This window comes from Curcuma longa, chromosome 12, assembly GCF_044706935.1.
Source record: "Curcuma longa cultivar G26 ecotype Majalengka, Jawa Barat chromosome 12, ITB_CL_G26_1.1, whole genome shotgun sequence".
Taxonomy (NCBI): domain Eukaryota; kingdom Viridiplantae; phylum Streptophyta; class Magnoliopsida; order Zingiberales; family Zingiberaceae; genus Curcuma; species Curcuma longa.
Genome location: NC_133872.1, coordinates 2,826,749 through 2,898,312, shown reverse-complemented (window position 1 = coordinate 2,898,312; position 71,564 = coordinate 2,826,749). Strand labels below are relative to the sequence as shown.

At 36.7% G+C, this 71,564-nt stretch overlaps 7 protein-coding genes and 1 pseudogene across 7 annotated transcripts; 6 read left to right on the top strand and 2 right to left on the bottom strand.

Annotated features, from left to right (window-relative positions):
* Positions 1-2,612, bottom strand: part of LOC141843455 (uncharacterized) — a 3,747-nt pseudogene extending 1,135 nt beyond the window's left edge.
* Positions 2,613-10,896: 8,284 nt separating this feature from the next.
* On the top strand, positions 10,897-16,989 carry LOC141842712 (uncharacterized). Its single transcript, XM_074730739.1, has 2 exons — positions 10,897-14,707; positions 16,531-16,989. The coding sequence occupies exon 1, from the start codon at positions 10,897-10,899 to the stop codon at positions 14,680-14,682; it is 3,786 nt and encodes a 1,261-aa protein (XP_074586840.1). The 3' UTR covers positions 14,683-14,707; positions 16,531-16,989.
* A 2,350-nt stretch (positions 16,990-19,339) lies between these two features.
* On the bottom strand, positions 19,340-19,774 carry LOC141843569 (salt stress-induced hydrophobic peptide ESI3-like). The gene is made up of 2 exons (XM_074731626.1): positions 19,583-19,774; positions 19,340-19,506 (listed from the first exon to the last, which is right to left on the bottom strand). Exons 1-2 carry the CDS (start codon positions 19,661-19,663, stop codon positions 19,423-19,425), a joined length of 165 nt encoding a protein of 54 aa, XP_074587727.1. The 5' UTR covers positions 19,664-19,774; the 3' UTR covers positions 19,340-19,422.
* A 545-nt stretch (positions 19,775-20,319) lies between these two features.
* On the top strand, positions 20,320-22,911 carry LOC141843516 (uncharacterized). Its single transcript, XM_074731568.1, has 2 exons — positions 20,320-21,142; positions 22,822-22,911. The coding sequence occupies exon 1, from the start codon at positions 20,366-20,368 to the stop codon at positions 21,134-21,136; it is 771 nt and encodes a 256-aa protein (XP_074587669.1). The 5' UTR covers positions 20,320-20,365; the 3' UTR covers positions 21,137-21,142; positions 22,822-22,911.
* Positions 22,912-25,856: 2,945 nt separating this feature from the next.
* Positions 25,857-33,413, top strand: LOC141843250 (dnaJ protein P58IPK homolog B). The gene is made up of 9 exons (XM_074731305.1): positions 25,857-26,156; positions 27,782-27,947; positions 28,899-29,100; positions 29,189-29,349; positions 29,421-29,514; positions 29,612-29,824; positions 30,995-31,075; positions 32,115-32,333; positions 32,842-33,413. The coding sequence occupies exons 1-9, from the start codon at positions 26,057-26,059 to the stop codon at positions 33,022-33,024; spliced, it is 1,419 nt and encodes a 472-aa protein (XP_074587406.1). The 5' UTR covers positions 25,857-26,056; the 3' UTR covers positions 33,025-33,413.
* A 1,169-nt stretch (positions 33,414-34,582) lies between these two features.
* On the top strand, positions 34,583-40,015 carry LOC141843248 (phosphoinositide phospholipase C 6-like). The gene is made up of 9 exons (XM_074731303.1): positions 34,583-34,931; positions 36,655-36,851; positions 37,121-37,256; positions 37,350-37,592; positions 37,710-37,936; positions 38,109-38,226; positions 39,100-39,252; positions 39,350-39,436; positions 39,546-40,015. The coding sequence occupies exons 1-9, from the start codon at positions 34,614-34,616 to the stop codon at positions 39,837-39,839; spliced, it is 1,773 nt and encodes a 590-aa protein (XP_074587404.1). The 5' UTR covers positions 34,583-34,613; the 3' UTR covers positions 39,840-40,015.
* Positions 40,016-40,325: 310 nt separating this feature from the next.
* On the top strand, positions 40,326-42,662 carry LOC141843249 (pectinesterase-like). The gene is made up of 2 exons (XM_074731304.1): positions 40,326-41,287; positions 41,815-42,662. Exons 1-2 carry the CDS (start codon positions 40,354-40,356, stop codon positions 42,501-42,503), a joined length of 1,623 nt encoding a protein of 540 aa, XP_074587405.1. The 5' UTR covers positions 40,326-40,353; the 3' UTR covers positions 42,504-42,662.
* Positions 42,663-45,936: 3,274 nt separating this feature from the next.
* Positions 45,937-48,196, top strand: LOC141843454 (plant intracellular Ras-group-related LRR protein 8-like). The gene is made up of 5 exons (XM_074731513.1): positions 45,937-46,117; positions 46,529-46,623; positions 46,956-47,120; positions 47,785-47,895; positions 48,053-48,196. Exons 1-5 carry the CDS (start codon positions 45,943-45,945, stop codon positions 48,194-48,196), a joined length of 690 nt encoding a protein of 229 aa, XP_074587614.1. The 5' UTR covers positions 45,937-45,942.
* Positions 48,197-71,564: the final 23,368 nt, after the last annotated feature.

The following is a 71,564-nucleotide window of genomic DNA, read 5'->3' as shown; positions in this document are numbered from 1 at the left end:
TTTAATTATGTTAAATAAAAATTATGTTTGGTCTCCAACTTTCGACTCCAATCAATTTGACTTGTCTAGCTAAAGAATCTATTGGTCACCTTTTAAATGACAAAAGCACCTGGCGTGAGTCTTAATTGCACACAACTAGAGGTGTAAAACATGCTCAATGCAACTGGTTCCAAAGTCAACTTGCATTGCTGGAATCACCACACTTTCTTCGTCATTCCTAGTGGAGCCAGATCATTGAGCCTGTTGCCTCACATGGTCACTTCTCGAAGTGCTTCATTGGGTCATGATCCCACCATTGAGAGGGAATTGATGCTTGACTCAGACCAAACAATATAACTGACCCCAATTTGCAACTGTTCAACTAAGAATATTTATGTTACTACTCTACAAAATGCCAACATCCTCATTGCCTCCCGGCTTCTCCCAGTAAAGAAGTCAGCCAAAAGACAATAAATAGCCAGTTGCCCTGACCTTAATCGTGAATAAGAACTAGTGCTTGGAGGGTAATTGAGAAATATAATAAAACAGTAGTTCCTGCTGTAATAAAAGAAGATTACAATGACCTACCAAGAAACTTCTGTAAGAAATTTCATATATATTTCATCATCTTCCCAAGTTAACTTTTCCAACAATGCAGCTTAGTTGTCCCTTTAGCTTTTAGCTATCTGAGAGATCATTCTTCTCCTAGAAATGTAAACTGTAGTCAAAAGGGCACTAAGCATGGCTTCATAAAACTGGTACTTTCAAGTAGTTGAACCAGCCTAAACAAATGCACGGTAGCTTCTAACAAAGCTGACAGTTCCAAGATCCATGCTAAAATGCTCTGTATGACATGACTGTTATTTTCATGCATTTGAGACTTTAAAATTCAACATAGTACTAGGTGAAAAGAATATGACAAAAAGTAATCTTTCATACTTCATAACCGTCACTTCCTTCAAATAAATGTAGCAATTATCTTTCGAAAATAACATCCCAATCCTTGTAGAACAAATTACCATTAAAGGAATGCCAAAAATGACCAGGAAGTGAAATAAACTACAAAAGCCTTTCTGGTGAAAATATGAACAAACCCAAGCCAGTTGATTATCCTCTGTTGATCTGAAGGATGGTTAACTCCAGATATAGCCAAGCAAACTGCCCGTACAGATAAGCGACTACAACAAGCTTTTGAAAGAGCTTGGGCCATAACATCCTCTAGGGTCTCCCTAGCAGCATTTTCTACATAGAATTCATATGGAAGTTAGAACCCTCCTAACAGCCATCAATTAACCAGAGATACAGTCATCATTCATCTCAATATTACCCATAATGCAACTAATAAAATCAGATGAAACCCTCTCTGATTGAATGAATTTAAATTAACACTTTGTTATTGCGTATGAAAACAACCATAATAGCAACCAGTTCAACTATGAACTCAATTAATTAAGAAAAGATCTACCACAATCATTTTGTTTAGTCATTGGCATTTTTTTATCTCGGTGGTACCTCAGAATACTTTCCTTGCAATAGTTTATATAGACTGAGCCAACAGCTTAAGCTAAAGAAAATTTTTGAAAGAGAAAAACTTAGGCCCTCACAGAACATTAGACCATCAAATGATTGAAATTATCAAATGATTCTCAAACATTCGGTCATTTTTCACGACATTTCCAATCAGATACTAAACTCAGGCAATAGTTTTAGGATATGATAATTTTTTAAGAAAAAAACCAAGAAAAGGCATGAAATTTTCCACTCTCAAACAAGGTGAATACCGAAGAGCGGATGCCAGTTACGGGTTAGGACTTAGGACTTAAGACTTAGCATTTCATATTTAATCACCAGATATAAAATGAACAAATCATGTTGTGATAGGAATAAAATATGTTTTATTATCATCGAAAGTTTTTCATCTCGTATGATATGTAAAAATAATTTTTTTAGAAAAAAGGTATTTTACATTGTTACTACTTCCTCTCCAGTCTTGACACGTTCCAATTCCTTTACCAAAATGGTCTCAGTCGTACATTCTCCTCTATGTGAAGAGAGTGCAAGGCCAGATTATTTGATCAGTCTGGCGGAAAAAACAAAGTTGCGACCTTGAAAATCATTAACATCCGAGAAGCCAAGGAGGACAGAAAGGAACAGGGAAAGGGGAATCGGTACCTCCAACGGAATTGTGATTAGAGCATCCACCGACGGCGCGGGAAAGTACAGGCAAGGGCTGAGGAATGGGCCAGGAGGCCGGAAGGCATACGCACAACGTGGAGGTGGTACCTCCATCGACGCCGAGCACGACGCCCCCGTCGGGACTGGGCGGGACCTGGGCCTCAAAACCCCAAATCTCCCCATTCCTATACCGCTTCATCGCCGCCGTGATTCTCCCCCCACAGCACCCTCTTACCTCGGCGTAGAGAAACGAACTGGACAAAAGCCTCAAAAAAGAAACAAACCAAAACTCTGGCGACCTCGTCTTCCTCCGATTCGCCGAGCCGAATCCACCCACCGCGGCACAGAATTCGACCTTGGGAAGGAATCGTAGAATCGATCGCACACAATCCTTCCTTTGCTTTCAAGATCATGGGAGAAGGAGAGGGAATTGGATTCGCGTCAGACAAGGACGGCAAACAACCGGAGACGAAGTACAACGAAGTAGAATATAACAGTAAGAGGCTGGCGTCTACAAACCTAGACCCACACCAAACTCTTGCACACAGTCTCGTACCCCGGTTGTGTGGGGTCCTGTTTGCCACGCGTCATTTTAACTGCGTGGTTGCCGTGTCGCGTTACTGGGAAACCTCCCATTTCCTCTCCGGAAACCTCGTGTTGGTATCGTGGAAATCGCGTACGTTCAACCTAAAGGGAAACTTTGATTTTTGCCTAAAACATTTTTCTTGTATTTTACAAAATGTTCATTAAAAATTTTAAATTATCAAAATATCTCATTCTTGTAATTTATCTAATTTTTTTAATAAAATAAATAGAATCTGCAATTCTAGCGGCCCCACACGATGAATTCCATGACCATCTATAAAAACGTAAATTGAAAAATTATAGTTGATCGAGACGAAGGATGTGCTAGCAACCATAATATTGCTCGATTTCGTTGAAATTCAAACTAATTTATTTAATCGAATAATGACTATGATGTTGTAATTGATAATGATTCATCAATCAATAATCAAATTAAATAAATAATCTATTATAACACTCTCCTTTAGAAAATTAATGAAGAATCCAATCTACCATCTTATTAGTAAAATTTAGTGAGAAAAATATAAACGAAGGAAAAAGGATACAACAATAGATACTTCCTTTAATTTTAATCATTGAAGATTTTTTAATTAATGCATCCCATTTTATGCATCAATTTCTTGAATATTAGTGTCGATAATCTTTTTAAATAAATCAGCTACATTATCGCTATAACAAATTTATTAGAATATCACATTGTCAATGTCGACATCACATTTCTTCTGGAGTTCATGTGTGTAGAAGAATTTTAGTGAAATATGCTTTGTTCTACCTCCTTTAATATAGTCTTCCTTTAGTTGCGCAAAGGATCGAAAGGAAGCGGGGAGAGTTGACTAAACCATCGTTGTCCTGAGCCAGCTAGCGTGGTTAAGAAAATATGACACTTGAGGTCGTCTGTATACTAATGTGGTAAAGTTGCATTCTCGAATTGATCCATATGATCCTCAGGCTTTGCAGTTCCTACCTAATCTTTGAGTTGGGGAGTTCAAAAATGACGAAGTAGTTCCTCTTCTAGGAGGCTCCGAGAGAAAAGAGTGTCTTTTAGGTCACTCGTTTCACCCACATAAGATCCTTTGCCCTTAAAAGGGTCCCTAGGAGGTGTTTCTCCTGCTGCCAACTCTATAGAGACATCGCACTCCCCAACCCTCCGGATTGGAGTCACGATGGTAGCCCGAGGTGCTTCCACTTGTCACTATTGCCTTCGGATGGGAATCTGAGGCACCTCTGCCAACATGAAAGGTATTCTTGAAGGTGGCGAATGGGCCCTAGGCAGATTCTGTGAAGCTACCTAAACAACAACCGCAACAATCTTGTTGAACTCCTCATGGGTCATGGTGATTATAGTTGATCTTTCGGGATCATCCATCAGAACGTCCCATTATGTCAGGATCCTAGCTCAATGTTGTTGGTTCCGAGATCCTAGCTCAATGTTGTTGGTTCCGGTAGCTTCCGGAGATGTCGCAAACTGATACGGATCGTTGAATGCACTAGATAAGATGAATGCACAAGGAAGAGTAGAATCGATGAATTGATCGATGAAATTTTCAGCATCTAGAGGGATCTATTTATACTAAGTGAAGAGGTTGAATGCCCTTTGGATGAGTGGATGTGATCCTTGGACAGGATAGTGCAAAGTGCGCCGATAAAGCGCCATTGCGCACGTGCGCGCGTGGCGGGCTCACAGGTGCGAGCACCTGCTCCCCCTGAGAAGAAAGCACATGATCTTTTTATGTTAACTCCATTAACACAACATCATTAATATGGAAAGAAAACCATCAAAAAATTTTGATGTGGGACTATTCCCCATCCATTTCCTTATATAACATTAATTAACAATTAATATTGTTCTGAGCTTGACTTTAAATAATTAATTTCTCATTCATCCTTAATCGATTTTGAGCAAATTAATAGTCTAAATCTATCTACGCGAATCGTAGATTTCGATTTTGAAGTTAATTACAACTTTCATCAATTGATGACATTCTAATTTTTCTATAAAACTGTATTGGTCCGTTAAAGCCACAATATCCAATAAATGTTCCCACAGACGATGCTAATTATATTCTTGCCATGGGACCACCTCCAAATGAATCGTCGGACACCGAGCTTCCGCATTAACGAGGTCACATGAAGCCCACGAGTAGCTGGCAGAAATCAACAGCCCTGCCAGGCTTCAAAGTGCAGACAGAGGGTTAGGGTGGAGGTTAGGAGGTACCCTAGCTCAGTCATTTCGATGCCCAAGTAGTCTGTCAGTCGGAGATAAAGAAAAAAAACAAGTGGAATGCTAGGCATGAGGTAAGTGTATGTGTCCATGCGTATCTAGGCCTGCGGGAAGCGGGTTCCTTTTATATAGATTCAACAGATGAGGTATCACATCGATAGTGAAGAAAATATCCCATTATTATAAGAAAGAGTCTCATCACCCAAGCCAATACGGTAGAAGGTCATGCTGCATTAATAACGAGTTAGGTTAGCTACTGTTCCGAGTACTTTACCACCCACGTGTCATTCAAGTGACTATCCGACAGGAAGAGTGAGGGACGTCAAGTTAGTGGAGCGGAGCTACTTGGGCAAGAGTATTAACTCAGCTAAGTTAAGCCAACGGGGGAGTCGACCTTTGTCGGGGAGACCGTGAAGTTAGTTGGGCATGGAGCCAGTCGGACATGGAGTCAGTCAGGCTCCCATTTCCTCCTCCGATGTGTCATTACCACTTGGATCTAACATTGACTTTCTTGACTAGGGTATATCAACCCATAACAGATATCTTTAAAGCTAAGTAAATTTCTACTAGATTTGCTAACATAGATTACATTTTCAATATATAAATTTGTATCATTTTGTAAAATAATTTTTACTTTTCCATGCCTTCAATAATTTTTGATGCACTCGATATTGCTATACCATTATTTTCAGCTAATGTTAACTCTAAAAATACCTTTTGATTTGAAGGATAGTGTGGATTTTATCACTATATGTTAGACATTCGTCTTGATATTTCATCATTAATCTTAAAAATAAATGTATAAATAAAAGAGATAATTCCAATATAATTTCATGCAAAATTTATAAATAAAATACTATATTAAATGAAGATGCAAAGTAGTAACTCTCATTGACAACTTAAAAGAAAATAGAATTTTGAAAAAAAAAAAAAAGAGATTGCAATTGACTGAAAAGCAATCATTTCATACTTTTAGGAGACTTCACCTACAATTTAAATCAAAGTTAAACTTGAAAAGGAAAAGACATTGAAACGAAAATACAATACACTACCACCAATCAAATGATCAGTAATGTCATCTAGCTGGGTAATGAAATTAGAAACATCCAAATGGGTTATGCCAAATAGACTATAGTCATCATCAAAATTTGTCTCTATATTTTCTTTTCCTTTGATCGAATTTTGGTATAGATCCACAAGATGTCTTGGTGTACTATAGGTACAAGACCAATGCCCCTCCATCCTACATTAAAAACACTTATCTTTATATTCTTTTGAGTTTTTCCTTTTACTTCTTCATCGTTAGATTTCCATTGCTGATTGCTTGTTGTAAGTCTTTTACTATTTTATTGCTAATTTTTCCTTTGACTTATCCTAATTTTATGATTTTGAGATGAGTTAGCATTCACTTCAAAGAATGATGTTCCATTTGCTTCAGGAAATAGTGTAAATCCGGTTGGACGCAATTGATGATTTTTCATGAATAACTCATTATTCTGTTTAATAACTAGTAAGTTGAGATAAGCTCAGAATATTTTTAAATCCACGTTCACGATATTGTTGCTATTGCAAGAGCACATTCGATGCATGAAAAGTGAAAAAAAAAATTATAATAAATCTTGATCAATAATTTTCTCTCCACAAAGTGTGAGTTTGAAGCTGATCCTGAATAGTGTCGAGTTATATTTTATATTATAGGACTCTTGGGAGAACTATAATTCATTGATGGTCAAACTTTTCTTTCGATTTTTTCTAAAGTTCTTATGATTCTTTTATAATGAGATGTAACTTTCTTCAGAATAAAGGTGAAATCCATCACTCTAACAATTATATACGGTCGGTCCTATGACTATCTATGAGGAGATAAATTGAAAAGTTACAGTTTGTGAGATACTTAACTTTCAATTTATTTTAATCATTATTTTTTTATTGTATCTCTAAACTCTTAATGGCGCGAGATGGATTTCAACATCCAAAACTCATGACAAATAATAATTTTCAAGAAGGTCAAGTTTTTCAAATTCAAACTTTATCATATTTATCATAGCAATCAGTCCAAGTGGGTCAAGGTTGACCGAACACTTGGTGAGCAAAAGTCCTTACAAGGTAAGGCAAATGGAGGAAAAGTCCTTGCGGGTGAGAAGATCGGGCATAAGGTAAAAGGGAAGTCCGAGAGGGTCGAAGGGGCGAGCTCTTGGCATGGGAAAGTCCTTACAAGGGTAAGGCAAATGGAGGAAAGTCCTTGCGGGTGAGAAGACCGGATGTAAGGTAAAAGGGAAGTCCAAGAGGGTCGAAGAGCGAGCTCTTGGCACTGAAAAGTCCTTACAAGGGTAAGGCAAATGGAGGAAAGTCCTTGCGGGTAAGAAGACCGGACGTGAGGCAAAAGGGAAGTCCAAGAGGCGAGCTCTTGGCATGAGAAAGTCCTTACAAGGTAAGGCAAATGAAGATCAAGAAGGTCGACGATCAAACTCTTGATCAAGCGAGGAAGTCCAAGAGGCGAGCTCTTGGCATGAGAAAGTCCTTATAGGGTAAGGCAAATGAAGATCAAGAATGTCGACGACCAAACTCTTGATCAAGCGAGGAAAGAACTCGGTAAGATCTCATTTCAAGCCACTATATTCTGAAGACAGTCGACTGATTTGGTAAGGTTAGTCGACTGGCACGCCTGGTACACTGCGTTAGCCGACTGAAACACACGCAAGTCGAGTCAGATTTCTTGATCAGTCGACTGAGGTCGGAGATCAGTCGACTGAGGTTGTCTCAAAAGCAGGCAGAAGAGAATCAACTTGATTGGGTTTTACTTCGGTCGACTGCCAGCGAACAGAATCTTAAACGACTCGACTGATCATCCACATCAATCGACTGAGATAAGATCAGTCGACTAATGAAAAAAGTTAGTCGACTGAAGTTTAAATTTCGATAGAAATTAGACGTGACTTCAGCAGTTCAGTAGTCGTTTTCTGGGTTTGACTAAATCAATCGATTGACATGGTAAAATTAGTCGACTGATGACATAAAAACTGAACCTGTTTAAATGGTGAAGAGTTACTCGTGGAGGAAGAACTCAACACTGTTTATGCTCTAAGTGCTTGTGCTTTAGTGATCAAGAAACCTACTGGTGTTCATCTACAAAGCTTGGAGCAACCTCTTGAAAAAGAAGAAACATTCTCATCGTGTAACATCTTTACTCTTCTTCTTCCTTATGTATACAACTTGTAATCCGTTGTAAGAAGGTTTCTCCGCCTTCGGTGTTTGTCCGAGAATGAGAAGTTATAGTGGAAGAGTGAGCCGAGTGAAGACCCTTAGATTAGTCGCCTCAAGGAGGCGGATACCAAGTAAAATTCTCTTGTGTTAGAATTGTTTGAGTTGTGAGGGTGTGTAAAAAGGAGTTTCTTCAGCATCAAAGGTTCAAGCTTGATCGAGTGGAGCTATTCAACCCCCCTTCTAGCTCACAAGGTCCTAACATGTTGAAGTCATTAACAAACTCTCATGTGGTTGGCCTCCGTTCGCACTACTATTTCATTCATTGCATCTTCCTACATTGTGCTAGGTAGGTGTTATGGGTTAGTACGTTTACATCAAAAAAGTCAAGATCTGATTCAATTGACAACGATATGATAGAGACAAGATCCGATCTCGTGGCCTACTGGCTTAGTTCGGTGCCCAACCCTTCAGCTCGGCTCGAGGTCCATCACCTAACTTGGCTTAAGGCCTCACACTCCAAGCTCGAGCTCTCCCTTCTAGCTTAGTGGCCGAACTCCGACTCGACTCCCATCAACCGCTCGAGCTCTCTACTCTAGTTCAGTGGTCGATTTTCGACTCGACCTCCTGGTCAACTATCTGAGTTTTTTCCTCTAACTCAATTGTCGATCCCCTAATCAACCCTCCAAACTCTCCCCTCTAGCTCAGTAGTCGATCTCCGACTCGACTCCCTAGTCAATCGCCCGAGCTCTCTCCTCTAGCTCAGTGGCCGATCTTCAACTCGACCCCCTAGTCAACCAACTCTGTGACCTACTCGATGCCCCACTTGTTTATCGAATTGTCATCAGACTGACATGTAGGACAGTGAAATATGTAATGATAAATCACTTGCTCTCCTAAAATAGTATGGTCCTGGACCATACAACCATGAGCTCCTTACCTTCGATTTGACACTCTCTAATCGGTGATGAGATGTTTCCTCTGATGATTCCATATAATGATCTTGCTTCTCGTGGGCACAGGGATGGGTACACACAATCAACACTCTCCTTCTCTAACATTTCTAGTTCTTCTTCTTCTCGCGATAATATACTTAATTACCACAATGACATGATATTCTTTTTACCTTCAATCTGACACCCTCTAATCGATGATGAGATGTTTCCTCTGATGATTCCATATAATGATCCTGCTTCTCGTGGGCGTAGAGATGGGTACACACAATCAATACTCTTCTTCTCTAACATTTCTAGTTTTTCTTCTTCTCCATCTTCGATTCGCGGTCTGACTTGAGTGTTGGAGCAGTTAAATTAAAGCACCCCTGACCTCCATTCTCACCTTTCTTCTCTTTGTAGCCTGACCAATGCTTCACCGTCTGCGGGTCTTGTATGGCTTTATTATCATCAGCCGGTGATTCATCTGTAGGTGATCTCAAACAAGAATAGTCGGTATAACCAATGGACAACTTTTCTAGTTTTGCTAATTGGTGGAGCAACAATGATCGGCGTTCTAAGGACCATGCCTTTCTACCTTGTAAGGTCCAAGCGTACCCGTTTGATCAGGAAGCGAGCAAAGTCTTCAAAGAGCGGCACGAGTTCATGGTATCACAACTCTGAGCTATCCGATCCTGATCTTGACAGGGTTTATGCCATTTGAACAATGAAAGAAGATTCTATGCTTTGTTATCCTTTTCAGTATCTTTGTATATGCTGAGTGAAACAAAGCCCACTGTCGTATCAAGTGACTTGATGGTCGCCTACCGTGCAGCAAAATCTCTTTAGTTCTTGTGTCCTATGTTGTAAACTGTAGAAGGAAGATACAATCAACCCACACAGTACTTGAATGGGTCTATCATGGTTCCCATGTTCATCTTAGTTGTTATAGAATAATAGGGAGGTTCTCAGTAGATTCTCAAGGTTATCATGTTATAATCATGTCTGAATTCAATTTGTGATATTTAACATAATCTTTCAGTTAATAAGATGAACAGTATTATCCTATCCACGATCCAGTTAATTCAGATATGCGACAACTGTAAAACAATGAATGGCATTGTGCTTATTTGTAGTGATATCGTTAAAATAAATTATAACATATTTTCAAATGCAGTCCGAAGACAATTATTGTTAAAAATAATTATGAATCCGAGTGCACTATATTTATAATGATTTTGTTATTTGTATATATGTTAATTTTGACTTGACAAGAACGATATTGCATATTTTAGTTTTTTTTTTTGGAAAAAACAATGACTTGGTAATCATTAAATCAACTGGAAACGCTACGATATCGTAACGACCGTAGTGTCGGGTTAACTGAAACGCTACAATGAGCCATTCGTATCGGGTCGCCGTCCCAAACACACACTTCGCTCTCTTTCCCTTCCTCGAGCCATCCATCACCTCCCTTCTCCTTATTCTAACCGCTTCGCCTCCTCTCTCCTCTCTTCCTACCCCTCTTCTCCTATTCCTTCTAGGGTTTCCTCTCCGCTACTCTCACTTCGCTTCCACGCCGCAACCCAAATACTTTGCTTTGCCTCGCTTTGTCTCCTCCGGCGAGTCGACCTTCTTCCCCCCTTTCTGGTGTTCGTTTGCCTTTTTTCTGCGCCTTCTCCTCCTACTTCTCGCCGGATTTGATTCATTTTGTTGCCTCTTTGCTTTTCGTTGTTCTTTTCATCGTTTCTGGTGCTGTTGGGTTGCTGGCGGGCTAAACATCACATCCTCTGCGGGGGGTCAATGGCGACTATGAACGATGACTCTAGGGTTTCGAGGAGGGACAGAGACTCCTCGCCCGTGAGCCAAGGGAGCGTCTCGGCTCAGGATGTCGAGGAGGAGCCGAGTGCGAGGAGTGCCAAGGTGGGGTCTTATACTTCGGATTTTTCGGATGTGGACTCCGGCATGGAATCTGACGAGTTTGATCCGGCGGAGCTTGGTGAGCCAGGAACTCAGTTGTGTCAGGTGGGAAACCAGAGTTTTAGCGTTCCACTCGAGCTCTATTACCTGCCCGACTTGGGGACAGTGTTGTCCTTGGAGACGTGGAACGAATGCCTCTCGGAGGACGAACGCTTTGTGTTGGCCGAGTACCTCCCGGATATGGATCAGGAGACGTTTGGATGCACTCTTAAAGCTTTGTTTTCTGGGGAAAATTTTCACTTTGGGAGCCCGCTTGATACTCTATTCACTCAGTTGAAAGGAGGGCTCTGTGATCCGAGGATTGTTCTTTACCGTCGAGGTTTGAATTTCTTACAGCAGCATGAATACTACCATAACCTGTGTAAATATCATAATTCTATGGTAAGGCGTCTTGTCCGCACAAGGGATGCATGGAAAAAGTGTAGTGGATATGGTATTGAAGAAAGACTTCGAATCCTCAATATGCTGAGGAGTCAGAGGCCTTCAAGCTATGTTGGAAATGGTGATGTTGGTTTTGAGATGGATTCAGAGAGTGGGGATTCTAATAACTGGTATTTGAATAAGCGGTTTAAGATAGGGCAGCAATTTGTGAATCCTGAATTTGATATCATACCTCATGAAATTGGTATGACTCACCAGTCAGTAAACCACACAAAAGATTCCTCAAAAGGAGTTTTAAAAATTTCCCCTTCTAAGGTTTTAGCACATGAATGCATTGGATCATCACATGGGTATCCTTCAGCCTTGTGGCATGGATCGAAACAGAAAAAATTTGCAGGGCATGATGTGGAAGCATCCAAAAGAGCTAGAGATCATATTAGCAATGACCATCATGATAAGGAAGAAGGATATTTACCTTCACAAGGAGACAGGGTTGCAAAAAATACAAGTGCAGTAGCCAGAACTAATCTGCTGATATCAGGAAAGAAACAAGGACTACAAAAAAGATATGATACAGGCATGCACAGTGATGAAGATCCTGACATCTATAACAATTTTAGCCAGAGTTGTGGAAGAAAATGGAATTCAGACCAAGCAGTAAATTTATATATTCGTGAGTCCTCTGAGCAGACCAAAGCTAAATACTTTGACAGGGCTTGGGTGTTTCCTTCAACTTGCACAGACCGTAAGCACAAGCTAACTGATCCCATGCAGCTAAATGAGATGCATGAGGAAGCCATTTCGTTGAGCCATTCAGCTAAATCAGATAGGATTGACAAAGATTACAGGGCTGGTAAATCTGGAGCTGCTCATGCATCAAAAAATAAGTTGCATACACATTCTCTAACACAAATGGGTAATTCACATATTCAAAAGGATTCTAGAACCAGGATACCACAGGAGTGGACCAATGAGATACAGTATGAGCATAAGTGTACAATATCTGGAAGTGAGAAGACAGAATCTGATTCATCTGAGCAGGTTGAAGATCACAGGTTAACAAATGCTGTTAGAAACCCCAAAAAACTCATGAAAGGTGATAAAAAAGTCTATACTGGCTTCTCTGATGTGAATAAAAGTGGACAAACACCTGACTCAAATTCCATGAAAGCAAAGAATGGAAGACCTAGAAAAAAGGCACTAGTAGAACACCCAAGTGCAGAAAAGATGCACAAAGGGATGGCTGATGTGCATAATTCTCCAGTGCAATCTTTGTATGCTGATGGTTATGCTACTGGGATGAGGGATGAACATGAGGAGAATTTACATGGCATGCGGAAGTCACAAAGGAGCAAGAAATTAATCAACAAAACAAGGAACATGATGGTTGATGGTCCAAGGATTGATGCTACTCAAGAAAGATCAGGCATGCCCCTTATAGGTTGCAACACTTTGTCAAAGAAATCAAAACAGAAAATTAATGGTCATCCCTTGAGTGAGCAAGATGAACCTGTCCACCAACAGGACAGTCCTAAACTGCAGGTTGATGACCATGTTGTTACCAGGAAGAGTAAAAGGAAAGCAGATGCTGAAACTGAGATGATGAATGGCATTAATCTGGATTTGGTAGTATCAGGGAAGGCTTCAGGAGATGGTGAAGCTAAGGCAAAGCCACAGAAGAAACCATTTACCCTTATCACACCAACTATTCACACAGGATTTTCATTTTCCATCATACATCTTCTTTCAGCCGTAAGGAAGGCAATGATTACTCCTCTTCTGGAAGATACTACACTGATAGGCTTCCATCATGACGACGACAATGGACCTAAAAGTTTCACAGATGATCAGCACAAAATGCATCAAATAACAAATGACATTCATATTTCTCAATCATTTGAGAATATGGACAAACATTCTACAGGATCTATAGTGCATCTTTCTTTCACAGTTCAAGAGATTACTGATCAAGTTAGATCAAACCCAGGAGATCCATACATTCTTGAAACACAGGAACCACTTCACGATTTAATTCGAGGAGTTCTGAAGATTTTTTCTTCTAAAACAGCACCACTGGGGGCAAAGGGTTGGAAGCCCTTAGTATCATATGAGAAATCAAACAAAAGATGGTCATGGGCAGGCCCTATTGCTTCTACCTCAGACAATGATAATGGAGAAGAAGAAACTTCTGCAGATGCATGGGGAATCCCTCACAAGATGCTGGTAAAGCTGGTTGATGCTTTTGCTAATTGGCTTAAAAGTAGTCAAATGACACTCCAGCAGATTGGAAGCCTCCCACCTCCTCCAGCTTCCTTGCTTTTGAACGTGGATGAGAAGGCAAGGTTCAAAGATCTAAGAGCCCAAAAGAGTCTGAACACTATTAGTCCCAGCTCTGATGATGTAAGAGCATATTTCCACAGAGAGGAATTTTTACGGTATTCTATTCCAGATAGAGCCTTTTCCTATACAGCTGCTGATGGGAAAAAATCTATTGTTGCTCCACTAAGAAGGGGTGGTGGAAAGCCAACCTCAAAAGCTCGGGATCATTTCATGCTTAAACCCGATCGACCACCACATGTTACCATTCTTTGTCTTGTTCGAGATGCAGCAGCCAGACTTCCTGGTAGCATAGGAACTAGAGCAGATGTTTGTACCCTATTAAGGGATTCTCAATACATTGTTGAAAACATCTCTGATGCACAAGTGAACCAAGTTGTGAGTGGGGCTCTAGATAGGTTGCACTATGAGCGTGATCCTTGTGTGCAATTTGATAGCGAAAGAAAATTGTGGGTTTATTTACACAAGGATAGGGTAGAAGAGGATTTTGAGGATGATGGCACTTCATCCACTAAAAAATGGAAAAGACAAAGAAAAGATTCCATTGATCAATCAGACATAGGGGCAGTTAATGATGTCGATGGCGCAACATTGGTTGCTGGTGGCTCTTCCGCTGGCTTGGATGATGATCATGATCTCAATGTTCTCACATCACCAATCAGAGCTGGGGCTACTGAAGATGTTGGTTTGAATATAGATAATGCTAATGCTTTTATTGATTCTACCACTATCACAAAGGACCGTGGTAATTGGGAAGGTCTGGCATTGAATCCATTGAGGGAAGATAGATTGATATGTCAGGAGAACTCTACAGATGATTTTGATGATGGAACATTTGGTCAAGAACAACCAATCCTTCAGTATGACCTTATGAAGAATGGATCAAAGTAAACCCTTATCGGCTTGTTTATGTTAGGTAACATTGTAAGAAAAATAGATTCTTCAGATATCAGATTATCCCCAATCTGTATTAATTGTTTTCTTTTTAGTTACTTCAGTCATACTAGTAATAGTTTCAAGGTACTAGTTCTCAACTGCATCTTGACTTTCAATCTAAATTTAAATTGTGCATTACTTATTTATATGTTCTAAAAGGCGATGCTGATTCCGCTGCTGTTTTTTTTTTCTCTTTGCCTTTTCCCCTCAACTTTCACTAGTGTCTCTCAGTTTGATTCCATTATTTGATCACTAGAATCTCCAAGCTCAAACCAAGTTGTCAATAAAGAATTCTACGCCTTTGCTTTGTGATCAATAACTCAAGGAATTTTTGGACAATTGTCAACTTCCTTGCAATTATTGAGGACATTTGACTACTTGCAAGTTTCTAGTTCTATCCTGAATTCTTCAATTTTGAACTAGCGCTATATTCAAGTAATTTCTTTACAATACAGCCTTGGCTGCACTGGTAGGATCTGTAAATCAACATTGACTGGTTAATCTTATCACTCAAAGACTTAACTGTTCAATATGGTTTCTTGTGTTGTGTCCATATAGTTGAAAGTGGTTTTTCTTAGTTGAAGGCCAACACAACTGGATGATTTTAGTTTTTCACGATATCTAAATTGACTGAAGTTTTATTTCCAAAGGTTCCCGATATACTTGGGCAATATATATCTAGAATAGCTGGTTTCATATTGGTCCTCACCTGTATTTGTGCATATTCATTAACTAGTGTAGGGGAATATGGAAGTCAGTTCAGCAAAGTGTTGGTATGTACTCTGGTCTTGATTGGAAGCTGTCGGACTGATGCAGATGGTTTTTAGCTAGACTGGACTCCGAGATTGGCGTTGGTTTGAATCTCAAAGATTGTGTTGAGATACTTGCATGAATTAGTATCAATAACCTTAAAATATATATTTTGTTAGTTGTGGACATTCATTTTTTCCGTTATAAGCCATTGTAATCTGCCTGCATCCTTAATAATTCTATGTCTGCATTTGATTTTATAAAACCTTCTGATTATAGTTCTGAAGTGACCATCTAGATTCTTGTTTAAAGTGTCAATTATTCAGAAATTCAAGTTTCATCCATTTGAAAGTTCCTTTGTGTCCTAACATTGGAAACAATTTTTCCCTTAGAGTTCAACATGAGAATTAAATACCTACATATAGAATAAGTAAATGTATGCTATCAGTAAATGATAGCATACATTTACTTATTCTGTATGTAGGTATTTAAATTAGTTTCCAATTTGATTCTTTTCCTGGTATCGTTGAATTCTTCAGAAAGGCTATTTTAATTGCAAGCATAGTTTTGTAGGATGAAATGTTCATTTAGTGGATCATTTGTTTTCTTCAACCTGTCAAGTCCCATAATATCTTACCAAGCTATTTTTTTTTTTCTTTCAGAAGGCCATGTATTTTGGTAAACTGATATTTGAGTTATTCTCAAGAATTGAGAGATTTATAATTAGCTCAAACATTAATCTCATAAAAGTTACACTCTGTGTTTTTCCTTGGAGGTTATTGCTGATGACTATCAATTTTGAAGTCAATATCATCCTTAGGATTTCTTATTGAATTATGTGATTTAGTGTCTCATTCGTTTGTGGACATGCTTTGGAAGATAATAGTCTATCGTATATTTAATCAGTTACATCAGCATCATCAGTTTGTGGTCATGGCTATATTCTTTTTTATTTGAGTCAATTTGGATGGTTCTAGTAATAATCATTTCATAGATGGCCTTAACTTTTCCAAAATCCTAGTTCTTGACATGATTGTTATTCATTCTTTGCAGGATCAGAAAGATGATCCATATTGGTGACTTCCTGTTTTAAGTTCCTACAGGTCACCAGATACATCAATATTAAGCCTACTTCAGTCTAATGTCCTAACTCAAGTTGTGAGATCTTGTACATGTACATCTCATCTCGTAGACACAATTAGCTACTGCACATGTTGAGTGAAAATGGCTGGTACAGTAGACTGGCAATCCTTTACAAGAGTATTTTGTGATAAAGGATAATATTTATTCAATAGATACCACAATTCTTCGATTCATTTGATTGGAGATGTTTCACCCTTGTAATTTTTTATGTTAGCAACAAAATGCCAGGCAACGTTGGTGCTTACGTTGCTTCTAAGAGATTGAACTTAAATGCCTGTGTCAAAGTAATTGTTTTTTGTAAAAACTTTCTGCTGTCTTTGGTTTCAAAATTGAAAGTTCTCTGTTTTTCCAATTGAAAACAACCTGATAAATCACTCATGTTATTTTATTTATTTGTTCTGGTCTTGTTTCATTTTTAGTAAAAGAATGCTTTAGAGTTTAGACCATCTCATAAATACTACTAGGAAGAAACAAGATTTACCCAAATCTGAAGAATTGCACAGATTGCCGTTTGCACCATCAAAATTACCTTTTGATAAAGAGAGGAAATTTTTATAACAAAATTGAAAATTGAAAGGAATTTTAATATTAATGAGAATTTAGAGAGAGATTTTGAGAAGTTGTTAAACTATATATATTTTTCCCCACAAGTGTGATACAGTGGTATCAAGTAAACAGATATTTTTTTTCTATTATATTGATTTGTTATTATTTTACTTGATCATATAATTCTGTATTAAATAAATAGATTTATGGTTATCATGTTTTCCTTACTGACACATTTATGATTGTAGATGCTTATTTTGCTTGTTTCATTCTGTAAATTGTAAAGTTTCAAAATCAATTTTTCCTTGGATATTTGCCTGCTATTAGTTTTTACTATATTCCTTTTGAAGCCAAATCACTTGTTAACATTCTGATTTTTGTTTCACAAGGACAAGCCTGAACCTCCGGTAGAAGGCTGGTATGCTGTCTACATAAAATGCGAGAGAAGTCTATATTTTCTTTTTTAAGAAACACAATTTAGCACTTAGTTTGTAGATACTTCATTCTTTTAACCGCCGCTCATACTGACCTTGCCTTTTCTCTTAGTTGTAATAGACCAGTTGGATAACTTTTATGTTTCACCTTACAGATTCTTTATTTCCCAAGTTGTCCAATGTCATGTTTGTTGCTAGTGTCACTGCTAGATATAGAATTTCTCAACTCGTTCACTTATGTGTTTGTTAATGGTGTCACTGAAAGTTACCATTTTTTGTTTTAACCTTTCACAGGAAGAGAAATAATCTGTGTTAAAAAAGTTGTTTATGCTCGCTCCAAATTGTGCAGGTTGCGACCATCTAAGGGATGTTTTTGGTCACATGGCCCTCAGTGATCAGGGCATTGTTGCACTTTCTGGTGGTCACACATTGGTAACTATGTTTTCTGATTTCTCTGTTTACCATTCAATTTGACCTTAGTCATCTTCTACAGGGAAGGTGCTGCAAGGAGAGATTATGGCTTCGAAGCCGCTTGGACCTCCAATCCTCTCATATTCCACAACTTATACTTCAAGTTAATTTTTAACAGCAACAAAAGCAAGTTTTCAATTGTGCTTCGTCAATTTGTCTGGTTATCTTTTACATTCATTTTGTTTTGAACTGGACAAAAGAATTTGTCTGTGACAGAGAACTCCTGAGTGGAGAGACAGAAGGCCTTTCCAGTTTGCTTCCAACAAGGCCCTTCTAACTGATCCTGTATGAATCTCGTTATCCAAAAAATTGCAATTGTCGTAAATTATTTTAGCATAACCTTTCGTTTTTGGCTCCATGTTCTTTAAAATGTTGAATTCTATGTTGCAGACGAGAATGCTTTCTTTGTTGATTATGCTGAAACTCACTTGAAGCTTTCAAAATTGGGTTATGCACAGAGCGGTTCTTAAAAAGAAACTGATAGGCAATTCGTGGAAAAAGTGTAAACCATCATTTTTATTCATTTGCTTTGCAGGTTTGTGCAGGCTCGAGCGACAAACATTTGGATTGTATGGATTTATCCGAATTTTGCCCAATCCTTATGCTGGTTAATTAGTTGCTAGAAATTTACTTCGATTTGTATGAACTGTAAGTTATCCATCTGTGCCCCATGGGAAGCGGATGTTATGTTCCTTAAAGAGTATGATGATTTGCTATTACCATTCGACTTGCCATTTTTTTATTATCTTCTGCTTGTTCTATGATCACTTTTATCTTTTTGAATGGTTCTTAATGAATACAGATATTTTAGCCTCCTTTAAGGTTGAACAATGAACATTAGTGAAATAAGTTTGCATTATATTCTTTGCTATGAAATTTGACCTGTCAATGTAGCTTGTCCCATCTTCGATTGCTAGAAATTATTTATATCATCATTATTCTGTCTCTGGCCATCTTAGTTACGATACCTGAAGGTGTTCACGGTTCTTGTTTCAGGGCGAGGCACGTCTATGGCAACTCCAACAGAGAAGACGCGATTAAATTGATCGATCGAATCAACACTTGGAAGCTGGTTTCATAAGACGCGATTGAATTGGTAAATGAACAACATATACAAACACTTTCATGTTTTCCAATTCCTCAATGCAATTTTTGGTTGAAAACCTGAAATAACGTTAATTAGGCAGCCTCCAAATTCATCTTCGACAATATACTAATCATCACACACCGAACATTAATCATCATCTCCAGTCTTCCTCGACAACTTATTGCATGAACCCACCCACCTTCTAATCAGTGAAAAAATTTCGACAGTCGACTGAGTGATCGATCGATCGATCGTACGAAGGAACTACCCCACCAAGACGTAGATGGCGTAAACGACTCCGGGTATGTAACCCAATATCGTCAACAGCAGATCGATCCAAAACTGCACCTGCAATTAATCTCGACATTTCTTAAGTTCTGACGAAGAAAAGAAATAAGCGATCAACAAGAGTTTAGTAACCGACACCACAGCCATAGCGCAGGAAGACTCCCACGGGTGGCAACAGGATGGCCATGATCACCTCCAAGAACGTCCCAGAGCCCATCACGAAATGATCCGACGGTATATACGCTGCTTCCTCTGGAGGCCGCTTTGGGGTTATGGAAGAGAGGATGAAATTGACTTATGGATGAGATCTGCTGGCGACGAGGGATCGAGTTCTTTGCTCATGGAGGTGGCGGTGGAAGATGTGGAGGTGGAGGTGGAGGAGAGGAGGAGGAGGAGTTATATTTACTCGCTGCCGTGTGTCATTATTTATAATACAGATGTCCCAATTTGACTCGATTAATTTTGAAGTATGTTTAATAATCGATCTCTAAAAATATTTATTCTATTTAAAATTTAAACAATGATATTTCAAATTTAATATGACACATTCTAGGTATGTTTACATCATGTAATAGAATCCACATGTAATTGAGTGTGTTATGTTGAATTTTATATTATATTTTTTATGTAGTATATTATTTTTCTTAAAATTTAATCTTTTTATTGTTCTTTGTTTTGTCACTTATTATCTTTCTTTCTCTGTTAGGTTTTGATAGTAATTTATTTTTATATTTTGATTACACTTTTATTATTTTTGAATAAAGTTAATGCATCTTCTATAATAAATATCAATATAAATACATCTATTTAATTGAAGTGTCATTATTATTTAGCTCTTTTCGGTGTTCACCGATTTTGGATCAGAAACAAAAACCTCCGGATTCTTGACTCAGCGCGCTGCTTCCTTCAGATCGCCGTGATGGCCAAGGAATTCTCCGTCCCGCCGGTGGTCTTCCCCTCCGCCGGAACAACCGGCGTTCCCCATCAGCGCCGCGCGCCGGGAGCAGCGGCATCGCCCTTCCACCCCCCGCGCCCCTCCAACGCGGGCCCAGCCAACCCTAGCATCCCCTTCATGTCGTTCGACATCGGATCCGCCCCTGCCGCCTCCTCCTTCTCTGCCCCAGTATTCGCCCCTTCCGGTGGTGCGCTCTCAGTATCCGGCTCCTTCGACGACGAACTGCCCCTCCTCGAGGAGCTCGGTATCAACACTCGCCAGATCTGGCGCAAGACCCTCTCGATCTTGAACCCCTTCCGGGTGAACGCTAGTCTTCACGAGGACGCTGACCTCTCTGGTCCTTTTCTGTTCGTCATGGCCTTCGGCCTCTTCCAGCTTCTGGCCGGCAAGTTCCATTTCGGAATCATCTTAGGGTGGGTCACGGGCGCCGCTCTCTTTCTCTACGTGGTCTTCAATATGCTCGCGGGACACAATGGAAATTTGGATCTGTATCGGTGCTTGAGCTTAATTGGGTACTCTATGCTGCCGATGGTGATTTTATCAGCATCGTCACTTTTTGTGCCCCATGGCGGTGTTGTGATCTTCTCGATTGCTGCGGTTTTCGTGCTATGGTCTACGAGAATCTGCACGACACTTCTGGTGGAGTTGGCGGCCTGCGGGAATGAGCACCGTAGTCTCATAGCCTATGCTTGCTGGCTCGTCTACATGCTTTTCGCGCTGCTCATTATTTTTTGATTCTTGGTGAGAATTTTACAGCTTTGCTGTTTTCTACTGCTCTACATTTTTTTTACTTTAAATTCTGAATCTACATGGTCATATTTTATTGTAAAAATATCTGTTTTAGCTAGGAATGTTCTCGGTGATTCATATTTTTATCATAGATATTTATTAATTTCTATGCTTGTAATTGGATTGATGATGTAATAAAAAATAGAAACACCTTTTGTAATTTCTTTATGTGATTATTGGATAGAACTTGCTTGTATTTCTCAAATTGTAATAAGAATTTAATTTCCTTTTATATACTTTTCTTTTAAGTTTGAGGTCATTATCTTGTCCTTCTAATTCAGATAGCTCTTGCCTTAGGTATATCAGGCTTCAAGTTCTTTTGATTAATCTTCTACATTTTGAGGTTCATTGAGGCATTAATGGATTTGATATCAATTTCTGTTGGAACACCAATTATGCATGTTGGGACTTTACATTTAAATGGATCATGTAATAGTAGATAATGAGAATATAGAATTAAAATTGTGAACTACCAATAGTTGTTTGGTTTAGTGGCGAGCAAATTAAATTTGGAGCATTTCTTGTTAATGTAGTTGTACAAATTTTTATAATGACATTGTTGGGATGGATTTAATCTTGATGCAAATAGTCTTACATCCAACGTGGTGTGTGGACATGTCATGGTGAAGACAAAAAATCATGGAAATTGTGAATCAACTTTCAACGTTGTTATTTAGGGCCTTCCATATCAATCTTTAAAAAAAATCAAAATGCACTATATGATAAATATATAGTCTTGTTCAAATCATCTAGAGTTAACTTCTCCCTTTAGTTTCTTGATTAACCCAGCAGTTAAGCACTTAAGTTAATCTTCTATTGGAAAATGATATCTATATATCTCTAGTATATGATGGACCAGAAATCTGTCTGCAGAAAATGAGCAAGTGACACATAATATATTTTATAACTTGCTCGGTTATGTCTGTTTGCGTTGTGGATGTCAAGTTTTGGGTGTTTTATGTCTTTGTTAAGTTTTAGTTCCACTTGGAAATGATTCTGTATATTCTTTTTTCTTGTTTAATAACACAAACCAAAAAAGTTGATACTAATATGGTGTGTGGCTTATGGAAATTTGAAGTTTGAACAATTTAATTCACAATGAACTTATTTCTTCTTGCCTGGTATACCACTTGGAAATGATTCGGTATATTCTTTTTTCTTGTTTAATAACACAAACTAAAAACGTTGATACTAATATGGTGTGTGGCTTATGGAAATTTGAAGTTTGAACAATTTAATTCACAATGAACTTATTTTGTCTTGCCTTGTATACATTATTACATAGTCCATTAGACAGAAAGTTATTAGTCTCTTGCTAAATCCATGATGCTGAGTCATTTGACTAGTAAATCTACATTCTTATTGGGATCACTCATAGTAAAAATGTTCACGATTGTTCATTGTAGATATAAAATTATCCAGAAGATGGTGTGAAGTTGTTTATTAGGCATTCTACATGTTCTGCGTGATTAAAAACTTTAGGTCCTTAAAAGCATCTGTTAGTTATGTCATAAATGATGCATGGGGGAAATAATCCAAGTATTTTAGGAGTAAGTGTTTAAAGGTTCTATGTACATTTCTATTCATTCTATTGGATGACTACAGTGATTATTTTTATCTTATATTGGCAGTTCTCAACTGGTTTTATGATTCTCGCATCTAAGCTGGAAGACCATTGTCATAAATCTAAGCCTTACTCGAAGGTTTCTTTTTGTATGTGTGTGATTTTGGTGAGGTCATGAGCCTGAAATCACCATCATCTTCATTGCATATGTAGTTGATGTACAAAGAAGATACAAAAAGGTATTTTGTGGTATTACAAAGATGGACTAAATAATAGGTTAAATTTCAGGCGTCCTAATCACTTTAATTTGAATATTAATTTAGCTTTATTCTAAAGCATGTTGTAGGTGTTATTCATATATTAAACAACTAATGGAAAAAATGTTGAGATAAGGATTTACACATGATCTTTTATTGGTCTTTGAAAGAGCTTGATATTCTACACAAGTATGTTGATGAGTTTTTAGCTAGTAAGTAGCAAGTTACTGCTACTAATTTCTTTTTTGATTCTTCATCGCTCGACCTATAAATCATCTTTATCGGCAGGAATTTCTTTGCGCTCTGGTTTTTATTCGCCTTCTAAATTATTAACAACTTTAACACGTTCATGAAGGGATTTCGTTTCAGGTTCTTGGAGGTTTTTTTTTTAGAAAAAAAAATTGTGGATGCGGTTTTCTGAGCTTATGGAACTATCATCCAACCCATCAAACTACAGTCTATCTTCTTTTATACATCATCTAAACTTCATGTTGATCTTTTTCTACTTCAAGTAACAGACTGTTGTGCCCTTGAATCTATGAAAAAAGAATGTTGTTAAATTTTTGTTTGTACTTCCTATTTATTGATTGATCATTTGGGATGCATATGATTGGTTTCCTTGCGATAGTGTTGGAATCAATAATGAACTTCCTTTGCATTCTTTTGGATTTTTATGAGAAGGTATTGACATGTAGACGAAACAAACCAGAACCTGAAACAAACTAAGATGTTTCATACTTAATATCTTATGTAAAGTGGAAACTTAATTTGGAGCATCACGCAATGATGATTTTTTTTTCAATTGCATCAATCAATCTTAAGAGGTTGTTCCATATATGCTGGTGTAACCATTCATGAATCCGTTTCCATTAGAGTCTGCATCCTGTCCCACCATATTTTCCTGTTGCAGTTTAAAAAGTAGACATAACTCAGTTTTTTATTATCAACGCCGTGAATATTTGAAAGAGAAATGTATATTCATTATTTGTAATTTATCGTCTTTATTTGCATTTGCTGGGTTATACAACCGAAAGGATTCTCATCAGAACAATGTGTTTATTAAATGGGTAATTAAGAAACGGATTGACGTGATACAATCAACTTAATAATGTTATGTTAGTTTTGATATAAATGTTTAAATTATACTGGTTAACATAACATCTAATGTCTTTACACATTTATACAATTATTAGAAACTTTTATATTCCCTTTTTTCAATTGATAACTTGATTGTTTATGGTTGATTAAGATCAAGTCTTTTGATCTTTTTTAGCTCACAATGTATGTTTAATAATAGGTCATGGGGTATCTTTTTATTTTTGAAATTAGAGTTTAAAATCTATGCGGTATATGCACATGATGTTTAAATAATTAATGATGTTAAAATATCATATTAAAAGGTACTTTATTTTTTAAATTTATTTAATATGTGAAATATGAGATCCAATCTACATCCAAAGATTAGTGAGATTTAGATATCTAATAAATAAAAAATAAACAAGTCATTTTTTTAATAATCTAACATACTAATTAAATTTAAATTTCATCTACAAGTCAATCTTTTGTGAAACAGACCGTGTCGACTCCTCTAGCCATTAATATTTAACGAGATAAAAATATGGTAAGTATGTAACATTAGAATAGCGTTAAAAGTTTGATGTGATACTATTATATATATATATTTTTACTACTTCAGGAACCTAACTTTGAGGTCAATTAGTTCGAAAGATGAGTTGCCTATCTAGTCAATCCGAAAACATAATAAAAGATTACTCAATATAAGAATTGAATCTTAACATAGTAAAAGATTACTCAATATAATAATTGAATCTTGGATACGTAGGTAAATTATCGTGCCTCCTACCGCTGCGATGTATTGAGAGGGAGCATGATATTATTACTTCTTTTAGTATTAACAGTGTTAGTACCTCTGTTAGAATTAACAGTGAGGCTGCGTTTGTTTCTGGAGACAGGGACACAAATACAGAGATAGAAATAGGATTTCTGTCTCCGCCCCCGTTTGATTTTGAGAGATAGAGACAGAAATAGGATTTTTGTCTCCGTCTCAGATAGAATTTCTGTCCACTTTCAAACTGGGGACACTGAAATGGAGACGGAGACAGAATTTCTACTCATCTCCGCTTCCGGCACCGTCACGCCGCCGTCCGGTCACCGCCGACGGAGACCATTGTAAATGCGTCCCTGTCTTACTGTGTCTGTATTTCTGTATTTCTGTCTCTGTATTTCTGTATTTCTTAAACCAAATGCAGCCTTAGGGATGGGAGAATTTTTTGAAGGATATAATTTGAAATTGATAAGTTGGAAAAGTCTCGAGGGCAATTGGAATTTTTCAATGGAATTAGTGGACAATGTCAAATCTTCCGGTTCACTCACGGTTCGGGCCGAGCACCATGGGCTATGAACAAGCCGCTATCATTAGTCTACGTGGAGGTTATTTAAACTTGACGTCTCGAGGGCAATTGGATTTATTCATTTTCAATGGAATTAGTGGACAATGTCAAATCTTCAACGGTTCACTCACGGTTCGGGCCGAGCACTATGGGCTATGAACAAGCCGCTTAGAATCATTAGTCTACGTGGAGGTTATTTATTGGCCAACTTGACGTGTTCCTTACCGAGAGAACTATATAACAAGGATTTATTCATTTACCTAATACATTATACCCAAGTTTGCACCAACAAACTGTGAACGTTTCTGTTGTGGGCCATCATGGAGTATTCAATTGAGATACCGGGTGTCTGTGACCCTTCGTTAAATTCAAATACCGAAGCCGTTCTGCTCATTTCCGTCGCTCCGATCGAACTAATCTAGAAAACAGAAAGGAAAAAAAGAGGGGCGTGAGCGAGGCGTGGGAGATCTCTGGGACATCGACAAAGATACTCCGTCTCGATTTGAAGGGCATTTGTTTCTGCTGTCTATTTTGATCGCCACAGACCGCCGCCTTCCTGTCTATCGATCTTCTCTTCTCTTCTCTTCTCAGTTGGCGCATCGGTTTTGTTCGAAGCTGTGAAGAATATTTCTCGATGGTAATGAGGATGCAACGCTCGGCAGCCGCGGTGCTCCTTCCGCTTCTCTTCTTCCACCTATTTGTTTCCTTCTACTGTCTTATTGCCTCAGCGCAAGGTACTCTATGATACTTTACTTTTGCTGTTTCGTTTATGATTGGAGTGTCGGTAGATCGTGATTTTAGAATGGAAATGTTAATAATTATGATCTATTTATAGTTCAATGATGTTATTCTAGGTCGGATAGTGCTTATAAGCAAAGTGTCTTGGCATGCTATCTGGGTTGCTCGGTTAGAGTAGGAAGTAACTTTTTAAGAATTACTAATGCTAAAGAATGAAACGAAGAAATAAATTGTTGTCGGATATTGTGCTACAGAATTTGGAAAGTAATCACGAAAGTCAAAGAACAGATCATCAATTGTTCCAGTTACTTTTACTTTTCTCCGTCTCGTAATTATTATTTTTATGATCCTTAAGCACGAAGAGAATGAATGCCCGAGGAGAATGAATGCCTTTTGACTACAATTTGATACTATTACAAATCTCAAGGCTTCTACTGGAGTTAGATAGTCCTAGATTGGATAGTTCAATTTATAATACAAGTAAGCACATAAAAAGTGTATTTGTTAGCATTACAAAACAAGTAATCATTGGTGGCACCTAGGTGGTTTTGGCAAGGTTTTCATGGTTACCAGGTGATCTTTGTTAGGTTGATCTTTTAAAAAGTGGTGTTTAAGAGGGTGTAAGGAAAAAAAGATTAAAATTTTGCAGTTCATTTTATATTAGAAAGTAATCTTAGTTTTTTCCTATTAGCCCAATCAAAGACCTTTGTTTTCTCAAGCCTTTTGTCCCACTAGACTTTGGCCTCCCCTTTTGCACTTGATGCTGATGGCTTACATTGATTTTTTGCCTTTTTCAGTTAATGTTTTTCATTCTCTTCCTAGATGTGATTTCCTTTATCTTTTATATTTTTTTCTCATTCATTGTTAAATTCTTTTATTCTTACTTTCAACACACTTATAATGCTTTTTTTCATGAGTTTTTATTGTCATTGTGTTTAGTATTTTACTTATTAATTATGATCTATTTATTTGTGATTGTAAAGTTGTTTTGATTGATTAAACATACAATTGTTATACACACATACACACACCAATAATCCTTAATTCGATATACTTATTTTCTATATTTTCTATTGTTTTAATATCAACCATTAAAGGCCTATTGCTGTAGTTGATAGGCAGTCGGCTGACTGTTTGGAAGATTGAACCGATCTCTATTAAATCAATGTTACTTGTTCCTTTATAGTTTGTTTGGCATCAATTCTTATTTTAAAGGAATTCCAATTAGAAGAATCCTTTAAAAATGTAATTTTGAAAAATGTTTGGATTTAAGTGAGAAAATGAGAATGGGATTTCTGTTCTCAAGCTTTTAATCTTAGAATATGAACACTAAATATACTTGATATTTTGTAGAATTTTTTGTCAGATACTCATGTTTCCAGTGAATTCTTGAATACAAATGGACTAATTTTCTTTGTATTTTCAAATCCTAAATATTTATGACAATAAAATTATAATTTGTTTCCTATATATAGAGGAATTTGATAACAGTGAAATAGAATCCTAATTCCACAAAAAATTATGGTTTTAGCAAGCCGTTACTTTTCTTTCTACATCTCTGCTATCTCTATCATTCATGGTTCCAAATTAGGAATGTGATTCTACTTTGGCACATTTGCAGAAAACAAACCAGACGATGCCATTGGCTTGTCAAAAAGAGCCTCTGAAATGATAAAGCTGAAACGATATAATGATGCAATTGCACTTCTAAATTCTGCGATAAAATCAGATCCAGATCATTCAGATGCCTATCAACTACGTGCTACAGCTTTTCGTCAAATTTGCAAGTATGTATGTGCAATTAATATTCTTAATTATCTTAAATTCATTTTCTTCAGGATGTCATGAACCACTAATGCAATAGAAAGAGATTTTTTTTCTTCATCTATAGTATGCCACTCTTATCACAATAAAATCTGTAATGGATAGGGCCTGCCTGTTGTTAGAAAATACGAATACAAAATCAGAAGCATGTGTTATTGTTTAACCAATATATACCCTCAATAAGTCATCCATGTGTTCAATTTGGGTTTGTACGATCTAGTCCAGTTTGCCTTTCTGTGCATATGGCAGATTTTATGAATATAAAAGGTACTGATTGAATCCTTTTTCTAATAGTTTGAATTTTGGAGTTTATGGTAGCCAGTCAATTGTTTTAAATGTGTATGGTTCTCTCAATGAACAGAAAGTGAAAATATCTTTAATTAAAATGTATTAGATGATATTTTTCTAATCAGCTTAACAATTATAACTCCATATTTACCTGGCAGATTAATTGTCATTTTGGTACTGAAATGATAATTCTAAGGTGCCGTGTGGAGTTATTAAGAAGGGGAATATTCTAAAATATTAATATTTGAAGAAAAATAAGTGTTGTAGCTCCAATAAATGATAAAATGAGAAGAAGATAGATAGATATGGTATGGGTATGTTCAAAGACAACGAACTGATTTTGTAGTTGGAAGAGTGAATCTATTGAAGTGGTAGACGTAGAGGGATGAAGGAGACCATAGAAAACATTGACGATCATCTAGCTGTTTGGGTAGTAAAATGATCTAATTAATTTGATTCTTAGTAGTGAGATAGTGTTGCATAGAGTCCAACAGAGGAGTCAGATCTATGTAGTTGACCCAATAGTTGGGACAACATTGCTTGATGATGTAATGATGATTAATTGTTATCTTGTGACTGACTTAGCTTTGAGGACAGAGAACTTACAGAACCTTTGAGAAATGCAGGTTTGAGGAGTCTGGAAAAGACTATAAAAGATTTCTGGAGCTAAAACCTAAGTCTCCTTCAGTTGAGAAGGAGCTTTCTCAGACATTGCAGTCACGTGATGCATTAGATTCTGCATACAATCATTTTGAGTCTGGTGACTATCCAAAAGCTATGGATTACATCAGTAAAATTGTCCTTGTCTATTCATCAGGATGTTTGGAGGTAATTAGTAGATGTATGTTGCTCAACTAGGTAACCTTGGAGATTTGTGTATGTGATGCAGTTTTACACTTCTTATTGTTATTTGCAGGCAAAAATTCTCAAGTTGAAATTAATACTCGCCCTGAAAGACTACTCTAGTGTTATTTCAGAGGCTGGTTACATACTTAAAGAAGATGAAGATAACTTGGAGGCACTTTTGCTACGAGGCCGTGCATATTATTATCTCTCTGATCATGATGTTGCATCAAGGTTTGTTTTCCGAATTTTGTCAGAAGAACTTTCATTTATGGATCTTATTGTAGATGAATGTTACACTTCAGGCATTATCAAAAAGGACTTCGTCTAGATCCAGAGCATAGTGAACTGAAGAAAGCTTATTTTGGTATGAAACAGTTGCTAAAGAAGACAAAGAGTGTAAGACCAAAAAATGAAAATTTATAGCTGCGATGAAGATTTAAATGTGATTAATGCTAACTAATTAGCAATCTTGGATATGTTTGTTGATTTTCAGGCAGAAGACAATGCTGCCAAGGGTAAGCTACGTGTGGCTGCTGAAGATTTCAAGGCTGCCCTTGCATTAGACCCTAGTCATACTTCACATAATGTGCATCTTCACCTTGGTTTGTGTAAGGTTTTGGTTAAACTTGGAAGAGGAAAGGATGCTATCAGTAGTTGCACAGAAGCATTAAACATTGATGAAGAGCTTGTTGAGGCTTTGGTCCAGGTTTGTTTGGTTCTTTTGCTAAATGCGTAAATGATTATATCTGTTGCTTGCCTTTTTGGTGGGACTTGTCTCAGTCTGAGTGTCCTATGGTGATCAAGGTTTTTACTATCCTTTGATACTTATATCAGAGGCTCTTTTTATGGATGGGCATCGCAAAATATTTCTTGCTTCATGTCTTAAACATATTTATGAACAAATTGTACAAATGCTAATGACCTTCTCATGGAAGGATTCATTAAATCATATTTTTCCAAACTATTTGGATTAATTACATGTGTGTTATCCTCTCTATGCAAAGTTATTAGTAATAATATAACTCACTTAAATCAATTTATTGCATTAGCTAAGTTTTCTTTAGTCTCTCTCTTCTCAGCGTAACTGCTCTAATCGATTCAACTCTTGTAAATCCAGAGTTAATTGTTCTCCTTTGAACATATTCATAGCTTCATAGCTTCTACATGTAGTTCCTCCCATAGTCCCATTTCATCATCTGAGCTATAATAAATTGCTTTTCAACATTAGTAGTTTTAAAATTTATCTTTCCTAGTACCCCATACATCCACTATGGCATTCTCATTTTTGGTGCTAATTTTTTTACATTTTACTTCAAACAACCCAACACTTGGACCATTAAATATAATGGGTCGTGACACTTTCTAATAATACTTTCTTTTTAGCCTAAGGGGTACACGATGATCACATAAAATTTTCAAAGGTCCTCTCCATCTTCCCTTTTTTTTATCCTATCAATGATATATCATTGGTGTCCCCTTGTTGAATATCTAATGACGGTCCTAAGCCCCATGAAGAAATTCAAGTGTTGCATTGAGCTTAGATAGCCAGTGAAAATCTCTAAAGCCCAATGAGCATGGATCTTGAGTTGAATGTATGAATTCCAATACCCAATATTTTATGCAACATTTTTTATACTCAAAATTTTGCATCATAGATTGTAATAATATCTGTATCTTTACTATCTAATATGGCCATTTAGTTTAGCAATGACTAAGATATTATCACCCAAAAACGAGAATATCAAATACTTCTGTACACAAGGTGCCAAATTGCAGTCAATAGTAGTTCTTACTAAAATTTCATATTTGTGCAGAACTCTTTTTCATTTGAAGTTGTGGCTTTTTAGTAAAGAACTGGCTGTCCTCTTTTTTGCAGAGAGGAGAAGCAAAACTTCTAACAGAAGACTGGGAAGGAGCAGTACAAGATTTAAAAATAGCAGCTGAAAAGTCTCCCCAGGTCTAGTTCATATTCTATAATTTGCAATTTGCATATTGGAATTATAAAATTCTTTTGGTGCTTTCTTTATTGCTCCCAAATATTTATTTGTACATAAAATTATACGATAGATATTGATTAGTTTGTTTTCAGGCTTGTCTTCTGATAGATATAATGGTTAAAACTGTAATAATATTTTCCAGTGTAATTTAAAAAAAAAATTAGAACTTTCTCACTTTTCCATGTGGGTGAAACTAGCCCTGTCCTAATAATTATGCTTGGAAAGTTTTGAAGATGAAATATACAGTGGAATGATATTTGCATCTCTTCAAGGGAAATTAGTTCATTGATTTGAGATTGTTGCATAGATTGCATTGATAATGAAATTTATGTTTCATGTTAAAATAATATAAACATGCCCTTTTGTGATGCATCCCTTTTATGTATGTTTCTCATTATTATGGTTTTGTGTAAAAGCTAGTGATAGCTCTTTCACAGATAACTAGGATTGTAAAGAAACCAGTAATCATATAATCAAATTGTGTGATAAAATTTAAGTTCTGAAGTGATGGTTATTTGAAAGGAAATGATGTCTTGTCAAATATGATAAGTTCCTCAGTCTTTGATTTATGTCACTAGAGTGTAGCTCAGTCCTAGGAAAATCTGGTGGGAGTAGAACAAATATTTAAAGTTGGCAGTGGGATGGATACTGACGCTGTAAAGCAAATGAAAGAGGGGAAAGGAAAAACATAAAGGATAAAGCAGGAAACAGAACTTGAAATATTCTTTCTAGAATTATCCCCATTGATGGACCTTAAGCATTGCTCTACAGACATGATTCTTTGCTACTATGCTGATTTTGTTGGAAGTTACTAAAGCAAGTGATATGATATTGAAGAATAAATCAACTTTTATTATTATTATTATAAATTCTTCATGTTGTTTAGTATCTAGTGTGGATGATTGTGGTCCAATTCTCATATCATCACTTATTGCACATGACATTATTTTAAACAACTTCATATATATGGACAAAATCTTACTTTAATCCTGGTAATAGGACATGAACATTCGTGAAGTATTGATGAGAGCTGAAAAATCACTGAAATTAAGCCAACGTAAGGACTGGTACAAGATTCTTGGTGTTTCAAAAACTGCATCTGTTGCAGAGATAAAGCGTGCATACAAGAAGCTTGCTTTACAGTGGCATCCAGATAAGAATGTTGATAACAGAGCGGAAGCTGAGGCCAAGTTCCAAGAAATTGCTGCTGCCTACGAGGTAATATCTGAAGTCAGATGTTATTTACCTTTTAACCTAGCCTTTTTGTTTGAAGGATATCAATATTATATTGCCTGTCATTGTTCAGATATAAACTAGTATTCTGTAAATATATAATTTTCAAAGCATTCAGATGCCATGTAGTTTGCTTTCGATGAATTTGTTCAATGTCTTAATTAGGATGTCCGGTGACCATATTATTTTTTCCCTTTTTCCATACAATGACAACGTCAGTCAGAATATTAGTAGCGATTAGATGTGAGCGGGTAAAGAAGGATGAAGAAATTTTTTTTTAATATTACTAGCAATTTATGCACTAGTGTTTGTCAACTCTTTTAGGCTGCCATTTTTTTTCCCTAGTTTATAGTCATGAACAAATATCAAGTTTAAGAATATAAATTGGTTCTGTCTTTTCATGTCTTACAATTATGAGACGTGATTGTTTAACGAATGGTTTGCATTAGTTTGGTTGTCATACCATTTTTGTCCTATAAATCTTGATTTACAGGTACTGGGTGATGAAGATAAGCGCGTAAAATACGATAGAGGTGAGGATGTTGATGAAGGTATGGGGATGGGTGGTGGAGGCTTTAACCCTTTCGGTGGCGGCGGCCAACAATATACTTTTCACTTCGATGGTGGCTTCCCCGGTGGTGGATTCCCTGGTGGCGGTTTTCAGTTCAACTTTTGAGTATTTTAAATTATTGTTCTTGAATCCTCATGGCACGGTCGATGCTTACCAATCTAACAGTGTCGTAGAAACATGATGGAACTTTTGCAAACGAAAAGGCAAAACGCAGGCATCAATTTTTTGAGTTAGAGTACTGACTCCAGAGTAGTCATCAGAGTGGTGCTCAGGATGAATGAGATGAGTCGAGCAATATATCGAGAATATGTTGTATCAATTCTTTATCCATGGAATTTGCTCTTAGCAGTTCGTTTTTTTTGAACATTTTTCTCGATTTAAGGAATATGGCCTCCCAATATAATTTTACTCATGATTATGCATTTTGTGATAGTTCGTTTGTTATAAAAATATTGTAGTAGAAGTCATAATCCCCTGTATTTCCTTCTTGGTTGGTTGCGTCAATGTTGTGAACAAATAATTTCTCCTCAGAGTTCTTTCTTCTAGAGTAAATATCTAAATTACGCTCAATTATATGATATGTTCAGGATAAAAAGAAATTTAAGGGGTACTATAAAAATGTATATAAATGCGTGCTAAAAATATGAGAATTTTTTATTTGATGGAGAGTAGGATTGAAAGAGAAATTTTTTGGTTACTTTAATATATGAGAATAATAAATAATATAAAATTATCTTTTTTTTAGGTAAGAGATTTGTTTAGATAATTTAGGTATTTAATTTTTGTCTGATTATAAGGACTTAAATTAAGTGCAATTGCAATATATAATAAAATAATGGAAAAAATTAAATACAAAATACTTTAAAGGTAAGTAATAATGTTATTAAGGAGTGTCTTCCCTACCGGAACCATTACGTGGCAGATTACTATGGATTGGGACTGGAACATCTTATTATCCAATTAATACTAGATATATCAATTTGATTTTATAAAAAAAATTTATCATCGTCAAAATAAATTAAGAAATATAAATAAATGGTGATAGACAGTTCAATATTATAAATTTTTTAACTTTTTAAATGTAATATATTCTATATAAAATTTAAATCTTCATTGTCTAGGAAGTCCACTGTAACTCATATTTTTTAATGGAAGAAACTTTAACATTATCCTAGTTTTAAAAGGTTTTTTATGTTTTTTTTAATATATCGATGGCATTTTGTAAAAGAAGAAAAAGTTTGAGGTGAAATGAAATTTTCTTAATTATTTACGTACCTACCAAGGATCAACTTGGCTGAAAGCACAATGACCAGACATGAATTTCGAATTCTTTCACACGAGGGATTTTAATTTGAATATTGCTTTTTATTTTTTTAAATAATAATTTCCAAATAAATAAAACTTATCTTCTTATATATATATATATTAAAATTTCTTTTACGATATTATATTTTCTAAAATCATAAAGGTGGCTCGAGATACGCTTCGCGTTGGCATCCGAAAGATTCGCGTACGATATTACATTTTCGAACGGTTAGGAAGCACTGCCTTCTCGATTCTTCCTCCCAACAAAACTAACCTCCTCCTCCTTCTCCTCCTCCTCCTCCCCCTCCTCGTTTTCTTCCTCCTCGTCGCAGAAGAGAAGAGAAGAGAAGCAGCAGGGTGGGTGATACGATCTATGTATCGCTTGCCCAATGGGGACCTACACCTGCTGCCTCTGCTTCACCCGCCGCTTCCGCTCCGCCGAGGTCCAGCCGCCCGCCGACGTCCGCGCCGCCTTCGCCGCCCACACCGAGGGCGCCACCCACATGAACGCCGATCAACTCCGTCGTTTCCTGACCGAGGCGCAGGGAGAGGCCACCCCTGATGATGCTGACCGGATCATCGAGCAGACCATCCAGCTTCGCCCGCGCCAGCCCTTCCTTGCTATCCTCTCCAAGCCCGCATTGAATGTCGAAGACTTCTATAACTACCTCTTCTCTGAGGATCTCAATCCTCCGCTTCGATCGCAGGTGAGAGCCTTTTGCCCGCCGTTTTCTTCTCCTCCTACGATCCAAAGAGACATTCTTTTGGGGGCTAGCTAGCATCAGCGGCTGAAATATTTCTGATGCGAGAAACATGGTTTAGGGATTAATTTGTATTATGATCATTACCTTGGCAGGTTGCTTCTCTGACGCTAGGTAATCGATTAATTGATTAAGAGGGAAAAAAATACTTTGCTGTTTGAATCAGGAGCGTTGCAATGCTATGCTATGATCTAGTTTATTGATTTAGTTCAATCAATCTCTTTTTCTGTTCATTATATTCGCACATTCTTCCTCCCATGCTAGGTGTTCATTGAATTTGTTGAAAAAGGCTATGTTGCTTCATGAATCAGGTGGGCTACAATGCGATGACATAATTTATCCATTCTATTTATTTGGGATTGGGAACAACGTGGATTTATTTGGTTTTATGGGACGAGGTGGAGACCCACCAATGTTATCACTTCATATACTGCAGACCGCCTATCTTGATATACGAAATTAAGAGAAAAACAAAGTATGAAAAAATGTACAGACCCTGTATACAAAAATAAAGTTAGTGTTAACTTACATCTCAATTATTGTTGTTGGGAAATAGCTTGACCAACATTATGAGCAATAAGCAAATAATCTGAATTTTTTTTATCTTCATGCTGATCAAATAGGATATAGACCGCATAGTATATGCAACATGTGATCTCTTTAGGTAATTCTATTAAGTATGTTGGCTATCTTGGAGGAAAAAAAATTGAGCCTGTTCATTTGAGGATGAGAAATTAATGAGGGTTGTTTTTGATGATTTTCTCCTCCAAGAGAGGAATAATTCTTGTAATTTTAATCCCTAATCTAAACACTCGTTTGACAAGTGATAGACACTTTAGATGCTAATTATGTTCATGTTACTTATAAATATGACCTACTGGACAATGTTATATTATGTGTTTTAAATTGTATGCATATATGTTTTCTTTGTGGAAATGAAAGCAAAGAGGATCTGATGTTGTCAGAGAGACAAGAATTTAATATATGAGCTTACAAATTTATGCAATATGAATTGTTGTACTTCTCTCTGTTAAACCTATGCAAGAAGCCTTCAGAGTTTTAGTGTTCCTACAATTTCCTTTTTTTCTTTGATTTATGTTGTAAGTTTCTGCGTCCAGCCGCAGTACTTCCATGTTTAGACCTTGGATGAATCTTTTTTATCTGCACAAGCTTCAACTTAAAATATAAGGTCGAACTTGTTTTTACAAACCTTTTATTCTCCTTTACTGGTCCAGGCTCAGCCTAATGCAGTAATGTTGCATAAAAAATGATCATATCTTACACCTCAACGGATTCATCTGAGAGCAACATTTGTAAATTATTTGGATACTTGATCTTCAATAGAAATTTATGACTAAAAAAATTGGGAATACATTGAAGCAACATTGCCCATTATCTGAATTCAATCACTTATCAATTTCTCAAGCTATTGCTAATGTAATGCTACGTGTTTGTTGCAAGGAGAAATTACCATTCTCAAAGAAAAAAACTATTTGTGTAGGATTATTGATCTAGGGCAAGAACTTTCTCTTTCTGGCTATGTGTTTGACACACATGCTTTTCTGAACAAAGCCTAATGTTAGACAATTCATAGACTTGCTGCATGATATCTTTTTGACTTGCCAGCTCAGTATGCAAATTAACTAGATAACACATTTTTCATCAACAGGTTCACCAAGATATGACTGCTCCATTGTCCCATTATTACATCTATACAGGGCATAATTCGTACTTGACTGGGAATCAGCTGAGCAGTGATTGCAGTGATGTTCCAATTATAAAAGCACTCCAAGATGGTGTTAGAGTAATTGAGTTAGATATGTGGCCTAATTCTACTAAAGATGACATTGATATTCTCCATGGAAGGTACTAAAACAATGCCCTTAATGCCCCAGTTTTAACTTCATGGTTGTACTTTATTTATCATCAGTTAGAAGTTGTTTGAATGGTTATTATCCATGTCAGTGCACTTTTTTTTGTCTCCCATGCTCATGCTATGCTTGACATGATATGTGAACGTAAAAAATGGACTGTGCATGTTGTGCAAATCTGGTTCAGCTCAATAATGCTTTGCAATCATATGTTTTTGCATCCATATTGCTTCTATTTTATTGTATTCTTTATCTATTCCATAGGACATTGACATCGCCAGTGGAGCTTATTAAATGCCTAAGGTCCATCAAGGAGTATGCCTTTACTGCATCACCATATCCTGTCATCATAACTCTGGAGGACCATCTTACTGTTGATCTTCAGGCCAAAGTAGCTCAGGTTATCGTCTTACCTCTTTTTCCCTTCTCAATTGAGTGGAAATTACTGATGTTTTCCTTTAAACCTAGTTCTTACAGTTAACTGATTTATTAGATGGTTGTAGAAACATTTGGAGACATGCTATACTACCCTGAATCAGAATCTTCTAATGAATTCCCTTCACCAGAAGCTTTAAAGGAAAGGATTATTATTTCAACCAAACCACCAAAAGAGTATCTTGAAGCTAAGAATGAAAAAGAAAATAAACACGACACCCAAGATGTGAATGAATCAGATGATGAAGCTTGGGGGAAAGAGGTTCCTGATGTTCAGACTGAGCTTGAATCTGCTGATAAGGTATTATATTGCTAATATTTATTATTATTATTATTATTATTATTATTATTGATGCATGGAAATCCAAAAACAATTTACTGGAATCCAATACTCCATAACAATAACTAAAATGCTCAGACTGGAGAAGATGATTCAGATGATGGTGATGATAGTGATGATGATGACCAAAAAGTAAATCAGAGTTCCTCACCTGAGTACAAGTCTTTGATCACTATTCGTGCTGGAAAACCGAAGGGCGATCTAGGTGATGCACTAAAAGTTGATCCAGATCAAGTCAGACGTCTCAGTTTGAGTGAGAAGGAACTTGCAAAGGCAGCTGTTTCTCATGGTCTGGACCTAGTGAGGTTAGATCTTTATTTTAACTTGTGTGGACAACTAACTTATTACTGAAAAAAGGACACTTTTTTTTCCTTTTCCATGTGGAGATTTCATTTAAGAATTTTTTCTTGACGTCAAGACTCTTTTACCTTGTAAACAAATTGGCAGCAGCTTCTTGATACTCACTTTCTCTTGTAGATTTACGCAGAGAAATCTTCTTCGGATATATCCAAAGGGTACACGTGTCAATTCTTCTAATTACAACCCATTCGTTGGATGGATTCATGGTGCTCAGATGGTTGCATTTAATATGCAGGTGAGCCAGATCTTGGGTTCTTTAGTATTTTGTTTTTACTCTATTCTAAATTGATATTTTACGCGCAAAAAGTTTCCAGCCAATTGAATTTTGTTTAATTACTTCACATGGATAGCACTATATCGATTATATTTTCAGCATTTGACTACTGTTGGTGATTATATTAGAAAAATTAGGACACAGTGAGCATTCAAGTATCCATCTGATGTGGAGTTTGAGTAGGACCATTGTGCAAAGACTAAGCCCTTCAAGAAAAAAAAAATTCTTGGCTCACGCTGCCAAGCAGCAGGTTACATATGATGCCAAAATCACCTCTTGGAGAAAATTTCTGATAGACTTGTGAATTCTGATAATTGTAATATAAATTTGAAGCAATATTTTGACTAACATAGTAATTTCTATCCAAGGCCTACTTTATTTTTGCATGGCACAAAGGCGTTTATATTGGGGACTATTTCATCTCATATTCATGAAACAAAGGAAACTCATTTATAAAATATCATTCAAGAATCAGTGGCTTCTTTCTGAGACACTGATTTAAATTTTCTTTCAAAAATGAGATCCATTTCTACGAGGGAAGATAGACTTGAAAATAAAGAAGCTTGCATATGGTTATAGATGGCATAGTTAATTTGTGGTGGAAACAATTGATGATATATATCTGACAGCTAGTTTCTTGTAAAATGTAAGTGACTCAAATATTCAGACAATGTACCATTAGATATATAATATTCTTGTAAATGTTGTGAATTCAGCTATCAGGGACTGGGGAACTCATCATCATCTAGTTTTTGTTCCTTGGAGGTTCTAGTTGCAATTTTCATAATATCATTTTTGACATTACTATTATATTCAACACTTTCACATTGATAGGGATATGGAAGGTCATTATGGCTGATGCATGGATTCTATAAAGTCAATGGAGGATGCGGATACGTAAAGAAACCTGAATTCCTTCTGAAGAATGGACCAAACGATGGTAATTTTGATCCTAAAGCTAAATTGCCAGTAAAGAAAACCTTGAAGGTGATCTTTTTCTTGCCCTTTTGAAACTTCTGTCATCTTTCTGACGGTCCAATTTTACTGTGGTTTAAGATGTTTTTCATTTTCGTTCTTTCTCCAGGTCAAAGTATACATGGGCGATGGTTGGCGCGTGGATTTCAACCAAACACATTTTGATTCATATTCACCTCCAGATTTCTACACAAGAGTAACCAATCCTACCTTCTTTATTCGTTCATTTCAGCTAGATAACATGAATCTGGAACCAATTCATTCTGAACATTATATAAAACAAATAATTAGTCGTTGTTCAACAGCTAGGGATCGCAGGGGTGCCAGCTGACACCACAATGAAGAAAACAAAGGCAATAGAGGATAACTGGATACCAGTTTGGGACGAGGAGTTCATCTTCCCATTGACGGTGCCTGAACTCGCCCTGCTGAGAATAGAAGTGCACGAGCACGACAAGTCAGGGAAAGACGACTTCGCAGGGCAGACATGCTTGCCAGTTTCCGAGCTACGACAAGGGTTCCGATCAGTGCCACTCTTTGATCGTAAAGGAATGAAGTTTAAATCCGTTAGACTGCTCATGAGATTTGAATTCGAGTAAGTTCACGAGCAAATTAAGCAAAACGTGTCGATATATATATAAGTTTCCTTTCAAATTCAGAGGAGGGGTGTGGATATTGTTTCCTTTCATTTTTACTGTCTTTGCTAGTCTTTTAACAGAGGATGGTCGAGTGTTTTTTACATGCTTTTATGTATGATTTTTGTTGGGGACTGTTCTTGGACTGTAGATGAGGCCGAATATGAATCATAAAAGTTTATAGCTTTTCATGCAAAATAGAAATAAAAATAAAATTGTAGTGTCGGTGTTCACAGAGAACCGAAAGTCAACAGATCTATTGACGTACTTTTGCAAATTTATATCCAGATTTAAATTGCAATCAATCAATTCACGTGAAAATGTTCCCCAAAAAATAAAAGACAAAAACTCCATCGGCCCCAACCTCATGATCCATTTGTTTTTTTCCCCACAGTTTGTATATAAATATATATATAAAACACTCTTTTCCTGATCGCTAGTCACTGAAAAGGCTCCACGATTCTTCAGCCTTTCAAAAATGAGTTTCATGGCGATGATCTTTAGCAGCCAGCTCGCCCTTTCATGCATTGTCTTCTGTTTTCTTTTTCCGGCGCCGGTAGCACCCGCCGCCGTCGACCACTGCGATGGCACTCTGTACCCAGAACTGTGCGCCTCCACCCTCTCCGTCATCCCCGATCTCCACGCCAAGTCCCTCCCCGACGTCATCTGCGCCACCATCAACGCCTCTGAGGCAGTCGTCAACGCCGCCGCCAAGAATTGCTCCACCTACCTCCGCCACCACAGGTACGACCTGGACGGCCGCCAGCGCTACGCCCTCTCCGACTGCCTCGATCTCTTCTCGCAGACGCTCGACGAGCTGGTCGTCGCCGCGTCCGACCTCTCCCGCCGCAACGCGGGCTCCCTGATCGACGACGTCCGCACCGTCCTCTCGGCCGCCATCACCAACCAGGACACCTGCCTCGACGGCTTCGCCTACGTCGGCCACGACGGCGGATACCGCCACGCCATCGAGAGCCGGCTCAACCACCTGTCGCACATGGTCAGCAACTCCCTCGCCATGGTGGGGAAGATTCGGCGGCGGGAACCTCGCCGGAAGGAGGCCCTGGAGGGATACGGCGAGTTGGACACCAGCACCGAGTTCCCGGTGTGGGTGTCCAAGAAGGACCGGAGGCTGCTGCAAGCGGCGACGAACGAGACGAAGCCGGACTTGGTGGTGGCGAAAGACGGGAGCGGGAACTTCACGACGGTGAGCGAGGCGGTGGCGGCGGCGCCGAGGAACGCGAATCAGAGGTTCGTGATCTACGTGAAGGCGGGGACGTACCTGGAGAACGTGGAGGTGACGAAGAACAAGAAAAACTTGATGTTAATGGGCGACGGGATCGGGAAGACGGTGATCAAAGCCAGCAGGAACGTGGTGGACGGATGGACCACCTTCCGGTCGGCCACCGTCGGTGAGTAAACCTATTCCTCCTCCTCCTCCTCCTTTGCATCTCGTTCCCTGACACCATTAATAATTGATTCTGACACTGCTTTAACTCATTTGCATTTTTTTCCGTTCTCCTTTTGCTTTTATTTCTCAACCATTCTGCGGATTACAGCATATTAATTGCCAACTTCTTTTGCCATTTAGTAGGAGTGCATGCATATCGATCAGTAAATTTGTGCAGATCTGACAAAAGAAATCTAGATTTCTGAACTTACACTGTAAAATTTATACGTAAACGAACAGAACAGACATTATTAAATGCGCATGGCTGCCATAATGAAGGTGGATCAAAATAGGAGACAAGGGAGAACAGTACAGAATTTGCCGACTCCTCCGACAGAACTCAGAACACAGATTTGTTTTTTTGCTTCCGCCGATTGATTAGTTAATTAATTGACAACGCAAATTCCGGAAAAATACAAATCGATCGTGCGTGATTGATGCCCTTTACTGATTTATTTGACTAATGAATGTTGATGGTGATTGATGCAGCGGTGGTGGGCGACGGGTTTCTGATGCGCGATCTGACGGTGGAGAACTCGGCGGGCCCGAGCAAGCACCAGGCCGTGGCCCTCCGCGTCGGCGCCGACCTCTCCGCCTTCTACCGCTGCAGCTTCGTGGGTTACCAGGACACCCTCTACGTCCACTCGCTCCGCCAGTTCTTCCGCAACTGCGACGTCTACGGCACCGTTGACTTCATCTTCGGCAACGCCGCCGCGGTGCTCCAGAACTGCAGCCTCTACGCCCGCCGCCCCCTCGACAACCAGCAGAACATCTTCACGGCGCAGGGGCGGGAGGACCCCAACCAGAACACCGGCATCTCCATTCATAACTGCAAGGTCGCGGCCGCCTCCGACCTGGCGCCGGTTCAGTCCAGCTTCCGGACCTACCTCGGTCGGCCCTGGAAGGAGTACTCCCGCACCGTCTTCATGCTGTCCTCCCTCGGCAGCTTGATTGCGCCGGCGGGGTGGTTGGAGTGGAACGGGAGCTTCGCGCTGAACACTCTGTATTACGGGGAGTACATGAACAGGGGACCGGGGGCGGGCACCACCGACAGGGTGAAGTGGCCGGGCTACAGGGTCATCAACAGCTCCGTCGAGGCGAGTCAGTTCACGGTGGCGGCCTTCATCCAGGGGGATGAATGGCTGACTTCCGTGCCTTTTCTCGCCGGATTAGCGTAATCATCGATCCCTGAGATATCTGCAGCAGGATGGAGGCATGGCTCCGTTAATTATTTGGGGCCTTAATCAATTTTAGCGAATAATTTGCTCTATTTTCATGCATACGTAGTCCAGTCGCTACGCGTATTTTGGAATTAATAAAATGTTTAATTTCATGAATCAACTACATTCTTATGCTTATTGCTAGTGATCAATAAAATCAATGACAATCTATATAATAAAGATCACACATTTTTCATGATCAATTGTAATTTCTGGATCTATCTCTTTACACAGAGATGATCATACAATTGATCGAAACTGCTAAAGTAATAAATTCCACCTTTTTTATATAAAAAAAATGACATGTTTCTTTTATTTAAATTTACGGCAATTTATTGAACCGCTTTAAGTATGAGCACCTAATTTTTATACATCAAAACATATAGTCTCTGTGTATTAAAATATCTCAAAGATGTATTAATTTAAAAAACCCCATAACTCTCTATCTAAGTTACAAAATTTTGTCTGAAGCCACAATTAGACTCATAAGACTTTTAGAAGTGTAATAATTTTGGTTTGAAGTGTTTTTAAAATTGTGTCAATTTCAAAAACCCACAGTTCAACATAACTACACTCAGGCAATTATCTTGGTTTAAAGTATTTTTGAGGTACTTAAAGTCATTAATAAATTTTGATCAAAATTCAATAATGACCCTATAGTATCTGAAATTTTAAAATATTGACATGGTCAGAAGTAAAGGAGTTCTAAAAACCTTGTAATAGTGTTAGTGAGTGAATTTGACAGACCTAAGTCCTCTAACAAGTTTATGACAAAATATTTCAATGTTGTGACAATTTCATAAACTCATAATTATCTATCTAGGCTATAAAATTTATATATGAAGGTATGATTATACTTAGAAGATTCCTAAAAATATAATGATCTCGATTTGAAGTATTTTTCTCCTTCATGACTTTAGACATCTCATAAACATTTAAAACTAAGCTTGTTACACTCTCAGTCTCATCCTCAATGTAATCGTACTCTTAAATATGGATTGAGATATTAAATTTATTACGATCAATTAATTGATGGTCCAGATTTGTAATGGCTCGAAGAAACTAACATTCAAGTTGCGTGGTCGATTCCACAATTCAATATAATAAATTTAGAAACCGATTCATATTTGTTGGGTTGTAAGGGTGCAAACATAGTCCCACATCTAAAACACATGAGAAAGATCATGGGGTTAAAAGGATGAAAAGTATCTCCATTGGGATGAGACCTTTTGGGGAGAGCTCAAGAACAAAGTCATGAGGGTTTAGGCCCAAAGTGGACAATATCATACCATTATGGAGATGCGGACATCCTTTTGGACCCAACAATTGGTATCAGAGCGAGGCTCGCTCTTCACCGGACTAACCGCCGGATGAGTCATGATCCAGATCTAACCATGTGGGGACCCTCGGGAAAAAACAAAGGAAGTAGGGAAGCTCGGACCATGAGGGACATGGCAGCCGGGACATGGCAGCCGGACCATGAGGACATGACAGCCGGACCATGAGAAATGGTAGGAGAGCTTCTAGTGGTCCTTTGTTTGAGGGGGGATTGTTGGGTTGCAAGGGTGCAAACATAGTCCCACATCTAAAACACATGGGAAAGATCATGAAGTTTAAAGGATGAAAAGTATCTCCATTGGGATGAGGCCTTTTGGGGAGAGCTCAAGAACAAAGCCATGAGGGTTTATGACAATATCATACCATTGTGGAGATGCAGACATCCTTTTGGACCCAATAATATTGTCCTCAACTGTATGTAAATAAGTTAAAAGAAGGAATCTAACAAGAAACAACTATGTATTATGTATTTTGATAAATATGAAAATTAAATACCTTTGAAAATCTGATTGGCGTTTTAGTAAATTGTCGTAAATAATATGATTAGTGTCAAAAGACAATAATAAATATTTACTTTTATTTTCTTGGAAAATAGAAAATACAAAAATTAATTGCAAATAAAAGCCAATAAAGCGCCTTCAATTTTTAATTCTATAAAATCATGAAATTGCAAATAAATTAGAGAAGTTAAGAGGCGTTTGGTTTGGTTTTTTTTTTATTTTATAGAAATTGTTGTTTACTTTGTATTTTCTAATCTCATTATTTAGAAAATAAAAAGTCATTTTCTAAGAAAATAAAAAATGATAAAATATCATTTTCTACCTAGAATGGAAACTGTGATAGACAAATAGTGTGATAGACAAATAGAAAATGCAAAAACGCGGCTACAGTAACGCCGTATGCCTCTAAATTTCTCTCCGACGTTACCTCATCGCTCCTTTTCTCCTCCAACTTAAAGGGTTGCAATTTCGACCCCCAACAACTTAGGCATCTCCGCCTCGCCCTCCACAAACCCGGCGCCTCCGATGGAAACCATGGTGCCGGCGTTAAAAATCAGATTTTTTTTTCTGTTTCCCATAAAGCGGAGAGGAAAGGAGCGGCCTTTGGGGGTCAAAGGCAGTTCTCAGCCTCAGAAGCGATGGGGTTCTCTATTCTGAGTTAAAGCCGAGGATCGGGGAGGCGAAACGGACTACGGCGAAGGGGAGTCGACGACAGAGGGGTTGGCGGAAGGTGCGAGCTTGCGGTGCGGGAGGTAGCGAAAGGAGGTCTTACGTTGAGATAACCCTCTCCATGATTCCAAGCGGCCGGCATTGAGCGATATCCAAGTAGCAGAGAGAAGCTCGAACAGATTTAGGAATTCAATAACCAAAACTTAACTTCGGAATCGTTACAAGGCAGTAACAAACCATTTTTTACTAATCTTGTTCTTGAAGGGATGGGAACAGAGAAGGAAGCATCCAAAGAAGAGAATTGAAATGCAAGAATTGATCCGTCGACGCAAACAATGTGTTGGTGAGATAGAAGTCTTCGTAGTTGCGTCTCAAAAACAGACTATTTGATCTGATTTACTTGATATTTTGTCCCTTCAATATTTTTTTTCCTTGCTGAACTTTTCATCAAATTATGCTGACCTCTTTTGATTTTTTGATCATACTATAATTATTTATTTGATAAATTTTATTTTTAATTTTTAATTTTTAATTTAGATATCTAATTTTTTAAATCAATTAATTTTAATTTATTTTCCACCCAAATATGGTCCCACACGGTCGGATTAGATTTGATTTCCTTCTTGTATTATTTTTTCTTTTGTATGAATAAGATGGTCTTTTTTTTAAAAAAATTATTTTATTTATAATTTTTCATATTAACAAATCAAACATATTTTTTTAGTTTTATTTTTTAAAAAATAAAAAATAATATATCATACTAAATATATTTTCTATTTTTAAAAAATTAAATCAGAAAATAAAAAACAGAAATAAAAAATAAAAAATAAAAAAAATTTCAAACCAAACCCTCTAAAATTTCTGACCGGAGAGAGATAGGGCAATCGAGCATGGAGGCGTCGAAGGATGTCGACGGCGGTTCCTCAACCATGACCGTCCACGTCAAGTTCACCGGGCGGACGCTTCCCGTCTCCCTACCGGAGGACGCTACCGTTGATGAACTGAAATCCCTTCTCCAGCCACTCACCAACGTCCTCCCTCGTGGTCAAACCCTCATTTTCAAAGGTGTGCCCCTCCTTCCTCTCTTTTCCATCCAATTAGAGGCCAACGCCGTAGCCGATATTGCTTTGAACTAGGGTAATTTCAAACTGTTTGTTTATCCAAGGATCTATAATGCGGTTCCAGGGATGATCTCTCTCTCTAGCTAATTTAACTTGATGTCGGTAATGTGTAAATATTTGTAAATTGGTGAGCTGGTGATTGTAATGATGTATTGGACTGATTCTGGACTTTTATGTTTTTTGATTAGCTGATTTAGGCAGCGAAAAGCCAGTTAACCGAGCGCTCCTATTACCTGCACATGCGATTGAGATTATGCTTTAGTTAGAGTTTAAATAAACTACAAGTTTTGCAGCATTGCTATTGATATTGTTGTGGATATCGAAACGTGAGATTGCTGAACTTTATTTATGGCAGGGAGAGTTCTTACAGATAAAGTGAGCTTGAAGTCAGTTCCAGTAACCAATGGTACGAAGCTCATGCTGATAGCGTCTCAAGGTCTTCATCAAGGGGTAGTTTCCTGTCTTTTGTGATTATGTTTAGTGTTGGTTTGCTTTACCTTGCAATAAGATATAGTTGTCTATTGTCATGCCTGCTGATTGACAGTGCATGAAATCCTGTAACACATGTTTTCAAGATGCTATAATTTATATTTCTTTAAGATACTGTTCAATTGCAAATATACCCAAGTGCTGATAATATTGTAGCAAAGTTGATCTCTCAGACAATTGGGAGAAAATTGCAGGTTGTTTCTTTGTTCACTATCCACTTTGTATGACACTATCCTTTACTGTTAAGTTTCTTTTAACTAGTATAATAATTATTGAGAATTTCTTGCGAACAGGATGGCCCCATAACTAAAGACTCTACATCTCAAACAGCTAACTCAAGGAGGATTCTCGATGCTAAGAAAGCTCAAGTTAGTCACACAAAGACATTTATTGAGAAAAGTCGGCCTGAAAAATGGAAATTGACTGGTGTTGTAGCCTTATCGGAGTGCCATTTAGAGGTACCAATGGGAGTGAATCAGCAAATGAGCGTCTGTTGTCTTAAATGACCACTTAATGTCAGTATAAGTTTTTTCTATTGGAGGCAAGATATTTTTACTTATTTTTGGTGGAATAAATGCCCATATTTTACAATTTTTTATAGAATTTTTGAAGCTTCAAAAATAGAACCTTTTCTTCTTAAACTTTTAGCTTGTCCTTTGTCTAGTTTTGTCTTTGTTGCTAAACTGTCAATCTATCATTTTCAAATGTTTTATTTTGACCATTTTTATAAATCACTTTGATATGATACTTATATTTGCATGTATACTAATGAATCACCTGGTCTTGCACATTGTGTGTTAGAGGGGTTTCATCTGACAACTGGTTCTGATGTTGCTTTTGTGTTTATTTTTTTTTGCATTAGTTATTATTATTATTTATTTTTCTAAACATTCCTTAGCGTTGAAAGTTGAAAATACTTTTGATCGAGTTAATCACTTCTGCTTTCCATGCATTACTTCAAATTAAAATAAGGCCTGACTATTTTGATTATATTTGATCCGAATTAGTCTAATGGGATTCAATTGTTAACGAACATTCTACTTGAGAAATTCATTAACATATACACTGTCTAGTCTGCTTTTCTTCCTTCTACTTGTGAATGATATTCTCATGTATTGATAGGCAGTGCCTGAAGAAGTATGGTCTTGTGAATCTTCTGTAAGAGTATTGGACATCAGCAACAACTTTATTCATGAAGTACCAACTAAAGTTGGATTATTGCAGTCACTGAATGTAATTCTCCTTTAACCAATTTTTTGGCTGTTGATTAAAGTATTTTATCCTCACTAGCTGTACGACCATGTTTTAGAATTTCAAAGGCCACTTATAGTAAATAGTATCTTCCAGATACAACAAGTTTTGATTTTGGAATTTCTTTCAATGTCTTTAGAAGTTGTTGCTGAATGCAAATAATATAACTGATGACAGCATAAGTTGGGAGGGTCTATCATCTCTGAAGTCTTTGACTATTTTATCAATTAACCAAAACTGGTATGTAGCAGATGGATTCTTTGATGTATTATTGCTATTCTAAGCATAATGTTGTAATCAAATTTATGCAGCATTTTGTGTGAAGGCCGCTTAATAATCTTTTTCTTTTTCATATGAATCTAATATGTCCTCTTGCCAGATTAATGAAGTTTGTAGAAATAGTTAATTAATACACTTTGTACTGAGATAGTGTTTATTAGGTTGTTCACTCTATATTTCTAATGACAATGATTATTTCTATTGCAATTTTTTGTGTTTAGCATTTCCAGACCAAAATTTTCCTTAGAAAGATAGATGAGGAACATTGGATATGGTATCACAAGGTTCACACCACAAGAAGTTGTTGCGAAGGAGTTTGTTCCTTTACTAATGAAGCTAGAGTAAAGGATATTATATAATTTGGGTCTTCATTAAGTTGATTAGTGTTCTAACTTTTGGTCCAAATATCCCATAGGTAGTTGCAAAATGACAGTGAAATAAAAGCTGGAAAATGATATTTAAGAGGACTAGAAGACTCACAAGTCAAGTTCATCAAAAATATAGTCATCACCAAAAAAAATATTATGTGAGAGATGAGAGATGTTAGTATGTAGAAGATATATATGATCATGTGCCAAATGACACAGATTGTGATGCTAGTCTTCGAAAACTAACACCATATTAGTGTTGGTCTTCAAAAACCAACATCACAGCCTGATTAAAGTTTAAAATCATTTTGAGGAACACTAGGAGGGTCTTAAATCAGTCAACAAGGGCATATTCAAACTCATACACATAAGAGTTGGAATGGTTCCAATCAGAGCCCACTGAAACTCATTGATAACCTATGGTACTCGAAATTTCTGAAAAGTTAAAATGGGATGGAAGATAATATTGTGTAGAAAGTATATATGGTGTCCAATCCTGTTACTAAGACACGTAGGCAAAATTATGATCGTGTGCTAACTACACAGACTATGATGTTGTTTCTGAATATCGATCTTTAAAAACCAACACTATATTGATGTTGGTCTTCGAAAACTAGCACTATATTGGTGCTAGTCTTCAAAAACCAATAACACAGTCTAATGAAAGTTTAAAATCATTTTGATGAATGCTAAAAAGGCCTTGAATCAGTAAACGAAGGTATATTCGGACTCATATTCACTTAATAAACACATAGGAGTTGGAATGAGCTCGATTAGAGTCCTCTAAGGTCATCAATGAGTTTTGATCGAAACTTATTGATAGACCTACGAGACTCAAATTTCCAAAAACTTGAAATGAGATGAGAAATAATATTGTATAGAAGGTATACATAGTATCCAATCTTATTACTGAGACACATAGACGAAGTCATGGTCACGTGCCAACTAGCACAGATTATGGTGTTGGTTTCTGAATACTAGCACCATATTGGTGTTGGTCTTCAGAAACCAACACCACAACTTAATGAAAGTTTAAAATTATTTTGACGAATGATGGGAGGGTCTTGAATTAGTAAACGAGGGCATATTCAGACTCATGTTTATATGATAAATACATAGGAGTTGAAATGAGCTCAATCAAAGCCCTCTAAGACCATCAATGGATTTTGATGAAACTCCATTGATAGACATAGGGGACTTAGATTTTCAAAAACTTAAAATGGGATGGAAGATAATATTGTGTAGAAGATATACATTGTGTCCAATCCTGTTACTAAGGCACATAGGCAAAGTTATGACCACATATCAACTGGCACAGACTATGGTGCTAATTTCTAAATACCATCACCATATTGGTGTTAATCTTCAAAAACTAGCACCACAGTCTGATGAAGTTTAAAATCATTTTGAGAAATATTGGGAGGGCCTTGAATTAGTCAATGAAAGCATATTCAGATTCATGTTCACCTAATTGGTGATAGTCTTTGAAAACCTACACCACAGTAGTACTGGTCTTTGAAAACCTACACCACAGTAGTGTTGGTCTTCGAAAACCAACACCACTATGTTATGAAAGTTTTAAATCATTGTAATCACTATTGGGAACACTTTAAAACAGTAAAGGAGGGCTTATTTAAACTCAAGTTCACCTAATAAACCCACAGAAGTTGGAATATGCCCGATCAGAACTCTTTAAGTCCATCAATGAGTTTTAACTGAACCTCATTGATGGATATAGAGGATTTGGATTTCTAAAAAGTTTACATCTAATGGAAGAGATGAGTGTGTAAAAGTTATTTATGGTGTCCATGCCTAGATGTTGACATCCCATAAAGTTAATTTGGATATGTTATATGTATATGTCAATTGCCTTAAGTCATAAATTTTTAAAAACCTTCAGAAACCTAGGCACATAAAGACTATAGACTCCTGAGCACTTTAGAAACCTGTATCACTTGTAATGGGTCAAAGCACTCTAGGTCCATCAATAATTTTTGATCTATGGTATTTGGATTTTTTTTAATTTTGTTATGAAATTTTACCAATATGAAATGACTAAGTCCATCAATGGATTTTGACATTTAATGGAAGAGATGAGCATGGAGATATGATGTAAATTGACATAGAACTAATAGGGTACTAAATTTAAATCATCAACACCATAATAGTCAGTTCAGCACCAAAGTAGTGTTGGAACTTAAAAAGTTTAGAATCGAAATGATATTGGAATATAATGTTCAGTACCATTGTGTTAGAATTTCAAACTAATGTACATCTTTTAAGTTTTGAAATTTCAACATCAAGTTGTAAAAAACACTACTAATAAGTTGTAGAAACTTAAACCTCTAAAATATAATATATTTTTTCTATTTGTTAACCATTTAATATCTCATGTAAGAAAACTAACCATATTATAATCGGATGATTGTATTAGTTTACAAAAACCTCACTACATAGAAATGGAGGAGAAAAAACTCTAAAACAATCTTTTCAATTGTAATCGATATAAATAAATAAATAAACTAGAAACATACATGAGAAAATCTTGAAGAGAATCGATGAAAAAATATCGAGTAAGTTGCATGTTGAAACCTTCTTCGAAGAACAACCAGTCTTTAAAGTTTAAGCGATGTCAAAATTTAGATCACCTTTTAGGGTTTACTCGATTACTCTTGTCATCGGTATTTTTACTCTGTTGAAATTCCATCAATGTTTTGTGATTGTATAGGTTGCATATAAAACAAGAAAAGGTAAGGTAAACACGAGGCTCAACGTTGCCATCCGAACCAATAGATAAATTTTTAATTAAAATGTGATTCGAATGCATCGAAAAATTGTGAATGAAATAAGCCACTAAAAGAAGGATAAAATCAAAATCAAGTACGTCTTTTAAGAATTCTTAAATTTGAATATGCCTTTTGGATAAAATCAAACCTTTTGAAAATTTATTGTAGTAACAAAATGAATTCAAATTGAAATTAATATTTTATTAAGTATATCACATTTTAGTATAGTACAGTGAGATGAGGGCACACTTTAATATACTTAAACGTTATATTTGATTATTTACTCAAATAGTTTATAGACGTAATGTTTTAACTGTAACATTTGTCACGTCAAATGCAATCAAATGTTATAGTTAAATAGTTTCCAGAGCATAGTTGAATTGAATTGATTATAATGAAATAAAATTATATAAATATTATAATTAAATAATACATTCAAATGTCACGTGATATTAGATGAGTTTTCAAAAGAATGTTTTAATTGTAAAAAAGCTCACCTCTTGTCGACTTTTCTAAAGTCGGAGAGGGATGCAAAATGAGAAGAAAAAAATAAAAAACATCATTATCTTTGATTATAAAGTGTTCTGATATCATGTAAAATTAATTTTCGTTTAGAATAAAGTTAAACCTATTTGAACATCTAATTTTTGGCTCATCCAGTAACTAGTAACAGGTTGGATAGTGGTCACTCCACTTGCTATATAACTAGTGCTTAATTAGTAAAAATTCTAGAAAGATACTCGACTATTCTATACTGAAAGGAAAGAGAACCATTTTGATGCTACAGATTAGTTTCAAACCAATCATCCTTACAACCCAACCAGGCTCTTATCAAGGACCAACATGAGAATTACATTTATTTATTTTAAATTTTATTCACTAGACCGTGAAATGAAAATACAAAGACTTTACCTCCTCACAGATGATCGTGAGATCGACCGTAAGAGGCCGCTGGGGTGGCGGATTCCACCTTTTACAGAAAAAAACACAAAAGCTATGACACGGAACGAGATTTAACAAAAGCTAGCATGAATCAATTAGATCGCCTGAATACCTGCCTGCTTGGAAATCTGTGGTTTTGGCATGAGTGATGAATAGAAGGAACTCATCGTTCTACTATTACATGTTGAACCAGAGTTGTCTCTGTTTCTTTTAGTTGATGAGGTAAATAGTGTATGAGAGTTTGCTTCTACTCAGAAACGTCAAACTAGCACAGAAGTTCATAGAATAGTAGGACAAATCAATTAAGGTAACTTGCGTCTGCCAAAGGCACTAGAACATGGAGAATGGTATGCCTATTAAAAAAATAAACACACGTACATAATCCTTCTATTGAAGGTTTGACAACAAAATGTGTAAGCATCCGTATTAGTTTAAGATCATCCTTAACATTGTGTTAGACCATCAATCTTGTTTAACATTGGATGACGTTCTAACAACTTCAAAGCCTTTGGATAAGATTCTTTGGGGGCTTATATTCTAGTTAGTTAGAAAACATACGTATAATACCTGATTTTGTGTGAAAAGTACCATGCAGAGAATGGCACATTGCACAACCCATAACAGTTATGTTCTACAGAGAGTACATAATCTCTTGCTAGTTGAACGTGCCAACCGTGCCAGAGAATGAGAGACCTTGATTATTCAATCCATGGCAACAAAAGGAGAACGTCAGGTGACTACAGTTCGTCTTTATTTGGTAGGATGAATCATCTAGGGGTCATCCAGGGTTCAAGAAGTATCATCAAGCAGTCTCTTTGTCATACACTTCACTTGCGTATTTCCAGTTTATCACTTTCCATATGTTCTTAAGATAGTCAGGTCTCACATTTTTGTACTGTAAGACAGCAGAAACAAGGTTCAGCAAGCAGCAAGTGACAAAGCCAGATAGTTACTATGGATCAATAGCAGCAAATCATCACCCTAGTGAAACGTGGAAGTAAAGTTAATATATATATATACAGTATATATAACCTTTCTAATAATTTGTCTCATGGCAATGTGATTGAATACTGTCTTCTAATCTTGCTGCTACTATATAAAATATATTTTAAACACATGGCAGTAAAATACTTTCAGTCCCAAAAATATAAAAGTTTTATATAATTTGTCATTTAAAGGATATATGTGTTTGTGGTCAAATGATCCTATCTAGTGGGATAAGGTTTGGTTGTTGTTGTTGTTGTTGTTGATGTGTTTGTGATCAGATGAGGAGAAATTGACTTGGCTATCAAGTGGTATTAAAGTAACAAAATCAAGGTCATGTGGCAAGAATTCAAAGTGTACATAGCTGCACCATGTCAATTGAGGCAGACTTGAAAGAATTTACATGTTTTGAAATGAAATTAGTTTAAATTTGTCCTCAGTTGTCTGATAGCTACCATGTGGAATTGACCACCACATTCTAAGAAGCGTAGGGCTGTTTTGCTAAAACAAGCATGAAGGGTAAGGGGAAATTTTGCTTCTAAAAATGATGATATGAATTAAATGCACGCACAAAAGAGAATAAGATCGTGAAAAAATACATGTTTGTTAGGTTCAAGAATATAAATAATAATAATAATAATTATTATTATTATTATTATTATAAATAAATAAACTGGGAATGCTTCCAGATTTTCTGAAGTGATTGCTTGAGCTTGCATCATTCTAGGAGTATAATCACAATATCCTCTTTAGAATGCAACTATACAAGCATGCCACAAATTGGTGTTCATGCAGTAAACATATGGCAAAAGAGGTTATTATTTTATTTACCTGTAGGTAGTACGCATGTTCCCACACATCAATACCAAGCAATGGAACAAGGGTTGCGCCTTTGGTCACCAGAGGATCCTATAGAAAGAGCATTCAAACCTATTAGCTAGGTCTTTTTTTGGAAAAAAAGGTGCTACGGGAATGGACAAAGACTTGAAATATGTACCAAAGGGTTAAAAAGAATTATGTGATGTAACAGCAATCTAACATAATGCACATGAGTTTTTGTAATAAAATTAATCTTGTATTTATTTGTTGTTGTCTTATACTTCATTCGATTCTCTGCAACAATGATATTTTTTATGGCAAATACATGACCTTCTTTGAGAATGGGTTTCACTCTCTCTATGATCGGGCGTTTTATTGTTCCATGGATGCGTTCACCCTACAAATATATAGAAAGAGTAAATATTTAATTTATATTTTCTAACAGTAATCAGATATATACGTAAAAAAAATATACAACCTCTTTATCATGAAAGACACACTCCAAGCTAAAATCTCCGTTGTTTCCATATGCAGGTAGATCGTAACAACGAACTAATCGGAGTTTCAACGCCCATTGCATTTTCGAAGGGTTAACCTCTCGGATGAGATTAAACAGAGGAGCCATTTTTTTATTTCAGCCTAAAGTGAGTGAATGAATATATTGCAATCCTAATTTATAGAGTGTATGCAACCTCACCCTCATTTGTAATATATGGTATTTTTTACCATTAAAGTTATTCAATATATTAGGAATCTGTGTTTTACCATTTAATAATAATAATTCGAGCATTAAAGTTTATGCTTAATATGAAATGCATTTAAAAATCTGTGGTATTAATATGAATGAAAAGTTATATTTTTACCATTAAAGTTATTCAATATTAGGAATCTATATTTTATTATTTAATAATAATAATTCGAACATTAAAGTTTATGCTTAATATGAATTAAAATACATTTAAAAATCTATGGTATTAATATGGATGAAAATTTTAATTTTTACCATTAAAGTTATTCAATATATTAGGAATCTATATTTTATTATTTAATAATAATAATTTGAGCATTAAAGTTTATGCTTAATATGAATTAAAATGTATTTAAAAATATGTGGTATTAATATGGATGATATATACTAGTATTTCACCTGATGCAATGCACGATATATACTAGATGTTATTTTATATAATTAACAATTAAAATAATAAGTATGAGTGTTTGAATAAATAATTAAAATACAAATAAACTAAATTAGCTATAGATTGTACAATTAGAAAAAAAGTATAAAATGTCATGATTATTAAAATGTAACTTAATTTTAGATGAAATAGGGAAATGTAGATAACAATATATTTTATATTAGATTCTGTTACGAATCATAGAATAAAATTTAAATTAGACCTCATTATTTTCAGAAACTTGCTCTATAGTCCTAAAACAATCCTTTGCAATCTAAAGTTCTTCCAAGATTGTTTGTACAAATGACGCTGAAATAGTGTTGATTGAATTTTGGATATTACAATCCGCAGTAATTATTAAAATGAACATTGCAATAATATTTAGTTATATATATATAATGAATATTACAATAATATTTAGTTATATATATAAAATGAATATATATTAATACAAAATTGAATAATCGAAATTACCTATTACTAAATTCTATAATTTCATTCAAATTTCCATTTACTATCATCTTGCTAACATAGAAAGTATTTGAAACACGCACTTCACCCTAAATTTTTTTGCTCGACACATTTATAGAATGATAACAACAGATTCTTCATCTACTTTTTTCAAATATGTCATGATGTCATTGACAAAGTTTCCCCACAAGATACATGATAGCTTATTGTTCCTAAAAATAGTAAAATAATTGATTATTAAAAATATTAAAATAATATATGTAAGATGTCATGATGTCATTGACAAAGTCTCCCCACAAATTAAAAGAAAATTAAAATAATATTTACTCCGAATCTTCTAAGACAAAATCAAGAAGCTTTGTAAGACGACCATCAAATTCTTTACTTTGAGGAGAGTCTCTGTGCAACCATTTTTCCAATGACATCTTGAGAAAAAAATTTTTAAGCTATCAGATAAAATGTTTGATCAATTAATCATGGAACAAAAAAAATTAACTTACCAAAAAGTATGTTCTCATCAACAGAATCTGTTTTCTTCAATTCACTAAAAGACTTGAATTCATAAATCATTATCGAAAAATATCATCAAAAATTTCACATACATGAGTTTTTGCAATAAAATTAATCTTGTATTTATTTGTTGTTGTCTTATACTTCATTCGATTCTCTGCAACAATGATATTTTTTATGGCAAATACATGACCTTCTTTGAGAATGAGTTTCACTCTCTCTATGATCGGACGTTTTATTGTTCCATGTATGCGTTCACCCTACAAATAGATAGAAAGAGTAAATATTTGTATTTTCTAACAATAATCAGATATATACGTAAAAAAAATATATAACCTCTTTATTATGAAAGACACACTCCAAGCTAAAATCTCCATTGCTTCCATATGCAGGTAGATCGTAACAACGAACTAATCGGAGTTTCAATGCCCATTGCATTTTCGAATGGTTAACCTCTCGGATGAGATTAAATAGAGGAGCCATTTTTTTTATTTCAGCCTAAAGTGAGTGAATGAATATATTGCAATCCTAATTTATAGAGTGTATGCAACCTCACCATCATTTGTAATATGTGATATTTTTTACCATCAAATTTATTCAATATATTAGGAATCTGTGTTTTACCATTTAATAATAATAATTCGAGCATTAAAGTTTATGCTTAATATAAATTAAAATACATTTAAAGATATGTGGTATTAATATGGATGAAAAATTGTATTATCAATCAATTATAGTTGTGTAAGTTTATTTCCATATAAATAAATATGTCTATTTATAGAAATGATGTTTAGGCGGGAAATTTTTAGACAGACAACTCTGTTTATATATATATATAGATATAGATTTGTGTTTTAATATGTGTGTGTCCTTGCTAGTTAATTAGCAGGAGAAATAGGTTGATTATTATTGCAGGTCGCTATTCACCCCTCCCCTCTAGCGATCCACGAACTACTTCCGTTGCACCAACAATTAATATCAGAGCCACACTCAGAAAGACTAATCGCCAACTCAGCAACTAAATCGGAAGGAATGGTCGGATCAAACATTCACCCATCGAAGTTCAAGGGTGAATTCATAATCCGAAAAAAATGGAGGTATTTTTCAAAATAAATTTTAAAATAATGATTTGTATTAAACATGGTTTCGAAATGCATAGGAACGAAGATGGAGAAAAAATCGATGAACAATGATGGACGAAAAAACAATGAGATGAGTTCACAGCTAATGGTAAGGCATGGTTCCATCTTTTTAATGTGTTAGTTGTACACGAGCTCAACCAGATAGGTCACTATAACTCGGTCAAAGATCTCTGGGAAAAGTTCCTGGAACTTCAGGAGGGGACCTCAGAAATAAAGCTAGTCAGAAGGAACTTATTGAGGAATCAACTAACTCATCTCTGACTAGAGAAGGGAGAAATGATGACACAACTACATGCGAAGCTAAAAGAGATAATCATCTGTCTCAACAACCTCAGAGAGATAGTTACAAATCAAGACACTCTCAAATATATATTGAATGCATTTCCAAGAACCCAAGAGTGGACATCAATAGTGGACTCGTATTACATCTCGAAGAACTTGAAGGTAAATACATTAGAAGAATTATTTTTGACCTTGGAATTACATAAATCTTGATGTGCGAGATTTAAAGGCATAGAACAACTAAACAACAACATCGCTCTGCAAGTTAAGAAAGACAACTTAGATTCGAACACATCCTTAGAGATGGATGAAGAAACATACCTAGTAAGAAAAATAAAGAAATTATTTGCATCTAATAAGTTTAATAAGAAACATGCCTCAAGATTGTTAATAAAGGATAAAAGAAAAGTAAGGTGCTTGAACTGTGACAAAGAAGGTCACATCAAGGATAATTGCCCCAAACTCAAGAAGATAACCAAAGAAAAGATGAAGCCCAAACATAAAAGTTTAAAAGTAACTTAGGATGACTCCTCAGAAGATTCAAAGTCCGAACAAATAGCGGAACTTGCATTAATGGTAGCACATCAAGAAGAGTCAGAAAGCTCGACATCAAGCGACGAAAGTAATAGTGCAGGAGGAGCCTCAACCAAAAAATTTGAAACAGTAAGTGAAATATGTAACTTGCCATCCGTTCAACTTTGCGACACAATTGAAATGTTATCTAGGTCATTATGTAAAGCTAAAAAAAAATATGAAATTCAAACAAATAAATCTTGAGCTAGAAAATAAATTTTCTAGTACATGCCCTAAGGAAGAATATGAAAAATTAATAATTAAAAATTTAAGACTAAAGGATCAAGTAGATTCTGTAACATTATCCTTTAAAAAATTTTCTACTAGTTCAGATAAATTGTATAAAAGACCAAAATATAATTATAAAAATTTCAAGGGGTCAAATTAGAAAAGTATCAAAATTATTCATTTCAAAAGAATATTTGATAAATCTAGTAGATTTAAATTTATTTTGGGTTTCAAAATTAATTTTAACTACTTAAAAATTTTATAGGATAGTCAACTAAGAAACTTTTTTTTTATGGTTGATTCGATATGCAAAAATAATTCTTTAGAATATTCTATATAAAATTTTTATGAAAATTATTTTTCTGTAAAAATGTGATATGTTTTCTATCATCATATAAAATTTTAAAATTTTTGAACGATTGATTTTTTTAATAATTATCAAAAGATATCATATTTTTTATAATCAAAAAATTAATTAAAATAAATTTTTGATGAAATTAATTTTTCATGATGAAAGTTATTGTGCTCTATATCTAAAAAAATTGAGAAATTTTTATAACCTCAATATTTAGTATCAATTTTTTTTATATAACCTCTTTTTTTTTTGTTGTAAAAAAAAAAGAGAAATAGAAAATTAAGCATAAATGATGCAGAGGAGTTAGAATATTCAATGCTTAACTTATTTGCTACATTTTACTTGCTTTATTTTTATTCATTTATCTAATTTCAAACTTAGTTGATCAAAGTCAAAAAATAAGAGATTGTTAGTACCCTAGTAGAATTTTGATGTGTGATAAATAAGTCTGAAATTAAGTTAAAATTATGTTTAATGTGTGCGTCTAAATATACAAAGACTTAGGTGAACACATGTATTCTAGATGATGAACTTTGGCAGAAGACGCAAGTGGGCTAGAAGGATAGCATGAGAAAAGAGCTAACGGCTCAGTGCATCTGAGGTACAAGGAGCTGCGGAAGAGTACTCCGATAGAGCGAGAAGGATGCATCAGAGCGAGCGGGAAGGGCTCAGTGCATCTAATGGATGAGAAGCTATGAAGGAAAACTGTACAATATGACTAAGATAACACGGACAAGAAAAATGGTTAACACAAGGTTGACCATTCTCACCAAATAGGTAGTGAAAGATATTGGGAGAGAGGGACGAGCTTCACATTGCGGTGGTGCAAACAGTCATTCCAGCGCACAAATGCAGAGACCATTAGAAATGGGCGACATCTCTGTTCCAAAACCATCAGTCTTTGGATTCCTCAACGCCTTTTGCTCACTTTTCTATAGACGGCGTCAATTTGATGCAGGTCAATACCTCCACCTCACTTTTGACTCAACCACACTGATTCCTTCGATTTAGAAGCTAGTAGAGCTCCCATCCACTCCAGCGATTTACTCTAAAATATGCATACCAACAACTCTTGTCCTTTTGTACTTGAGCGAGTCCTTCACCTACACATTAACATCCATCAGTGGGGGCTAGCGTAGTTGGCATGACCCCTTCAACGGTCAAGTTAGCATGGAGCTAAAAGAGAAATGTAGTCTTCTCATGAGAGAACGACTTAAAAGAATAGAGAGTTCAACGAACTTAGTAAAATAAATACTTTAAGTAATTTCAATCCCCCCTTCTTGCTTTCCCCACTTTCCTTTATAAATATCTCCCATGAGGCTGCCACATGTACTTACATGCAATCAAAGGTACGGTCTTTGACTTACGTCAAAGGCATGATCCTGCACAGATGACATATCTAAGTATGAGGTCAAGACCCTCTCACAGTATATGAGACTTGCATGCATGTCCAGTGTACCGACATCTGTAGCCTTCATTTTTTGACAGCTCCTGTCAAATGGATGTTTAAGACATCATCAACAAAAATGATTAGATTTAAAAGATGAAGGGATTAAAAATCAAGAGAGATATTCTGAAAGCGAAGATATTCTCATGATCCGTGATGTGGTAAGTCTTGCCCGGCCTGACATGGCACGGTTGGTCAATAGATCGCCCAGCCTGGCCGACTTCGGAGCCCACGGTCAAGGTGGTCTTGCCCGGTCATGCACGGCCTAAAGGTCAACAGATTGACTGATGTGGCAGGCTTCGGGGCCCATGGTCTCGTTATTGATACCCTCAGTCAAAGGGACCTGAGAGGTCCGATAGACCATCTCCCGGGAGCTCACTTAGCCTGTTCAACCTGACCCAGCTAGCGTTCCATTGCCCGGCCATCCCTATACGGAGAGTGGTTCGCCCGGCTGTTATCATCTATGATTTTTCCCGGATGTCAGTTATACTGCTGGATCGCCTCCCGGGAGACACACTGCCAGACCCTCATATTATGTCCCGGCCATCATTCCATACCACATAAACCGCTCGGCTAACACTAAGAATGATCATTCCCAAGCACCTCCCGCTTCCTAGGCTCGCTTCCTGGGATACGCATCGTGTAACCTGCTCGCTGTATCCATACTGCTTATTTGCCCGGCCATCCCTCCGCGGCGCATGGCTTGCCCGGCTAATACTAAGCAGGATCAGTCCCGAGCTTAACTTACCTTCCGAGTGCATTTCCCGGGACCCACACCATTTAACCAATCCAGACTGGGTTTGTCTGCTCATCGTAATACAGCTTGTCAAGTTGCCCGGTCATCCACCCACGGTGCATGGCTCGCTCGGGCAACACGCACCACAACTGGTCCCATGTAAACCCGATCGTTGCTGGTCCCGGGTACCTTCCTACTTCGACAGTAATCCTAGCTCAAGTCCGGTTAACACTACAGACAAAGAAGCGTGTGAACTGGTATGCAGGAAAAATGTTACACTCGTGTCCCCACGATCCTCCTCTCCGTGGCTGCCATCTTCCCATTTTTGCTAAACGACAAGAGTAAGGTACATCGCCACGCTGGAAGACGGTTACAGACATGTCGCCTTTGTTCCCTCGATGTCATCCTTCTGGCGCAGGTGTCAGACAGCATCAAGTGTTGTCCCCTCGGATACCACCAAAGCCTGCTTCGTTGGCAGATGGAAGGTTCTCTTCACAGGTATATCAGTTCCCACGCAGGTATGAATGATCTATCGAATCTCTTACAGACTCACTACTGTCTCTTCATTCTGCTACTATTCCCTTCGTCGGAAACCTAACTTGAGCGTCGGAGTGGCCTGCCGGGATTTCTCAGCGTCAGCTAATCCGTTCGTTTTTCAGTGATCTTGCAGGTCCCCTTTTTCTCGGGCCCGCACAGGTTGAGGTGGCATATCCTTGACCGGAGGGTTGACTGTCGTCGATTTTTGGCCGGAACAATCCGGACCAACATATAGAGAACATTCTTGGACAACAATGCTCTAGTGTGCTAGCAGGTAGCTAGAGGGACTGCAGGATAATAGATTCAATCAGTCTTTCACAAGGTGTTCTCGGATGGGTATGCACTTGGACGAGTATATTCTCAAACGAGAATGTCATGCCGCAACATATTTCCGTGGATGTTCTAAGTCGCAACGTCTTTTCAGATAACATATATTCTCGAACATGAATGTCACCAAGCTGCAACGTATTTATGAGGATGTTTCCAAATTACAACGTTTTTTCGAAAATATTCCCAAGCTACAACATCTTTCCATCTCCTTTCTTACATACGCTCAAATAGATCGTGTGGGCTCCATACTTGACACAAGGTATAATAAAATATCTCATTTAAATTCTTTTTTTTGGGAGCTTTACATATTTTGTCAAGAGAAGGGGAAAAAGGAAAATCGAGCAATGCAATTATTCATACTTTTATGACTATGAATACATTACATCTACTGTGAAATTACAATATAATTTTAAAAATACCAAATTGAACACTTAAATCGGTATTTATAAATCAATATTTATAGTTTGATAAGTAAAACATTACTTGTTTGCGGTAACGAAAATCTTTTTAATCCCATTGGGTAATCAATCAATCTACACAATCCAAAAGCTTCCAGAGGATCCTCTGTAGCCCTCCTCCTTTGGCCTTTAAAGTGATCCTATAAATTAGTACTTGCAAATAAATAAAATGGAATATAATAAATATTAATTATATTTCCGTCCAATTCTTCACGTACCGATATAGGAAGGATGGCTAAACAGTTAGCACAAGTCTCCATGGATTGGAATATATATATATGCACCTTAATAATCTTTTGTTATTTTTTCCATTTGTTTCCAAATATTGATGATTATTTTTATTTCTCAAAATTGTGAGTTATTTTTATTATTTGAAATGTATTCATAATTTTCTCACCGTACTTTGTCGACAATTAATGCTAATCCAAATATACCCTTCCTATACTTTCCTTTCAACCGTTTCTATTTGCTTTCATTTAAAATTTCTTCATGGTGAAAAAATATTGTAAATTCATTCCTTCCAGAGCCAAATTCAATGCAATCAACCAGAATTCTTTATATACATGTCAAAATCTTAGTTTCTGGCATGCATAACAGTCCTCTTGTTCAGTACTATAAATTTGCTTTATCTTCGTCATGCATTATTCCTTCATCTCGTTTCTGCTATTATTGGCATTGAGCAGCTGTGTGTGCATAGATGGAGCTGCTTCGATCTCCCAATTCATTACTGTTGATCAGAGAGGGTATGGAAATTTCACAACTATTCAAGCTGCTGTCGATTCCATTCCTGATGGCAATCAGCAGTGGGTTCAAATTTATGTAAAGCAAGGATTTTACAGGTATATATATATATTACAACGTTCCATCTCTTCTCCTAAGTTCTTATACATTTGTTCAAAGTTATGAATACTTTATTTACGATACTTGTTGTAGGGAGAAGGTTAACATATCGGTGTCAAAATCATTTATTGTTCTCCAAGGTGAAGGTGCTAGCAAAACTAGAATCGATTGGGATGACCACGGTGATAGGAAAAGTGCAACCTTCATCGTCTATGCGAATGACTTTGTTGCTCGCGATATTACATTTGCAGTGAGAACTCTTTGCGAACCTCTCTAATATCTATATGTCTATGCATCGACTTAAAACAATATAATAAATGTATAAAAGAAATGTAATATTGTATGTGCATAGGGAAAGCTTTGGAAATTAACTATACAAACATAAGAACCTAGTAATGTCTGAGTTCATGCATGTAATTAAACTTCTATCTCTTTAATTAATTTCGATGCAGAATTCATATAACTGGATGTATGATGCACCTGAAGCAGCAGAGGCAGCACTAGTAGCGGGAGATAGGAATTCCTTCTATAGGTGTACTTTCTTAGGCCACCAAGACACCTTGTGTGACTACAGAGGTCGACATTTTTACAACGAATGTTGGATCGAGGGCAGTGTTGACTTCATTTTTGGCTATGCGAAATCCATGTACAAGGTACGTAGTCTCTAGCTAGACACATGCATATTTATAGTTTTAATTAATTACTTATTTTTTTCACTGTATATATATATATATATGCAGAAATGTGTTTTGAATTCAATTGGCAAGGGTTGGTTGATTGCAAATGCGAAGAAGAACGAAAGTGCCCCGACTGGGTATGTATTCAAGTATTGCACCATTCGTACCTCGAGCGAGAGCACCTACCTTGGAAGAGCATGGAACGAATGGTCCACTGTGGTTTTCTTCAAGACATACATGCCTACGAATATTCAACCTCAAGGTTGGGATGCATGGAACGCCTCTCCAAATGAGTACGTAGGAGCTAGTTTGATATTAAATATTTTTTAAAATTACTATTTTAAAAAAATAAAATTATATCCAATGTCAGGACCCAGACAACCATAATCGAGGAAGGTTGCATTGGACCGGGCTCGGATAAGTCAAGAAGAGTGAGTTGGTTAAAAAATAATGTTCCCATAAACTACTTCGTCAACGACAAATTTATTGGTCCGGATGATTGGTTGTATCGACAACCTTAAGATCTTTAGCTAGCTCTCATGACAAAACAAAAAACAATAAAAAGAGAGAGAGAGAGAAATAGTGTCTTGAGACTTCATATATAGTCGATAGAATTTAGTGAGACGAGTAGAACAAATATAAATTAGAGTACTTTAGTGGTATTGCATTTTCCATTTTTTGGTCAAAATGCATTCAATAATTACATCTAGCTATTTTACTCATGAAGATCACGTCGACAAGTTGTTGAACTTTTGTGCCTTTGTAATGGCGATGACTTTTATTAGAAAATCTAATGTAATTGGTATCAAATTTGTTCGTTTCTATATATGATGCAAGTTCGTTGTTGAACTTTTGTGAATGTAATTTTTATCAAATCTGTTCATTTCTATGATGCAATAAGTTACTTTGCTTGTAGGAGTTTACAACTCCCATATCATATGTATAAAATATGATATATGTAATGAATTTACAATTAACACATTTATATATATGAAAATTATATAATAAATAAATGACATTTCATTAAAAGTATATATATACTGAAATTTTTCTATTGTAATTTAACAATAGTTTGATTTCTTTTTCTTCCCTTTTCATTTTAATTTTTGTCGGCGATCAGCTCCACATTGTGGTGGTGCAAACAGTTGTTTGACCATACAAATACAGAGACCGTTAGAATCAGACGATGTCTCCTCTCCAGAACCATCGGTCTTTGGATTCCTCGAGGCCTTTTGCTCACTTTCCCACATACGCCGCCAATTGGATGTAGATTGATACCTCCACCTCAAGGTTGTCAAAATCGCGAGTCAACTTGGCGAGTTTACGAGTTTACGAACTATTATTTCAATTCCGTATTGAATCAGCTTAAAATCGGGCCCCCCTTGTAAACTCGTAAACTCGCGAGTCAACTCAGTAAACTCGGTAAACTCGCAAGTCAACTAGGTCAAACTCGGTAAACTCGATAAACAAAGGAAATCTTTGTTTGATGTTTCCTTTTATCAAATTTGGACAATGAAAGCTTATTTGGTGTATCTATTGGACTATTTTTGTATGAAATTTTAAATTTGTCATTTTGTAACTTGATGTTGAAACATAAATTTTGAAAATTTCATATCTTTTCATGTTTAATCTTTTTTTATATGTAAAAGCATGTTGTTGATAACTATGTTTATGCTTTTTTATTAGATATGTAAAATGGTGATTGTTCTTATGAAGTTATGATCAAATATATATTATTTGACATTTTATAACTCTTTTTTGGATTATCTGTAAACTCGTACGAGTTTACGATACGAGTTTGTGCACCCCTAACTGAGTCGACACTGGAATCGCGAGTTTGACAATCTTGCTCCACCTCACCCCTGACTTGGCCGAACCGCTTCCTTTGAATTCGGATTTGATAGAGCTCCCATCCACTCTAACGATTTGCTCTCAAATATGCACACCAACAGCTCATGTCCTCCTGTACTCGAGCGAGTCCTTTATCTGCACGTTAACATCAATCAATATAATGGAGATCGGCATAGCATGCAGGCTTGATCCCTTTGACGATAAGTCAGCGCAGAGCTGAAATACAGAGTCAACGCGGAGCTGAAAAAGAAAATGTAATCTTCTCGAGGGAGAAGGCTTAAAGAATATAGAGTTGAGCGCAGGGGCGGATCCAGAAATAATTTTTGACGAGGGCTAATAAATTTTTTTTTACAATATAATAATCATTCCAAAACACTCTAAAATCATAAAATTATATCATTCCACTACATTATAGAGGAATCAATAAATTTTTTTTAAAGTAAATGTATAAATGTGCGGGAGGAAAAGAGATACTCATATAAAACAATGCATCGTTTATTTGACGAATTTCCATCTTCCAACAAGCATTTTATAAAACAAGTCCCATAACATATACAAGAGGCACTCAGATAATACCATATTTCTTTCTACAACCAAACAACAATGAGACATCTTGTGGCCATGGAAAACATTATAGATTATAATTTCAAAATGAAAGAAGAAATATAGGTAAAAAACACCTGATAAAATAATACAAAACAAACGCAACTTTATACAATGTATTCCGGCTGTTAAGACTCATCAAACATAGTAACAATTTTGTCTGCAGAAGAAAAAGAATCTTGAGAACTATCCTTAATCTTCATTCAAGTTGAATCCAACTAATAAAAAAAATCTTATTTACTAAGATCTTTCAAAATATCATCCTCCTCTCCTCTGCAGTTCAGTTTGTTGAAGAAAAATTGAAACTCAGTTAGCTTTGACCAAGCTGACAGTGCTCGAGCTAATCACAGAGAGCATCAGCTTGATCAAGGCCATGAAACTGGCAATCTAAATTGGTGCCCGCGGCTCCATTGGCAGACAGCAACAGGGAAGGCCCGGCAAGCCTTGCTGAAGCATCGACCATTTTCTCAGGTGGTGGTTCCTTCACTAGGGAATGGATCCAAGAAACATCAGGCACCTCATTGTTACTTTGTAACCGAAGGGATGATGACCGCCTCAAACGGAAAGAAACAACAATGAGACATCTTGTAATCGACCAGGTTGGGGTCGGCCCCGGCGGAAAGAAGCAACTTCACTACACGGGCCGCATTAGGAGAGCCACCAGATGCGGTGCAGTGCAAGGCCGTATAGCCGTCTTGCCCAGCAGCACGGTTGATGGCGACCGAGGTAGCCAACGAGAGAAGGAACTCGAGGACGTCGAGGGCTCGAGGCTTCCATACGTGGCGGCGACCATCAGCGGGGTTCGGTGAGCGAGCGCCATCCGGTTTGACCCTCTCTTCCGGCCGTACCAGAGGCCAACCTCGTCAAAGCAGGAAGGATCACGGTCGATTGTTCGCTTGAAAGCAGCGACGTCGTTGTTAGCCGCGAGTTCGAGAACAGTAGAGAAAGGTTCATCTCTGTCGGCAGCGATTGGTGTCATTCTTACGGCCGCCGGAGTCTGCTGCTCGCCTGCTCCAGACATCCAGCCCTCGCGGCGTTGGTGAAAACGCTGGTCGCGGCTGAGCCACGAGGCGGCACTGGCGATCTGGCGAGGGCTTCAGCCCCCTCCAGCCCTCGCCTGGATCCGCCCCTGGTTGAGCGGATCAACTTAGTAAAATGAAAAGCACTTCAAGTAATTTCAGTTGTTGTCACCCCACCCCTCCTTGCTTCCCCCACTTTCCTTTATATGTCAATGAGATATACTCACCCTACTGGCTGTCACATGTACTAGTATGTAGTCAAAGGTATGGATTGGTCGAAGGCCACCATTGCCTACTGTGAAAGGTATGATCCTGCACAAATGACATACCTTAGTATAGGCTCAGGGTTGACTTTCTCTCTTAGTACATGAGACCTAGCATGTCCAGTTGACATCGGTCTTCTTTTTGTGATAACTCCTATTAAACTCATGCTTAAGACATCATTGCTCTTGTCAAATCCATATTTAAGACATCATCGGCAAGAACAATTAGATTTAAGAGGCAGAGGTGTCGAGTTCAAGAGAGATATTCCCGAGCGAGAATATTATTGTGGCTTGGATCGGTATATATTCAAAGAACATTCCTCGATGGGAATGCTCTAGTGCACTAGCAAGTAGCGGGATTGCAAGATAATAGATTCAGTCGGTCTTTCCCAAGGTGTTCTCTCATGGGTATACACCCGGACAAGTATACTCCCGAATGGGAATGTCACCAAGCTTAGACATCTTTCTAAGGATGTTCCCATGTAGGGATGTTCCCAAGCCACAATATCTTTCTAGAGAGGTTCCCGAGTAGAGATGTTCCTAAATCACAATGTCTTTCCGTAGATGTTCTAGAGTGGAGAAGTTTCCAAGCTACAACATCTTTCCGTCTTCTACTCCATCTCCTTGCTTACATGCACTCGTATAGATCGTGCAAGCTCCATATTGCATTAACATCCGAACAAATTGGCAAATTGGTTGGGACTTAAGCAAAATATCCTAGCCGTCAATTTGGATTAGGCCCGTTGGGTTGGCTCGCCCCGCCAAGTAATTTAGGCAAGTTGGGTTAAAATTTTATCAACATAGCTATTTTAAGATGAGTTTAAATGGGTTGGTCTGCCTAAGCCCACAACCCGCTTGGGTTGGCCAGAGGTGGGCATGGGTGGCTCGCGGCGGACTTGGGTTGATCCGCGAGTTGAGAAAGTTTATTTATTTATTTTAAATTTTAAAATTAAAATAGAAAACTCAATGAATTAGTAGGTTTGATCTATTTAAATTACAATTCAAACTTAAAAATTATAATTCAAATTTAAAATTTTCAACTTAATCAATTTAAATTATAATTCAAACTTAAACTTTTCAATATTTTTTACTTTTTAACAAGCCCGTGGGTTAGCCCGCCTAACCCGCGGCCTACCTTGAGTTGGGTTAGGTTAGAGATTTCTTAACCCGCCAAGTTGGTGGGTTGGCCCGCCCTACCCCGCCATATGATGGGTCGTTATGGGTTGGCCTGTCCACCATGGATTGGCCCGTTTGACAGCTCTAGTGGGTATAATTTTAGCTTCATACTTTGCATCTCTGGCTGGCACGTATGAATCCGTCTAGGTAAACGTGTTAAAATCGATGGATAATATATCTCCATAATGATATGATATTGTCCGTTTTAGATCTAAATCATAATAATTTATTTTTAAATTTTATCAAAAAAAAATCATACCAATGAAGATATCTTCCATCTTATAATTAAACTATCCCAATAAAATGTACTTACCCGAGTATTAGTGATTGCCTGGCACATCAGGCCTCTTTCATGGTTTTTGCTGATTAGCACATTTGTACCAATGAGGAAGGGGACAACCATGGTGACAAGGCAGTTAAAAAGAGCACAATGATGGGGAGGTTATCTCTAGATTCATATTCTATTTACAATTTTCATCATAGTTTTTATTTGCTTTAAATTGCAATGCATATCAACGATAAGATTTGATTTAGAATTATTACTAGTCTTTAAGGATTCATCTACGAAGAACAATTCTTATTCTAGGAGACGATATGCTTTCATCTAAAGCTTCATGAGCAATCTCCAAATATAAAATAACTAATTTAAATTATATTACTAACACATTAAAATAACATAATTTGTTGCTGCAAAGAGTACCAGATAATCCCAGATAATCGAATCTATATTATGATAATAACGAGTCAAAAGTAAATTTATTTGTGATCTAACAAAGGTTAACTAAGTGTGTAGATAGTAAATCAGAAAAGTCCTAGTAGAAGGTTAGGTAAGAAAATCCTAACTAAAGGCTAGGCAAGGCAAATCCTAATTGGAAGCTATGCAAGAAAAAGTCTTAGCAAGTCAGTTAGACCATGACTAAGCAAAGGAAAGTTCTAGTGGGTCAGTTGGATCATGATTAGGTAAGGAAGTCTTAGTGAATTATGGACATCAAATGGAGGGAGTTGATGGGGTCTGGAGGACCAAGATCAAGTCGGACCAAAGAATGGGGATCGAGGATCAGAGGCCAAGTAATAAGTCTAAACGAGGGTCTAGAGGACTAAAGTTTGATATCATGTAAACTCTCTTGAGAGTAGTAGGTAAGGACGCGTTCCCTTGAAGGGAACAGTAGGTGTTAATCTGACAAAAAATTTAATTGAAAATCTAAAAATCAAGACCAGACAGTTGTAAGACTGTCATTACATAAAATTATATACAATACCTATTATGTTAACTCTATAATGTAGGAATCAAAATTAGAAGATGGTCGGAATCATTGATTCTAAGCACCCAGATCAAGCTCTAGGTGCCTAAATTGTTTCAAGCGTCCGAATCAGGTCTAAGCGCCCAAATGGGCAGATCCCAACGATGGAGACGAGGTGGCATTCTCCGAGTGGTCTGGACACATTAGGTTCCAAGTGTTCGGAAGGGATCCAGGGGCTCGAAAAAAGATGTCTCAGTTGGAGAGGATGCCATCTTGTAATCACCACATCAGCATTCTAGAGCTCGAGGATAGCTAACTCAGCAATGAGATAAGATCTAATGGACTATGGTAGAGGCACCCAGAAGGAATCTAGGCGCCAGAATGGTCAATAAAAGAGCTTTCGACCAGCAGCTTCATAGATACTAGTTCTACACTTTCTAATTTTAAAACGTTGCATTCAAATGATGCAACAACGTCGCGATGCCACTACAAACTCCAACAAGCCTAGCATTTAGAAACACTTAGTTTGTTGTTTTTATTCTTGTAATTGTTTCTTTATCACTTAATTATTTTAAGGATAAGCTTGTTACCGAACCCTATCTTTGTAAAAGAAACGAGTCTTCTTCTCTATTGAGAAGAAGATTAATAGTGGATTGTTTATCGAAACGATCAAGGATCTTAGGCCTTAGAGTAGTAGCAAAGGCTGTGAACCAAGTAAAAATTTAGGTGTTTTTGTGCTTGTATTTCCATTGCTCATCTCTATAATGAGTTTTTGAAAACAAGTAAAATAGTGACGCACGCTACCCCCCTCCCCCACCTCTGACGTTTCCTTGATCATACAATTGGTATCAGAGCAAGGTGCTTGAAATTGATGCAACCACCAATCAAGTTTATTTACTTCATTCATTTTTTTATTTTTTGTTCTTTGCCCGAATTAGTGTAATCATCTCTTCGGACTAATTTTTTATTTTTCAAAACTGTTCGAAATTACACCGTGACACCGCTATGAGCTCAAATAAATCTAACATTTGGTAATGTTTAATTTGTTATTTTCATTCTAGTAATTATTTATTTTGTAGTTAATTAGTCTAATGGTCGATAAGCTTGTTATCGAACCCTATCTTTGTTAAAGAAACGAGTCTTCTTCTCTTTTGAAAAGAAGATTAATAGGGGATTGTCTATCGAAGCAATCAAGGATCGCAGACCTTAGAGTAATAATCAGAGGTTGTAAACCAAGTAAAAATAAAAGTATTTTTGTGCTTGTATTTCCGCTACTCATCTCTATAATGAGTTTTCAAACATGAGTGAAAAAAATGACATGCTTTATTCTATTCATCCCCCCCCCCCCCCCCCCCCCCCCCCCCCCCCCCCCCCACACACACACACACACACAGCACTCTCTCAATCCTACATAATTTAACTTCAATCATTAAAAAAAATTATGAAAAATTTATTAAAAATATATAAAGATCTCATAATATTTAGCTATTTAACCCTTTTTAGGTCATTGAGAATTAATCTATAGTGGAGCATAATTTTTAAGGTATTCTTTTCTT

Coding starts and splice junctions, on each gene's coding strand:
- LOC141843569 (XM_074731626.1), bottom strand. CDS start 19,663: ATGGGCTCTGGGACGTTCTTGGAGGTGATCATGGCCATCCTGTTGCCA. Junction 19,507..19,582: donor TCCTGCGCTATGGCTGTGGT/GTCGGTTACTAA, acceptor GATTAATTGCAG/GTGCAGTTTTGGATCGATCT.
- LOC141843248 (XM_074731303.1), top strand. CDS start 34,614: ATGGGGACCTACACCTGCTGCCTCTGCTTCACCCGCCGCTTCCGCTCC. Junction 34,932..36,654: donor ATCCTCCGCTTCGATCGCAG/GTGAGAGCCTTT, acceptor TTTCATCAACAG/GTTCACCAAGATATGACTGC. Junction 38,227..39,099: donor TGGTTGCATTTAATATGCAG/GTGAGCCAGATC, acceptor TCACATTGATAG/GGATATGGAAGGTCATTATG.
- LOC141843250 (XM_074731305.1), top strand. CDS start 26,057: ATGGTAATGAGGATGCAACGCTCGGCAGCCGCGGTGCTCCTTCCGCTT. Junction 26,157..27,781: donor TCTTATTGCCTCAGCGCAAG/GTACTCTATGAT, acceptor GCACATTTGCAG/AAAACAAACCAGACGATGCC. Junction 31,076..32,114: donor CAGCTGAAAAGTCTCCCCAG/GTCTAGTTCATA, acceptor TCCTGGTAATAG/GACATGAACATTCGTGAAGT.
- LOC141843249 (XM_074731304.1), top strand. CDS start 40,354: ATGAGTTTCATGGCGATGATCTTTAGCAGCCAGCTCGCCCTTTCATGC. Junction 41,288..41,814: donor CTTCCGGTCGGCCACCGTCG/GTGAGTAAACCT, acceptor TGATTGATGCAG/CGGTGGTGGGCGACGGGTTT.
- LOC141843454 (XM_074731513.1), top strand. CDS start 45,943: ATGGAGGCGTCGAAGGATGTCGACGGCGGTTCCTCAACCATGACCGTC. Junction 47,121..47,784: donor TATCGGAGTGCCATTTAGAG/GTACCAATGGGA, acceptor ATGTATTGATAG/GCAGTGCCTGAAGAAGTATG. Junction 47,896..48,052: donor GATTATTGCAGTCACTGAAT/GTAATTCTCCTT, acceptor CAATGTCTTTAG/AAGTTGTTGCTGAATGCAAA.
- LOC141842712 (XM_074730739.1), top strand. CDS start 10,897: ATGGCGACTATGAACGATGACTCTAGGGTTTCGAGGAGGGACAGAGAC.
- LOC141843516 (XM_074731568.1), top strand. CDS start 20,366: ATGGCCAAGGAATTCTCCGTCCCGCCGGTGGTCTTCCCCTCCGCCGGA.